At 50.8% G+C, this 70,723-nt stretch overlaps 1 protein-coding gene across 1 annotated transcript; it reads left to right on the plus strand.

Annotated features, from left to right (window-relative positions):
• Window positions 1-24,905: 24,905 nt before the first annotated feature.
• LHX2 (LIM homeobox 2) lies at window positions 24,906-47,020 on the plus strand. Its single transcript, XM_010365839.2, has 5 exons — window positions 24,906-25,764; window positions 27,257-27,459; window positions 28,401-28,804; window positions 34,387-34,592; window positions 46,134-47,020. The coding sequence occupies exons 1-5, from the start codon at window positions 25,645-25,647 to the stop codon at window positions 46,419-46,421; spliced, it is 1,221 nt and encodes a 406-aa protein (XP_010364141.1). The 5' UTR covers window positions 24,906-25,644; the 3' UTR covers window positions 46,422-47,020.
• Window positions 47,021-70,723: the final 23,703 nt, after the last annotated feature.

Raw genomic sequence — 70,723 nt, forward strand, 5'->3', positions numbered from 1 at the left:
TCAGAGAGCTCTGCAGTGGAGTATCTGCTGGGTTCTCAGCCAGAAGTCACACACCCTGGGTTTTTTTAGACCTTGGGTGCCAACCTGCTGTGTGGGCCTGGGCAAGTTGCTTTGCCTCTCTGAGCCAAAGATTATTCTGTGTGAAATGAAGAGACAAATCCCTATGTAAGTGTCCTAGAAAAACCTGCCCCTTCATTTCCTCCTGGAAAAAGGAGCTTATTTTGCCCAAGAGGGCCAACTCGGGGTAGAATAAAACATTTATTGGATATGCTTGGATTCCTTGCGACTCCCAGCAGGCAGTTAAATGCAGGGCGGAGAAGCTGTCCCAGGAACTTTCTAAGATGAAAGGGTGTCCTCTGTAAGGATGGCTCCCCACTGGCCCTCTTTGCCAGCCTCCAGCCTGCCTCTCCACTCTGCGTAGAGGTCAAGCATGCCAAGGGCTTCGATTTTTTCCCACTTCTTCACTCTGCCTCTGTGCCAAGGAGAGTCTAACAAGCCCGGTGCTGCCTGCGCATCTCTAGATGTATGTTTCTGAGCCAGTCTGACCCCTGGCTGAGCACAGCGGTTAAGGGCGTGGATTCGAGCTACTTCCTAGCTGTAAGGCTTGCGGGAAGTATCTGTGAGACTCAGTTTCCTCATCTGGAAAAGGGTGAAATAATGACCACTGTGACTGTTGCAAAAGACTAAACAGATGACAAATGGAACGTGTTCAGTAAGTTGCCTGACACATGGGGGGCACACAAATAAAGATTAAAAAAATAAAGATTAAAAAATGTAGCATGGTTTTTTGTTTTTGTTTTTTTAGTCTAGGAAGAATTTTTATTAGAAGTAGGAAAAAACATCAGGTTCTTTTATTGTGGGAAAAACACACATAACATGGAACTAACCAGCTTAACCATTTTTAAATGTACATTTCAGCGACGTTAAGTACATTCACATGTGCAACCATCACCACCGTCCATCTCTAAAATTTTTTCATCTTCCCAACTGAACCTCTAAACCCAATAAACAATAACTTCTTGCCTCTCGCTTCCCTCCAGTCTATGTCAACCACCATTCTTTTTTTTTTCTTTTTTTTTTTTTGAGACGGAGTCTTGCTCTGTCTCCCAGGCTGGAGTGCAGTGGCACAATCTCGGCTCACTGCAAGCTCTGCCTCCCGGGTTCACGCCATTCTCCTGGCTCAGCATCCCCAGTAGCTGGAACTACAGGCACCCGCCACCACACCCGGCTAATTTTTTGTATTTTTGGTAGAGACAGGGTTTCACCATGTTAGCCAGAATGGTTTCGATCTCCCGACCTCGTGATCCGCCCGCCTCGGCCTCCCAAAGTGCTGGGATTACAGGCGTGAGCCACTGCGCCTGGCCTTCAACCACCATTCTTTCTTCTGTTTCTATGAATTTGGCTATTTTAGATATCTCACATAAGTGAAATCATACAGTATTTGCCTTCTTGTGACTAGCTTATTTTACTTAGCATGATGTCCTCAGGGTTCACCCATGATGTAGCATCTGTCAGAATTTCCTTCCTTTGTAAGGCCAAATAATATTCCCTTGTATGTACAGACCACATCATGTTTCTCCATTCATCCATCAATGGATACTTGCATTGCTTCCAGTTTTGGGCTACTGTGAATAATGCTGCTATGAACATAAGTATGCAAATATCTGTTTGAGCCTCTGCTTTCTGTCCTTTTGGATAAATGTCTAAGAGTGAAATTGCTGGTTCATATGGTGAATCTGGGTTTAATTTTTATATTACTCATATAGTAAGTTTTAAAGCCTCCATTTCTTCAGCTTAAACAGGGGCCCATGGCAAATGGGGACTTCTCCTCCATCCCTCCTCCCTTGTCCAGCACGGAGTCAATACAGGCTCTGCCCACCTCTAGACTCTGGTCCCTAACCCAAGGCTCCTCTGAGCTATGCTGGCCTCCATGGCGGTGGGTGTAGTTGGTGTGTTCCTGGACCAGTGCAGACACACAGCATCCAGCCATCCCTAGTGGGGCAGCTCCTGCCTCTGGTTCCCCTTCGAAAAAGAATCCAGGTACCACCTCCTGTTTCATGGAGCTGTCTGGATGAAGCACCACTTCCAGGGAGCACTACTACCTTGAAGTAGCACCACATGGAAGAATTACCTCTGCCTGCTGCCAGCCCGGGGACCCCAGCCCTAGGGCACCATTGTCTTCACAGCCTCACTGGTCCTTCACAGTCTGCACCCAGGCAGGTTGGTGTCCTGGTTACAACATCTTTGGGATCAGATAGATCTGGACTTGAGACCAGGCTCTGGCAGTTGCCAGCTGTGTGAGTTTGAAAAAGCCACATCTCTCCTCTATGCCTGCTTCCTAATCTACAGAAGGGGATAATAGCTGACTCTGTTAAGAGGAAAATTAAGCGAATACGTGGAAATCCCTGAGCCCTCTGTCTGGCACAGAGCAGACAGTCAGTGATTAGAGTTTTCAAGACCATGTCATTACCTGGTTAGGCACAAGAGTGAAGGAGGCAGAGCTTCCAGGACTGAGGGTGGAAAGGAGTTGAGATGGTGAGGTACTTCTAAGCAGGGTTTTCAGGGTCCTAGCTGAGGACACTTGAGAGAAGATTCTGGGTCAGCCAAGCCAAACCCTTCCCCTCCCCATGGCTCTATCTTCATTGACATTTCCTTTCCTTACTATGAGTTGAAGGTAGGGAAGGAAGCACACATTTGTGAAATATCACTGTGTGCCTTATGGTGTCTTACGGAAAAAAACGTCAGCCATTACAGCTTAGTAATCCTTTCATAATCGAATAGAAGAGTGTTTATGAGAAAATTGTTTTCTCTTAATGTTTTTAGCCACTAAACTATTACTAAAGAGCACTTCCAGGAAGCAGTAATATGGAGCTTGCTTCTTATATCTTCCTTTAAATCCTTGTATTTGAACAGGGTTTTAATGCTCACACAATTTTTTCACATGGTGCATTGATCATCTCGACCCACTTTACAGATGGGGAAACAGAGGCTCTGAGAAGTGAGAAGGGTGCCACAGAGAACTGGAGTTGGAAATAGCTCTTTCTCTTTTAGGCAGTCCTCACTGAGCACCGGTCATGTGCCAGGCACTGAGCTAGGGACAGGGTCTGGGAGATGGTGATGATGTGGGCTCACAGTCCTCCTCCTTCTTATATGATATGGTTTGGCTGTGTGTCCCCACCCAAATCTCACCTTGAATTGTAGTAATACCCATGTGTCAAGGGCAGGACCAGGTGGAGATACGTGAATCACGGGGGCAGTTTCCCCCATGTTGTTCTCGTGATAGTGACTGAGTTCTCACGAGATCTGCTGGTTTTATAAGGGGCTTTCCCCCTTTGCTCGGCACTTCTCCTTCCTGCCACCATGTAAAGAAAGACATGTTTGCTTCCCCTTCTGCCATGATTGTAAGTTTCCTGAGGCCTCCCCAGCCATGAGGAACTGTGAGTCAATTAAAACTCTTTCCTTTATAAATTACCCAGTCTCGGGCAGTTCTTTGTAGCAGCATGAGAATTGACTAAGACACTACACTTGTAGGATTTCTTCTGTCCTTGGCCTAGGAGTAGATAAATTTCCCAGCAAGGTCAGATGCACTGCATCCCATACACTCTCTACCCCACATGCTGCTCTAGAGTGATTCCTAGGGGTCCTAAGTCACAGTCAGCTGCAGCTTGGCCTGGGGCGAGGCTGGTGGGTACTTTACTGCCTCCCTCAGAGCCATCCCCACTGCAACCCTTGGCTTTCTGGTTGTCACCTTGTAAAACAAGACGATTCCAAAACTCTTTCTATTTCTGCCTCTAATTGTCCCTAGCATTGTCATCACCTGCTACCCTACTATCGAATCCCCCCCGCCTTTGCTGCTCTGTATGGCTGAAAGGCTACATGTGAAATTCAAGTGTAGATCAGCCCTCCAAACTTGGCAGGGCACATGTCCCCTCACACATCGCTGCCCTCTCCACTTCATTCCAACCACTACTGACCCAGGTCTCCTTTCTCCTGAGGTGACACTGTTGGTTTTTTAGAACCAGGGACAGGTGTTTCTATTTTTCCATGTCTCCTCTCATCTTGGAAACCCATCCTGCCACAGTCATTTGGGATACTTATTACACTAAATGTGCTTGTCTGATTCCCCTACAGAACAGTAAGTTCCATGAGAGTAGCTATACCTCTCTCCCTCTCTCTCTGTCTTATTCACCATCATTCTGCCTGAGCCAAACTCAGTGCCTGGCAAAGTAGGTGCTCAAAGAAAAAGGAGCTGTATTTGCCAACATAATGTGTGGTTCTTCCTCCCTCAAACCATCTGCCAATTGGACAGGTGGGCCTTCCACTGTTTACCATTGTCTCATGTAACTTGGATAGGCAGAACAGGACCTAACAGAGGACCTCAGGCACCACACTACAGGAGACAGAGAACTATCAGTTAATTCCCTTCCCTTATGGACCCTCAATTTCCTAATCATTTTTGAATCCATCACACATTTTCTCTGTCCTGTTTACAAGAAGACCATCACAAGCTGGCCTCATTCTGATCACTCATCATGCCATTCCTAAGTCTACCCATCCAGTGACCCTAACAAAGAAAGAAATGAGGCTAATCTGGCAGGATTTGTTCTTAAGGAATCAGTGTAGGCTACCGGGAATTACTTTCTTTCCTAGGTGTTCTGCAAGCCCCGCGTTTGCTGGAACCTTGCCCAGAGTGATGTTAAGCTCACCACCCCATGTATTTGCAGAATCTCTTGGCTTCCAGATTTTGAAAATGCAAAGCACCCTTGTCCATTCCTCAAGCTCTTGGCTCTCTCTGGTTCGTCTAGATTCCCTAGGGAATCCTGTGCACAAGTTCTCTTGATGCCCTAAATGGACTCTTCCCAGCCCAGAGGTTTCCATTTCTGTGCCTCCCAGTGCCCTCTCAGAATTGCCTCACCTTCCCTGGCTTCCTGTTCCCTTTCATAATGTTCACTCTAGTCTTGTGGTCTGGTGGTCATTTTCCTTGCTAGTTGTGGTGGGTTGAATGGTGACCCCCAAAAAGATAAGTCCGTGTCCTGGAATCTGTGAATGTAACTTCATTTAGAAAAAAAGAGTCTTTGCTGAAGCAATTAAGGATCTTGAAATGAGATCCTCCTAGATTACACAGGCAGGCCCAAAATCGAATAACAAGTGGTCTTACAAGAGACAGACAAGGAGAAAACACAGATACAGAGGAGAAGAAAGCCACATGAAGATGGAAGCTGAAATTAGAGGGCTGCAGCTACAAGTCAGTGAACACGTGGAGCCACCAGAAGCTGGAGGAGGAATTCTTTGTTGAGAATTCTCTCTTACAAGGCCAGGTGTGGTGGCTCATGCCTGTAATCCCAGCACTTTGGGAGGCCAAGGCAGGAGGATCACTTGAGCTCAGGAGTTCGAGACCAGCCTTGGCAACATGGTAAAACTCTCTCTCTACTCAAAGTACAAAAATAAAAATTAGGTAGGTGTGGTGATGAGTGCCTGTAATCCCAGCTACTCAGGAGGCTGAGGCAGGAGAATCACGTGAACTGGGGAGGTGGAGGTTGCAGCGAGCTGAGATCACACCACTGCACTTCAACCCGGGCAATAAGAGTAAGGCTGTGTCTCAGAAAGAAAGAAGAAAAAAAAAGAATTCTCCTTCACAGCCTTCAGAAGGAAGGCTCTACTGACACCGTGATTTTGGACTCCTGGCCTCCAGAACCATGAGAAAATAAATTTCTCTTGTTTCCAACCACCCAATTTATGGCTATTTGTTATGGCATCCTACGGAAGTGAATCCAGCGGCGGAGAGGGGAGCTCCTAGCTCTACCTCCTCTTGGTCACGAGCCTTCTTTGGGATGACCATGTTGGCCTCCCCACTGGCTTGGCTGCCTCCAACCTCACTCCCTCCAGTCCCTCTGCTGCACCACGGCTGCCAGAGTGACATTGCTAAAACACATGACGGCATTGCATTCCTGTTTGAAACCTGTATCAGCTAGAACGCTTTCTGTTCCAAGTGACAGAAAACCCAACCTAAACTGGCTTAAATAAAAAGGAATTTATTGGATCATAAATCCAAAAAGGCCAGAGACTAGGGCTGGCTTCATCTCGGTTGGATTTGGGTCTCAAAAGATGTCAATGGAACTCATTTCGCTCCACCGTGCTGCCTTCTGCTATGTTGGCTTCGGTCTCAGAAGCCCCATGGTTGTGAGATGGTGACAGCGGCCCCAGCCCCTACATCCTGTCAGATTAGAGACCAGCAGAATGGATCAAAGACCTCTCCCAGGTCCTCAAGCCAAAGCCCGGATGGGCTCCCATTGGGCCGGATTTCCAGTCCCTCAGCCAATCAGTGTGGCCACAGCAGTGGAAAGCATGGATTGGCTTAGGTTTGGGTCACATGTCACTTCTCCTGGAGTCTTAGGGGAACTGCCTCTACCAGAACCGCTGGACTGGGAGGAAAGAAGAGGAGGAAAGGAGTAGGACACAATCCCCAGAGTCCCACCCTAAATATAGTAAACGCATGCAGAGCAGCCAGGAAAAAAATCCAGCATGTCCCTCAAATGCTCTTCCATCGTTCCTGCCAAGGTTCATCAAGATCTAAGTCCCTGGTCTTCAGCCTCACCTCCAACTTGCTTGACAGCCCCAGGCATATCCTGTCTTTTCCTGCCTATGTGTCTTTGCATGGTCACCTTTGCCTGGACCACTCTTTTCCCCTTCCCGAGCCCTGATCTGACTAGTTTCTACTCCTCCTGCTTCACTGGACGCTTTCACTCCACTTTGGGCCCAGAGCATCCTTCACCCCTTCGACAGAACTTGACTGCTAATGAGTCTGGCTCCTTGACTGAACTCTGCACTTCATAAGGGCAGAGACTTACTTTATTTTTATTTTTAACAAACACATAAAGCCCTTTCCAAGGGTCAACCACCATTTAAGCTCTTTACAAGCATTAACTCATCTAATCCTCATCATAAATATATGAAGTAGGTTCTATTATTAACCCTACTTGTAAAGATGGGGAAACTGACGTACAGAAAGATCATATCTGATTTATCTGTATATTTCTTTTTTATTTTTATTTTTTGACAGAGTCTCTTGCTCTGTCACCCAGGCTCGAGTGGAGTGTAGTAGTGTGATCACAGCTCACTGTAACCTCAAACTCCTGGGCTCGAGTGATCCTCTCGCCTCAGCCTCCCCAGTAGCTGGGACTACAGGGTCATCTTTGTATTTCCCAGGCCCAGCCCAGGGCTAAGCACCTGGTAGGTACTCAAAAAATACTTATCTTTCAGATAGTCTCTCCTGGTCTCTGCCCCTAGTCCTACCAGGATGGCTGTATCTTCCAATCTCCCCATTTCCCAAAGTTGCCCAGATTCTGGATCTTCCCAGACTGGAAAGGGGGTGTTGCTAAGTCCACCTCAACCGGAGCAACTCTGGCACAGCATCTGGTGTCCAGGCCAGCAACCCAAAGGCTGGCACAGAGGCCTGTGACATGAGGAAGGAGCCCCATCTGGACCCTTTAGGACTATGAAAGCCCTGCTGTGGGAGGATGAGCCAAGGAGCCCTCCAGGTGGCCCTCTGCCTCAGTACTCATGATCACTCCCCCTGTGTTCCTGAGCCCAGTCCAGGGATCCCATTCCGACAGTCAATTACCTGCAGACTGCTGAGGACCGCTGTGTCCTCAGAATCCTAACCTGAAAGCTCCCAAGCTTTAACTGGTTCCAGATGCAAATGTGCATGTATAGTCCTCACAGGAGCGACGACTGAATGACGACTACCCACAGCCTCCACTTCTGCAGATTGGCCTGACTCTCTCTTCTGCCTCCCTCTCCTCACTCAGCTGGTTTCCTGTCCCTCCTCCATCACTGTCAGAGCTGCCTCACTTTCCCCCCCTCAGCAACTCCTTTCTCTGTCTGTCCCTCTCTGACTGTCTATCTCTGGCCTTAGCCAGATTCCTCTCCCTCACTTCTCTTCTGCCTGTCTCTTTTCGCTCTTCGCTTCTCTTCTCTTCTCTTCTCTTCTCTTCTCTTCTCTTCTCTTCTCTTCTCTTCTCTTCTCTTCTCTTCTCTTCTCTTCTCTTCTCTTCTCTTCTCTTCCCTTCCCTTCCCTTCCCTTCCCTTCCCTTCTCCCTTCTCTCTCTTTTCTTTCTTTCTTTCTTTCTTTTCTTTCTTTCTTTCTTTCTTTCTTTCTTTCTTTCTTTCTTTCTTTCTTTCTTTCTTTCTTTCTTTCTTCTTTTCTTTCTTTCTTTCTTTCTTTCTTTCTTCTTCTTTCTTTCTTTCTTCTTTCTTTCTTTCTTCTTTCTTTCTTTCTTCTTCTTTCTCTCTTTCCTTTTCTTTCTTTCCTTTCTTCCTTTCTCTCTTTCTATTTTGAGATAGAGTCTTGTTCTGTTGCCCAGGCTGGAGTGCAATGGTGCGATCTTGGCTCACTGCAACCTCTGCCTCCTGGGTTCAAGCAATTCTCCTGCCTCAGCCTCCCGAGTAGCTGAGATTATAGGCGTGCGCTATCACACCCAGCTAATTTTTGTATTTTTAGTAGACACGGGGTTTCACCATGTTGGCCAGGCTGTTCTCGAACTCCTAACCTCAAGTGTTTCACCTGCCTTGGCCTCCCAAAGTGCTGGGATTATAGGTGTGAGCCACTGCGCCCAACTCTCCTTCTCTCTCTCTCTCTCTTTTTTTTTTTTTGAGATGGAGTCTCACTTTGTTGCACAGGCAGTGCAGTGGTACCAATCTTGGCTCACTGCAACCTCTGCCTCCTAGGTTCAAGCGATTCTCCTGCCTCAGCCTCTTGAGTAGCTGGTACTACAGGCGTGCGCCATCATGCCCGGCTAATTCTTTTGTATTTTTAATAGAGACAGCATTTCACCATGTTAACCAGGCTGATCTCGAACTCCTGATCTCAGGTTATCCACCCTCCTCAGCCTCCCTAAGTGCTGGGATTACAGGCGTGAGCCACTATACCCAGCTCTCCTTGTCTCTTAATGCTTGACTCTTCTCTACTGTGCCCCCTGCAGTGCGTCTGCCTCTTTATGTTCCCTGGATATCGGGCTGTCTGTCTGTCTTCCAGCTGCCTTCACCCCATCCTTGGTTACCTGGGCTGTCCAGTAACGAGCCTGGGACCTCTTTCCCATCAGAGTGAGAGGACCCCTCTGTAGCAGGGCAGCCTCAGAGACCCCCATCCATGACTCTCTTCCGTTCTCTGAGCCTCCTCCTGGATCCCTTTACTCCTTGGGGTCTCTCTGCCCAGCCCAGGAGGCAAGAACCCTCAGAGCCACATGGGCAGGGTGGCTGTTTGCTGCCCCGAGGACCAGGTCTCGGCAGCCTCCCTTAATGAGCGTGCTTTTGGTGACACATTCATTATTCCTGTTCGGTCGCTTCGAGTCAAAACTGATTAGTTACACTTACCGCCGCAAAGATGTAATGATTTTATTGTTTATCTTCAATTTATTTTGATTAACATCTCCGTTCTTTTCATTGCAAGTGCAATTAGGTGCAATCTAACAGCGACTACTTTAATTTTGTTGAAATTAAGATGAATAAGTGACGGCTTATGGTGCTTTGTTTAACAAATAAATCATAGTTAAGAGGAGTGTATTAGTAATAAATGAAAAAAGACAGCTTAATTAAAATGCATGGAGCCAGCCTCTTGATGTACATCCAAAATCCAAATCTGAATTCCAAAAATCAGAGGGAGCTGAGGGTTAGGAAGACCCTTGCTGCCTCTCGAAACGGTGATCAGAGGAGACAGACAGTGTGGCTTAGTTTTGAGACTGCTGTGCAGAGAAGAGCAAGGAGTACATCATGATCCTCATGAAGTGGTCGCATCTTATCCACAAAAGCCACCCGGAACCCAGGTAGAAGCAGACTTGGGAGGATACAGGAAGAGAGGCCTTATCCCCCCAGGGGCCGGGGGGTGGGGGGACTGGCTGCCAAGCCCACACCCTGAATTCTTCCTGGGAACCCGTTTCGGGCAGGGGACAGCATCCCCCACCCCTACATTGGGGGATCAGCCCATTTGCCCTATTGAGGAGCTCAGTGCCAAGCCCAAAACCCTAGGGCAAGTCTCGCAGTGCGATCTCCTCCCCGCTGGGCTGAGAGGGACTTCCCCATCTCTTGATTTGGAAACAAAGTGCAAAAAGTCAGCCCTGGAAAGTTTCCCGTGTGAAGTTTAAAAGCGCCTGTGCTGAAGAGGCCGACTTTGAAGCAGCTTGCCGGGGCCCCTCGGCAGGCTCCTGCGAGTCAGAGGGCCGGCCTTGCCTCAGATCCGTTGCGCCTGCCTCTGCAGGGCTGGGAAATGGGAATTGTTTTTAAGTTGAAAAATTACTCGTGGAGCTCACTCCTTTGCCACTGCTCTTCTTTTGTTCTCAGTCATCGCCTTCCTCTGCCTTCTCCTCCTCTTTTGCTCCCTCCTTTTAGCAAAGAGGAGCAGGCGGACCGGGGTTCAAATCTGAGCACAGGCTTTTACTGGCTGTGTGACCTAAAGCCAGTGATGCAACCCCTCTGGACCCTAGCGCTTTAACAGAAAAGCGGGGTCAATGGTGCCCTCGAGGCGGAGCGCTGTGGAGGCTGGCCCAGGGAACTGCACAAAAGTGCCCAGCACACGCCTGGCCCCAGGAGGAGGAGCCCCAGAAGCATCAGCTCCCTCCCACTACAGAGCCCTTTGCCTCCTCCTCACAGAGTTTCTGAGGCAGGTCTCCTCCCCCTTTCCTGTGGCTCTCTGAGCGCCTACTGAGTCTTCATCCTTCTGTGTTTAAACTCCGCTTTTCTTTTTCATCCTCCAAATACATGTTTCCGAGTGTCCACCTTGGTGCCACACACAGTGCCACACCCTAATGACGGTGCCAGGTAAGAAAACACACGACGCACCTGCCCTCAAAGAGCTTCCAGACTCATGCCTTAGGTCCCCCATGGGACTCCTTCATCATGGTCATTGCAGCCCTGTGTGCTCAAAAGTGTCTTCCCAGAGAAAGGAGTGCTTTGCGAGGACGGGGCCATGCCCAGCACAGGGCCTGGCACACAGCAGGGGCTCAATGGCCAAGGATGATGCCTCCTGTGGGCCTGATTTAAGGGCACAGAGAGAAACCAAGCTTGAGCATGTGCTGCCAGGGAGGCCACCCTCGGGTGGGGGCATGGATGCCATAGTAGACAATGACACCTTTGGGTGCACAGTGCTGGGACATAGCAGAGGAGGGAAGAAGAGATGGCAGCTCCCAGGAATAACCAAAAGCAAAGAATGAGTCTGCATGTTGGCCTGGCTTCTTCCTTCCAGCTCAGAAATCGGGACTCATGTGACTGAGGGTTCAGGAGAGCAGTTTCTATGCGCTGAGGCAGGGACTTCCCAGCACAGCCTGCAAGACACTGCCTGCCCACGCCTGGCCCCGCCCACCTATGCAGGCTCATCCCGCTCCCCACCCCACACCGGCCACTCAGGCTTTCCCACTGGCCTTGCTCCCTCACACCAGGAACGCTCTCCCTCCACCAGCTCTTTTAGCATCCCCTGCCCACTTCCTACCAACGGTGATCCTGGTGCCCCAACTGACTTCAGGTCTCAGTTTCAATGTCATCACACTTTGGGAAAGGCCTTCCTGAGCCCCAGACCAGGTCAGTTTCCCTGGATAACTGGTCTCACCGTACTCTCTATATTCCATGGCACTTGTATAACTGTCATGAAATTGTGTAATTGCTGTCCACAGTCTGTCTGCCACCTAGAATGCAAGTTGCATGAAGGCAGAGACCATGCCTGCCTCGTGAATTGCTGTCTCCTCAGTGCCAAGCAAAAAGCTTGAATAAAAGCTGGATAGAATAACTTACGGACTGGGCACTTTATGGATTCCACAAATGACCCCAATGGCAATCCTGAAAAGGAGGTAGTTATTGCTCCCGTTTCACAGATGAAGAAGCTGAAACTTGGAGCAGTGTGACTTACCCAAGCAAGTGGTCTTGAACTCACATCTCTCTGACTCTGAAGCCACACTCATCCAGGAAAACATCCTTGAAGCTTAAAAGTCAATCATGGTGTGATGGGGAATGGGGAGGGAAGGAGGGAGGATAGATTTTACTCCTGCCTGGGTCTAAGGACAGGGAGAGAGCATTGCTCCTCTGCTTGGTGTCAACCAGGGAGGAACCAGCAAGTGACAGGGCCTATCAGATCCAACTCAGGTTGTGCCCAGTCAAAACCTGAGGACAGGGGGAGAGGAACCACAGTCACTTTTCAGGAGGGGATTTAGGGACCCTGGAGGAAACCACCACTGACTTTTCCCGAGGAACTGGCCTCTGATACTGGCTTCTGATACTTGTCCTCGAGGCTGAGGAGAGGTGTTTTGTGGGGCATATATGGCACCCAGCGAGCCCTGGGTGGCCGCTGCATTTGAGGAGGCGTGAACTTCAACAGGGGACCAGAGGCATGGGCCACCCCACCTAGAGCTGCTCAGCAACTCCTTTTAGAGATAGGAAACTGCAGCCCCGGCGGGCAGTGACTTGAAGCCGGGAAATGGCTTCAGTAGCATTCTGGGGGCCGCTGTTCCAAGGAGAGACAGAGAAAGAGATAGCAAGTCCCCCAGAGCAAGGCGAGAAAGGGGGGAGAGTGAGGGGAGGTAGAAGGAAGCCGGAGAGGGAGGGAGGAAGTGGTGAGAGCAGCCGAGGAGAGAGGGGTAAGAGAAAAAGAGAGAGTCAGTGAGGAAGAGAGCCAGGGACAGCCAGAGAGGCCGGGAAAGGCGGGGAAGGAGGCAGAGAAACGCCGCGGAGACCGGGAGATGGAGAGAGACAGGGGGAGGCGGGCGGGGACGGCCGGGGGTACCGGTTGCCGGAGCTGGTGACAGCCACGGAGCAGGGGGCGGGGGACGCCGAGCGCTAGCGGGCGCGGGACGGCGGCGGGAGGGGCGGGGGGGGCCGGGGACGCGGGAGACGCGGGGGACGCCGCGCCGCCCCCTCCCGGCGCTCACCGCCTCCCCCGCCCCCGCCCCCGGCCGCACGCGCCCGCAGCCTAATGACCGCAGCCAGCCCGCGCCGCGGCCCGCGCCCACTGCAGGCGGCCGGCAGCTGGCAGCGCGGGGCGAGCGGGGAGCCGTGCGCCGCAGCCCGGGTGGCAGCTCCCGGCTCCCGGCCGGCCCTGATTGATTTGTCAGCCGAGGCGAGAAAACGGCCCCTCTGATCCGCGCGCCCGGTCCTCGGCTCCCCGGGCGCCGGGCCTCCCCCCTGCGCGCCTCGCCCGGCTCCGGGCCGGCCCCCCAGGCTGGAGCACCCCGCCGGCCCCAGGAGGGAGCCCTCCACCCCCCAGCCCGGGCCCCGGCGCCCCTCCCCGGCCCGGCCCGCCGCGCACCTCCTCAGGCTCGGCCCGGCCCGCCCGAGGGCCCTGGGGCTGCCGACGGCCCTCTCACCCCCACTGGGCACCGTGCCCGCGCCCCCAGCCCTCACCCTGCCGCTCCCCCCCAGCCCGGCACCCCCGCCCCCCGCCCCCCGGCCCTGGCCCGGGGCCGCCCGCAGAGCCGGCCACACCCGCTGCGGAGGACTCGCCAAGGTAAGGAAGCGCCTCGGCGCGCCCCGGGGGCCTGGAGGGCTGCGCGGGTTGCCGGCAGGGCCACGGCAGGCACCCGCGGACCCGGACCGGGAACCACCGCTTACACCGAGCCGGGAGCACGCGAGGGCCCCGTCGGGGCCGGGAGGGCTTTGGGCGAGTTGGGCTTGTCAAAGGGAGGACCCGGTGGGAAGTGGCTGGCAGTTGCCGCTGTGTCTGGAGCGTGGGGGAATGTCACTCTCAGGTACAGAGATCTTCTGTCCGGGTCTTTTTCTCTTTTAAGGAATTCTCTTCCTCTGTCACTATCCTCTCCGAATCCCTAACATTTTATAGACATTGTTTTCCTGTGTCTCTTTTGAGGAATCACCTCTTTGCCTCCCTTCTTCTCGAGCAGGAGTCTTTTCCCGTTCCTCTTTCCCAGTTAAGCACATCCTCTCCCTCCCCCAATTTAGAAGGATTTTCTTCCTCTTTCTCACTCCCCAGTTTCAAAGGAAATTCTCTGTTCCCACAATTTGCAAGCATCTTCTGTGGCTCACTTTCCCATTTCCAAGGCTAGACCCATTCCTGTGCTGCCCTTCACCCCCCTAATCCTGGCTGTGCAGATCAATTTGTCTTCAGCTGGAGGGATCTACCTTGTATTTTTCTAGTGCACGGGCCAGCTATGGGGACTCCTCACCCAAAGCAAGGCACCAGCAATCCCTGGCAGCCCGCAGGAAAGGGGCAGCTGCCCAGTCGAAGCCCAGGTGCATGGGGCATTTGTTTCCACGGGGCAAGGAAGGAAGACTTTACCCTGAAACAAAGAATTGAGACCAACCGAGACTGTCCCAGCCTCTTCGTTGGCAGAGGAATCTCAGCTTCTGGACTGAGGGTCTACATCTATCCCCCTCCCCCACATCTTTAACTTTAAAATAGTTTAATGAACACAGAGAGAGAAATCATTTTTTTTTTTCTGCGTGGTGAGCAGTCTACAAAGAGAAATGGGAAAGGAGTGAGAGAGCTTTAACTCTGATCCCCGCAATTAGTTCCCTGGGATTGTTGAGGGGGGGGGGCAACCCGGGAGCCTTAGTTCTTCAGATACAAAAGCATTTAGATCGCTTTAGACCGGTTAATCCTGAGTCTGGCTCGGGTCTCTTTTGTTTCCCAACTCCATTGTGGGTTTTGTGCAGTTTCTCTCTGTTCGCGTGATTGACTAGCCAATAGATGGTAATTATCCAAATGTCCCCTCTGTCCTTTGACTGACTTCTCTGTATTATGGGCAACTGTCATGCATTCTGTCATTCCATATCATATTACACATATTATCATATGAAGCCTTCCCCCACCCTTTAAAGGAGGGAGCCTCAGCCCAGATGCTGCTGCTTTTAAAAGGAAGGGCCCCGAATAATTTGTGCGGGGAACGGTCGGGAATACAGAGCAGGGGACTCCCGAGATGGGAGGTTCTGCAGGTAATTTGTTTGGTTGGGGGTAGGGGTGGCCTCTGAGGTTGGGGTTATAAGAACTGTGCTGGGGGCTTGGAGCAGACTTATGCCAGCTTGTATTCCTCTGGCCAGGATCTTGGAGTAGTTTGGATGGATCTGGGATACCTTCTGGAGAAACTTGGAATCCATTTTTTGACCCCAGAATATCAGAAAAATCTGCAGGATCGGGTCCTTTGGGAGTAATTAGTTCTTAGTGACACATGCTCAAGACAACAACCCTTGGGAATCCCAAAATATATCTCTTCTACCTGTGGCCCTTCACAGGATAAGTCCTTTGGACCCTTGCCCCGTTTTGCTGCCAAGCAGGCTGGGGATGGAGGAGCCAGCTGTGTCTGTTTCAAACCCCCACAAGCTGATGCTGAAGCTCTGAGAAGGGACAAGCTTTTCCAGTGATGCTTTTGCACATATCAACTTAGTGCCCCTTGGTGCAATTGTGCTTGCCATCACTTAAGAGGGAGGCAGGATTTATAACAAGGAGACTTTGCAGAGAGAGACTCTGGGGTCCTCTGAATCTGTGGGCAGGACTAGCCTTTCTTTTGCTAAAATGTGAAAAAAATGTTTTATTATTGCAATGGATATGAAGTACCGCCCAGATGTACAGCCTCACAGGCAGTTAATTACCTTGTTCTTCATCAAATATATGAGCAATAAATTCTCTAGGAAGGGAAGTGTGTGTGTGTGTGTGTGTGTGTGTGTAGATAAATAGGTGGATAGATAGATAAATGCAGGAGAGAGAAAAACACACTCTTTTAAGACCACGGAAAGGGACAGACTATTTTATGGGAAGCTTGATACACTTCTGCAAGATGCTTTGAATTTTTCAATGATCAAATATACATGATCAAGCTGTGCATGTTAGGGTGTGAGGTGCACCAACGGTCAATGGCTATTGATCAGGCTGTTAAGTATTTCTGTTCAGTTTTATAAATATAGATGGATCCCAGATGATTTAAACAATTGGATAGTTAAGAAACTAGCCTTCTACATTTCTTTGGAGAAGGGGAAATGGCTGGTCAGTTACATAAACCCAAACCATTGTTCACCCCCATACTTCCTCCCTACCCCCAAAATACCTTGGAAAGGTATTTTACAAATGTGAGACTCATTTGCAAGAGTGTTCAAAAATAGAGTAAAAATATTCCAAATATTTTGTTTGGGGTCTGCCAATAATAGTCACCTTACCTGAGCCTAGCCTTATTTACAGGCTGGGAGTTTACTTTCTCTCTCTCTCTCTCTCTCTCTCTCTCTCTCTCTCTCTCTCTCTCTCTCTCTCACACACACACACACACACACACAATTTTGCAACCACAATTTTGACCCAGACTGCCAGAGAGAGGGGAAGGGTGTCATTTCTAGGAGTGGGATCTAAGGTCCCTAAAACCCTTCTGGTTAGGAACATGGTAAACCAACCACATGACCCTTCCCAATGAACTAATTTCTCACCAGTCTAAAGATCTATTAAGAAAGGTGTGGAGGGGGTGAAGGATGGAGATTTAAAGGTAAACTCTAATTGGTCTGGAAAAATTCGGCTGATGACACTTTGAAAACGTCTCTGTTTCTTTTTCATTCTTTCTCTCTCCACCGCCCCCCAATCCCCTTTCTATTTTTCTCTGATATTACCTTCTAGAAATTAAAAGTGGACTTGAAAGAAAGGAGCAATGAAAAACAGTGAGTGGGAGGAGAGAAAGCGAACTTTTTATTTTTATTTTTTTGTGGTGCATGGCAATCTTAATTACAACCACCCAGTTAGCTATTTTGTATTTTGTAAAAGGATTCAAGAAATCAGCCTTCTCCCAGATCGGTAAAACTTAAGCATACAGACAATTCATAGTTATGTTTTGTTTCCACATCTTAAAAAAAACAAAGTGTAGATTTTTTATTTTTCTATCTGCAGACCAGTCTTTACCAGCTAAGTGCCCCTCACTGGAGGAGCTGAGGCATCCCTATTGATAAAACCCCGTGGAAATTGAACCAAAATTGGCATCCCTCAAAAAAGTTGATCCACCTAGAAACGGATGAATCAGTCCTGATTGGGTGGACATGCCCTTTCACCTCATTGTGTCTGACCTATCACTTAATTAATCTCTCCCAGAGCAGAGCTGTTGACAATACCAAAGATAAGCAGTATTTTGAACAAAGCAGGAAGCTTTTAAAAGAACAAGCCACAGTGAGGTTTGAGCCTCTTAAAGATGTGTAAATCATCAGCATTAGGATGTAGAGTTCCTTTAAAACGTAGCTGAAGCTCAGAGATGATCCCATCTTAGCTAGAAACTTTCTGTGCCTTTCTTTAGCCATGGATGTCTTTAGACATTGATATTCTGCCTCTCCCCTCTGCTGCTGGTTCCCTTTCTCCTGTCTCTCCCTTCCTCTGGATTCGTACTCTCCATGGCTCCTTTCCTGAAAATTGTCCTCTGCTTTCCAGCCTTGCCTTTGGCTCGTCAGATCCTTTTTATAGTGTTAGGGCTATCGAGGTGGTCAGTTTCTAAGGCTTTGGGGGACAAACTATTGACTGCATCTGCTGGTACCTATGAAGGAGGACATTTGTGCTGCAGGCACCTTGGTGACACCCAGGGAATAGTTCATTAATTAAAAGACTTGCTAATTGCTGCTTGAATTACTGTACAGAAAGAATGAAATGAGTTTGTAAAAGATGACAATTTGAGGAATGCATTTTTTTTGTTTAAAATATTTTTATAAACAGGTCTTAGAAAATGTGTTGCTTTTACTGTTAACTCGATCGTCAACAATTCAACTGAGCTTCAATTAATGATAATATATGGTCTGGGATCCTTCGCTGGGCCTGATTGATGGAAGAGCTTTGTTGAATTTGGTGCAGGTGGCACTGTTTAATAAGCACAGGAAAGAGTGAATAATGTAGTGCTCGCAAAGAGAAGTAAATGCAAAATAGATCGCTCTAATTATGGCAGCCCCCAGAAATGGAGACGCAAGCTGAAATGGCCAAGTAGCTGGGAAATTCCAAATAGTGTCGTCGATTGTCCCCTGCCTTTTCACTTTCGAGGGCTGACACGGTAACTTAAAAGTAAATTTGGGTGAGCTCATCTGACTCAACACAAGCACAAATTCAAAACCTGAGTCTGATGACCTGTCAATGTTTGCCTTCACTGTCTAGAATCCATTACCAGATAGTAAAATTCAGCACTGAAACAGGGCCATCTGAGCGTTTCTTCCTGCAAGAGATCGGCACAAGCTCATTACAACTAGCATTCATATTTTATTGCAAAGTGTCAGGAGATTTTGTTTTTGTTTTTGTTTTGTTTTGTTTGAATTTCTTTATGCTTGAGAAAATTAGCCTATAGGAAATCAAAGTGTGAATACTTAAGCAAACAGAATTTCTCATATACCTGCAAGGGCTTGTAATGATTTTCATTCATGCAAAGATAATCAATGGGACATTAGTTGTTTTAATTAATGGAAGAATAAAAATGTTGGGGAGGGGTGCCAAGGGACTGAGCTTCAGCTGAAGCATATGTGGGAAATGACTCATTCCTCACCTAAAGAGACAATGCCAACTTCCCAAAAGCAGTAGAGATTTGCTAATCAAACCAGTGGAAAGTTGGACTCGGGCATGGGAGGGGTCCTGTTGAAAGTGCAGGGTGGGAGATGGTGGCCACACTGGGCATTTTTCCTCCCCTGCAATCTCACTGTTCCCCTCAGAAAACTACCACGTCCTACATCATCTTCTAGGAGAGGAATTGTCTTACTTCTAGGAAGTTGCACTTTGTGCTGGGAGCCTAGTATGCTTTGTGATGATAAGATAGTGCCAGTGGCTGGGAAGCTCAAATCAACATTCTTCAGCCTGGACTAAGGAGAGGCTGGGGCTGAATGGGTGTGCTAGACATGGGGTGATCTGTAAAGCAGTGGCTCCAGCAAGTGGGTAGAGACCCTCGTCCTCTGATTGAGGACCCAAGGTGGAGCCAAGTCCAGCATCTTTAGCTAAAAACTCCTTTTTGTTATGTAGAAATGTTTACCAAACCCACCTCCTGTCTAGTCAGTGCTGGCTGGGCAATCCAGTCGATTGGTGTTAGTGTATGGGAAGCTCATAAAAGGTTTATGGGGAAACCTGTGCTTAGAAATGGAGTTTAGAAGTGTCCTGCTGTCAGAAAAGGATGGCAGAGATGCCTTTGAATGAACAAGGGCTGTGATAGGAAAAATGTTTGGTCTCAAGTGCTTGGAAATATGAGTTGTCAGCCAGTCAAGAGTTCATCTGCTTCCTCTTCTACCCCGGTCCCCACTTTTTCCATACAAAATCTTTCGGATTCTCCTTTAAGCAAAATGTGGTTTCCTATATGAGAAAATTTGTTGTGGGTTTTTTTTGTTTGTTTGTTTTTGTTTTTTGTTTTGTTTTGTTTTTTGTTCTTTTGGTTTTTTTTTGTGCTTCAACCTGAAAGGCTTGCAGAGCAACCAGGTTAGCAAAATAGCCCTTCCAGGACTGGATATTACTCTGGGCTAGATTAAAAAGAAATGATTGTCAATAAATGACTGTAGTTATACCAGTAGGGGAAAAAATGGCATCTTTTGCAACATTTACTTTTTTTTTTTTGGTTTTGCTTCCAGGGAAATTTACATCCTTGCGTGGAAATTAGCCATGAGGGGATGCAATTAGCTATAGTGTATTTTGTTACAATTGTTCTTTAAGAAAAATCTGATCTGACAGATTTATACTGTTGACAATGTGATTTAAGCAGGGCCTAGATACAAACTTTCCCCACCCTAATCAATAATGGTAAATCCTTTTGCTGAGGTGAACAATCTCTGACCTAGTATTCATATTTCTTTTACCAATTCCCTGTAATAAAATTGAACATTTTGTCACCACTTTGAGAAACACTGCCAAACACCTTAAAACACATGTCACATGCCAGCAGCCCCTCATTTCCCTCCTCCGGGAGTTTCTACATCTGGAATCATAATCACAGATAAAAACCTTGACAAAATTGCATCTGAGCACATTCCTCTCCACAGCCTTTACTTTCTCATAACATTTAATACAATATTAATACCTGCTACCGAAAAGCAGGAGGGAGGAAAAGGGCTGCCAACCTCCACGTTTCCTGATGCATCATGTTCAAACCTGAAATTCACACTTCGTGTTTCATTTTAAGTTCAGTGCATTTAACAGGGCCCTAGAGAGAGAGCCCTGGTTAGTTCCCCAACCCGCTCAGCTGATGCCCAGGGAGGCGGTTTCAGAATTGTTCAGATTGCTGCAGGGAGAAGAGGAGGAATTGGGCTCTTCTCTGCCTGCAACAGGCCAAGCTACTTATCTATTCTAGTGTCACAGACACGGGGTTCCTCTTCGGAAACAACTAAGGCTCCACTAATTTTTATTGTCGATAGCGGTGATAAGCAGATTTTCTGTATAGTGTGACCAAGGCAATGAGCTGATTTCATAAAGAAGGAGATAGCTATGCCTGAACCGATTTGCTGCTGACTGACAGCCTCTCACATCAATATAAAACACTCCCTGCTTTGCTGAATGAGGCCCACAAGCCTGGGAAAGGTGTGTGGGGGGGGTCCTCATTGAAGATACGGGGCTTTTCTGCTCTCCCTGTGACTCAGCCTCACCCCACCCTTTCTTGGAGATAACCGTAACCCTGCATTCCAGTGCAGTGGCAAGGAATCACCCTTCCTCTGCCTTACAAACAGGAGACAGAGGTTAGAGAGAAGGGGAAAGTGCAGGAAGCATATCCCACTGGGGGTTTCCTGGGGGCGTGTATAATACTCTGGAGATGGATTTTTGCATGTTGGTGGCTTTGTTCAGTCCCTGCCACTCTAACCAGAATTGGGATTGAGACAGACCAGGATTGTCCCCTCCCTTTACAAAATGTAAACCTCCAGGTTTCTGGAAGGTTTAAATCGGTGACATCTCTAACAGCAGCCTCAGTGTAGAGGGAACACACACACACACACACACACACACACACACACACACCCCTGAGCATTTCCACTTTGGTGAGGAAGGAGTATAATTTGCTGAATGGTGCAAGCAAGCCAGGAGGACAGAAGATGCTACACTTTACTCTGGGAATAGAGGCGGGCAACTGGCCCTGTGACTGCAGCCAACAGCTTTAAGAACACAGTCCTTTCTGCTTCAAGGTTAGGGGAACAGTCTTGCCTCTTTCTTCTTTGCAGTTATTATTCAAGAGGCTTCCCCCGACCCCAGTCCCTAGCACCATCCTCAGAGCTTCAGACCATACATTGGCAGTGAGCAAAGGGGGCCCCAGGCAGGCGGGTCTGGGGCCAAGGAGGGCGGCTCCCCTGCGCGGATCCTTCCCTGGTGGCTCCCAAATCCGGCGTTTTCTCTGCCGCCTTTCCCTCGGGGGAGACTCGGAAAGGCTGCAAAAATCTGGGCGCCCGCTCGCTCGCTTGTCAAGAAGCAAACTGTCTTCACATTCTCCAAGAGCAACATCCCTGCCTAGGAAGAGGAAGGAAGAGGCAAAATAAATAAAACCAGTTAATGTTGTAGTTAACTTGCAAATCAAGTAAATCTGTTGGTGCCGTATTTGAGAAATAAACCATCACAGCGTCACAGCAAACACACACTTCTGAACGTCTTCATTTTGATTTAATGGTATATCAGCGTCAACTATCGCTTCCTCTGCTGGTACACACGGCCTGATGCCGCGGGAGGAGGGTGCCCATGTTTATCACCGAGTGAGATGACTAATTACACCTTGTCAATCACCGGCTATGAAGACATAAAACCAGCGCGCACAATGAAGTAGTTGCCTGCAGCGTCAATTAGTTGGCGATTCTGAGGTTATTGCGTGGCCCTGCTTTGGCCGCCTCTAATAACGGGACAGAGCGCCGGGAACCGCGCACTGATCAATCACCCTCCTTTCGCGGCCGCCCGGCTCCCTCCCTTCTCCCCCGCCCGGTCTGGCCTCACTTTCTCCGCGCGGCTTGCGCTTCCTCCCTTCGCGGCCCCGGCTCCGTGGCGCCAGCAGCCCCGGGAACCCCGGGAAGTTTGCGCGCGGCAGCTCCGCAGCCGGCAGCCGGGAGCCCCGCAGCCTTCGGGGAGCGCCGGGGCTGGTGGCCCCTTTGTTGGAGGAGGCGTGGAGGGAGCGCTTTTGTTCTGAGTTAGTCACGGTGGCCGGCTGGAGGCTGCTACCTCATTATGCGCCGGGTCTGCTTGTCTGCGAGGAAGCAGATGGTGGGGAGGTAGGCAGCGGCGAGAGTGGCCAGACCTGAATTCCGTTCACCTGTCACCTCCCACAAAAGGCAGGTTCGGGGGACTTAGGGATTCGTTGCCACTTTCGGGGGCAGGGGGAGGTCGAGGGGCTGCCGTTTCAGGCGCCTGCGAAGGTTCCTTACCTGTCGGTGCCCGCTCCCCCCACCCCCTGCCTTTCCCTTGGCTGCAGCTTCTCGCACCGCGTAAATGTCACTCACGTGTCAGGATGTGTGTTTACAGCCTGTTCCTCTCCTTGTTTAGTCTCCGCGGACAGGGCTCAGCGGTTGCGTGACGTTCCCCGCCACTGGGGGAGATTAGCAAAGTTACCGGCCTCTGGACCCCGGGGCCCAGGCGCCCAGATCCCGCCCCGCGGCAGGAGATGCGTTTGAGCCTCTTAAAGACGGAGCGCGTCCCAGCCTGATGCAGAGGGATGAATAGACGAGCTCACCGGGCGGGAATACCGACTGCCTGAGTATCTGGGGTCGGCCCAGCGTTGGACGTGGGCTGCTGGTCCGAGAGGTGGCGACGGAATCGCGTGTACGGGGGAGTGGAAAGTCGCACAGTGTGTTTCCACGTCTCTTGAGCAGCCCGCGACAAGAGTTGCTGAGTACCCCACCCCCCGCCCCCAGATCCTAAGGCAGCCCCTCGAGCTTCCAAAACGTATTGTATCCAGCCCTCCCGGGAGCGGAGTTGCACCAAGGACAAACACTCTAGCGTCGTTACAAGTTTTTTCTACCCCTTGGGCGACCTCCAGATGAACCCTGGTGACTCTTAGATTGGATTTTCATTCCTTACTTTCTTTGAAAGAAAGTGCCCCAGATGCGTCAATAAAACATGCGTATGTATCCGTGTAGGCGTCCGCGTGCCTGCGCGCCGGCCATGTGCAGGCGCCGAAGCACACGTCTGTGTGAACACACGGGCACGCGCGTCTTTGGGTTTAGTGGTCCTTCCCTCGCGTTGGGGCATCTGTACACATGCAGCACATACACATATAATTGTAACTTTAACTTTTTTCAAATATGCAAAACGACCTCGTAGGAGCACTTGCAGTGATTTAAGTAGAATCGCCTGAGCACGCAAGTGCAGGTATAACGTGCAATTTACCATTTTGCAGTTGCATCCTTCTTCCCAGCTCTGGACACTTACACCTGATGCGCATGTGTAAGACCTTAGCTCTATAGTGGTGCTGGCTGTGATTTTGCCAACAGAGATAAAATTCGTGCTGGCTGTGTTTTTGCCAACAGAGATGAACATGTGTATTTGCACACAGGAACACAAGTTCATGTGCTTGGGCATTACACGCATACATATATTTGTGCACACATATATTTGTATGTGAAAGTTACGCACGTGAAAAACATGATTTCATCCTCAACTCTGTACCCTGTGAGGTAAACCGCAGGTCCTGACGATATATCCCCTTACCTGTCCTGGCAACAAGTCATTTCAGACTGACACCCGCCTTGTCCCTATTAGACAGAGCCAAACCTGCCTCCGAAGCAGACCCAGATGGGACTCTGTAACGGACGTGTTTATTCAGTTTTTGTCTACATTCATTTTATTTCCTAAATCCCTCCCCACCAGACACCTGGGCATTTCCCTCCGGTCCCCAGGAGGCTCTAGGGTGAGCATGAAGCCTGGAGGCTGGGGGTGGCAGTTGGGATTTACCCAGAACGCTAGGTTGTTGGCCCCTGGTGAGGTGGTGCAGCCAGGCGGATAAGGAGGACTCGCGCCATCAGCGGGGTCTGAGACAAGGTGTGCCCAGTGGGCAGAGAATGGGCCTGTGGTTTTTAAGAACCTCACTGATATTGAATGTATCTTGGAGTGAGAAAGTTTTTAATGGAAAAGGAGAGGGAGTGATGAAATAATTTGCTAAGTGCCTACTATGTTCCAGGCATTTTACAACTACAGTCTCTTTCATTCAACACATCCATGCGGAGGAGAGCTTCTTGTCTCCCATTATGAAGGTCAGAAACAGGCTAAGGGAGGATAAGTCACTGTTTAAGTTTACAGTGCATGTAAATGGCAGAGCTAGGACTCGAACCCTGGCCTTTTTGAGTTCCTAAAGCCATGCTCGCCCCCACTCTTCCAGGCTGGGGAGAGAACGGGAAGAGCGAGAAACTACACGCTGGGCTGCAGATTGGGCCCTAGCGGGCTTGGAGCGTGGATATGTTGGCTGGCCCCCCTCCCCTGGAGTCACAGCTCTCGCCCGTTTCGCCTCTCAGGCTCAGCCGGGTACCCAGGAGGCTTGCCCGGCAGGAGGCTTGCCCGGCCGCCTGCAGCCCGCTGTGCAGAGCCCGGGCCGAAGGCGGAGCTCGATGGGAAACGGCCGTAGGCTCTTGCAACTCTGCCCCAGGCCTGCCTTCCCGGGCCTCCCAGGCGGGTGCCGGAGGCCGCGGCTCCAGGCCGAGGGGAGACTGCAGTGAGACGAGCATCCCCTTGCTGCGCCTTCTTAGGATAGAGGGTTTAATTTTCCTTTTTGAAGATATCGCAGGAAGCTGTTCGTATTTTAAAAACTCCAAACCCCGCGCTCTCCCTCCTCCCTGCCTTCCCCCCACTCCGCCCTCCAGCCTCGCCCACCAGCTCCCACCATCTCGACTCTCCTCTGCTCCTCTTGCCTCTCCCCTCCCTCTGGGGTCTCCCGCCTTCCCGGAGCACGCGCTGCCAGGGCCTGGGGCGCCGAGCGGCCAATGGCACGGCGGCAGGACGTGATGTCAGCCGCGGCTGTAGAAAAGGCGCGGAGGCTTGCGCTGGCGCGGACTGCTGAGCCGGGGCTGGGCTAGGCGCGCGCTTGGAGAGCATTGCGCGCGGCTGGGCCCGCGGCCGGCGGCTCCTCCTCCCACTCTGCTCCTCCTCTTTTTTCTCCTCCTCCACCTCCTCCTCCGCCGCCTCCTCCTCCTCTTCCTCCTCCTCTTCAATTCTCCCGGTGGCTCGGCTCGGCTCGCAGGCTTCAGAGAAACCCCTATTCCAGTCGCCGACTCAGCGCCCAAGAGGGTCGCCTTCGGCTGGGGGCGCACCCCAGGGAGGGGAGGGGTCCAGGCAGCTGGGCCGCCGTGGGCACCTAGCAGCTTCTGGGTGAACCCCTACCCCAGCCGTCGCCGCCTCGGGCAGAGTTTGCGCCCCTGCTTTGCGCCCCAGGCGCCGAAGCCGGGCGGGCGATGCCCGCGGCGTGAAAGCGCCCGCGGCGGGCGCCGACCTCTGCCCTAGTCTCCTGCTCCCCCCGCCCCGGTTGCCCCGTGCCCTTGTGACCCTGGCTTTGGCGCCGTCGCCCAGGCGCCCCGCAATGTAGCTGCCCCCGCGCCTCGGCTGGAGGCGTCCTGCCCCGCGGGCGCCCGGGGCCCGGAGCCCGGCCTGGGGGCGCAGCCGAGCTCGGGCGGGGCCGGGGCCGCGGTGGCGATGCACCGGGCCCGTTAGCGCCAGGAGCGCCAGGCAGCTGAGGCGGGGGGCAAGCCCTCCCTCGGAGGAGCCGCGCCCCCGGCCCCGCCGGTCCCGCCGCGATGCTGTTCCACAGTCTGTCGGGCCCCGAGGTGCACGGGGTCATCGACGAGATGGACCGCAGGGCCAAGAACGAGGCTCCCGCCATCAGCTCCGCCATCGACCGCGGCGACACCGAGACGGTAGGCGCGCGGTTGTGGGGTCGGGGCTGAGAGCTGGGATGGGGCCAGGCCAGTCAGCGCCTCTGCTCCCCGAAGTTTGGGGAGCGTCCTTCGTGCGGCACGGGACTGGGTGCTGGGGATCCTCGGTCAGAATGCACGGCTGGTGGCTCCCGGTTCAGGGGAAACCCGGCTGCTGGGACGGAGAAGGGAAACGAGATTGAAACCGAAATCTCCGCCCTGGCGGGTGGAGGAGAGCGTTTCTTGGGAAGTGGAAGCGAAGTCCCATCCGCGGCCCGGGGCAGCTTCCTTCTCACCTTGCCGGGCGCCGGGGTCGACAGCCCCGCGCTCTCCTCCACCTCTCGGCTCCGGTTGCTGGCGGCGCCGCGGGTGGCGCCAGGGAAAGGCGAACCAGCCGGGAGCATTGGGGCTCCAGCCGGCTTGGGCCGCTCTCAGCTTTCCAGCAATCGGGGATCTCCCTCAACCCCCTGCGCGGTTTCGGAGGCCGAAGCCTTCGGGGCCAACATTTGTCGTTGTTCGCGTCCCCAGACCTTTGACTGGTCAGACTTAGCCAGGTCAGGGCTGGGAGTTCAGGCTCTGGCCTGGCCCTCACCGAAGGAGACTCCATTCGGATCTCTACACCTGGCTCCGCGGGCCCAGCCCCAAATAGCCAGTTCCTCGCCTCAGACCTCCCTGGGGGGCAGAGGAGCAGACACTGCCCAAGTAGCAGGCCCAGAAGTGACCTTTAGGAGGCCGCGGAGGTGGGGAGCACGGGAGAAGCTTCTCTGATCCGGGAGCAGGACCAGCGGCCCCAGTGGCCTCCCAGCCTCCGAGCCCTTCTTCTGTTAGACCTTCTCTGCTGGTCAGTTTGGATAGGGGAGGATTTGGGTTGAACCTGTCCTTCACCCAGGGACTTTGAGGGTGTCCCTGCACCCCACTCACCTCATCCCTGGACCCAAGAGGGCCCCAGCCCGTGTGGCAGAGGAGCCAGAAGTTGGCTGACTTGTCCTGGCCTTAACCTCTGGCCTAAGGACCCAGGGATCACTGGAGCTGGGGCCCAGGAACTCTGCTGTCTCTCCAAAGAGGAGTCTGTGTGGAGGGTAACTTAATGGTCACCTTACCCCCTGCCCCCCCGGCTCATTTAAGAAGCAATTTAGGGAAAGCTCTTGGAGGGCTTGACTGGAGTAGCTGTCCTGGTCCCTAAACACAGCCAGAGCATTTTGGGGGAAAGGACAGGGAGGACTGGAAGGGAGAGAGGTAAGCAGGAGAGCCATTTAGGCCAGGATCCCGGCCTGGGCCGGTGGCAGGCTGGGGCTGCGCTGGCGGGCCTGGGTTCTGAACTGCCCAGAAATGAAAATGGGCCTTTTGAGGTGGGGGGAAGTGCGCCGCATGCCCTGGCAGCCCCCTCCGCGTTCAGGGCTAGCCGAGGCCACAGAGGGAGCTGTGGGTGCCAGTTTCGCTGAGGGGCCGCTGGCTGACGCAGGCGCTGCCGTCTTCCGCCTCCCTCCCTTCGCAGACCATGCCGTCCATCAGCAGTGACCGCGCAGCGCTGTGCGCTGGCTGCGGGGGCAAGATCTCGGACCGCTACTACCTGCTGGCGGTGGACAAGCAGTGGCACATGCGCTGCCTCAAGTGCTGCGAGTGCAAGCTCAACCTGGAGTCGGAGCTCACCTGTTTCAGCAAAGACGGTAGCATCTACTGCAAGGAAGACTACTACAGGTAGCCCCCCACCCAACTGCCCCTCAGGACCCCTCCCCCCAGTCTCAGGCACGGTCTTACAGTTTGGCCCTCTCCTTTCCCTTTAGTCCCAGGAGAGGGTTCACTACTCAGGACTCCCCCCTGCCCCGCCCCAACTTCTCCAAGCCAGCACAAATTGGGTGATAACCTTTTAAAGCAGCAATTTGGGGAGCTCTTGGAAAGGTCTACAAAGTAAGAGAACCTGAAAAAAAAGCAGAAGCTGCCCGCCCGCTCGGAACTTAGACCACAAAAAAGCTTGAGTTGGGATCCTTGCTCCCCTCTCTCTTTGAAGTTTCTTGAGTTAACCTGAGGTTATAGAAACAGGCACCCCTAAACCTAGGCAGCCCAAGCTGGACAGAAACACAGTTGAAAGGAGAGCTGTGGGAGTGGGTGCATTTCCAGGTCTTTTGAGAAAATGGGAGTGAAAGCTGGCCAAGATCAAAGAACCAGAATCACTAGCAGACTCCAACTTCCCTGTTTCTCCTTCTCCCCAGTTTTAGGGTTAGGGTCTATGTATATTCTCTCGGTTGTCTCTCTTTCCCTGTCTCTGTGTTTCTTCCAAATTACAAAAGTCAGTAGGATTCCCAGGCGCTGGTTTGGAGGGAGGAGTAAAGGTTGAGAAAGGGGTAAGTGGTAAGTGTCTCCCTCCACTCCCAGGTAAAAGCTTTCCTAGGGCTTGCGGAAACTCTGGGTGAAGTAGAAGTCTTTGTAGGCATGAGTGTGTCAAGGGAAACTATTTTAGGACAGGACCAGGCCCGGGTCAAAATCTAGTTCTCTCTCCCCCGCCCCATCCTCCAAATAAAGGCCGGGTTGTCCATCTTGAGGAGGGGATTGCCCCCCGCAGTAGCAGCGGCACCTGGAGGAGGAAAAGGGGGGTACCCAACCGTGTGTTCCCACAGCCCCTCCCTCCATGGTCCCTACAGGCGGTTCTCTGTGCAGCGCTGCGCCCGCTGCCACCTGGGCATCTCGGCCTCGGAGATGGTGATGCGCGCTCGGGACTTGGTTTATCACCTCAACTGCTTCACGTGCACCACGTGTAACAAGATGCTGACCACGGGCGATCACTTCGGCATGAAGGACAGCCTGGTCTACTGCCGCTTGCACTTCGAGGCGCTGCTGCAGGGCGAGTACCCCGCACACTTCAACCACGCTGACGTGGCAGCGGCGGCCGCTGCAGCCGCGGCAGCCAAGAGCGCGGGGCTAGGCGCAGCAGGGGCCAACCCTCTGGGTCTTCCCTACTACAATGGTGTGGGCACTGTGCAGAAGGGGCGGCCGAGGAAGCGCAAGAGCCCGGGCCCTGGTGCGGATCTGGCGGCCTACAACGCTGGTGAGTGCGTGGCGCGCGGAGCGCCCCTGTAGGTTGGGGGAAAGTGCGCGTCCTCGACAGCCGGGAGCTGGAGTGAATCTCTATGCTGGACAAATAGCGAGCCTTAAGCACCGGAAGGCCTTGCAGAAGGGACGTTAGCCCCCTGGGCTTCCAGTCTGTGCGTCCTCCGCTGGAGCGGGAGGAGAGGGTGCAGTGGTCCCTTGCTGCCCCGGGTGCAGGGCCTTGTCTCTGATACACTGTTTTTTTGGAGATGGCTTTTTGGTTTGGGCCTTTGCCCCACTTTGCTGGGCAGGAAGTGTAGGGATGGAGAAAGCAAGGCGGCGCTGATACCAAACAGGCTTTGGGTTGGCGCGGCTGAGGGCGGGGAGCTGCGGCGGCGGAGGAACAAGGCAGGGCGGTGAAGGAAGAAGGCAGGGCGGCGAGGGTCCCAAGAGAGAGGGCTGGCTGTGACCAGGAGCGCCGAGCTCGGCCTGGTGTGCCGCCTGACAGCGTGAAATGTCCAATGGGCGGCAGGCTTGGGGATCTCGGGCTTGGGGAATTCAGGAAAGCAAAGGCTGCGGGTCCTTTTGCTCGGCCCAATCCTCCTTTAAAGCCAGGTCTCAGTTTTCCCGGGCTCCTTCCACCGAGTTTCCTGGCGCCTGCTGGGGTGAGGGCCGCGACCCTCGGAAGCGGGCACCCGGGCGGAACGAGACCCAAGCAGGCCTGGCCTCGCGCCGGGGTGGAGTGGGGTGGGGTGAGGTGGGGGGCTCGGTTCGGATTTCCGGCATCTTTGAACCTCAGGCCATTCCCGGAGAAGCTCTGCCCCCTCCCGCGCCCCTCCCTGCTCAGGACAGCTGCAGAGGTTCTGAGTCCCGGCAAATGAGCCGTCAACATCTGCCCGAAGTCTGCAAGGCCCGGAAAGGTTTATGACTCTCCGGGCTTCCGAACTAGAGTTTATTTGCAATTATTTTCTTTCTTTCGTTTGCAACAGAATTAGATTTGGAGATTTTGTGTCCTTCTTTTCCCTTTAGTTAATGCACAAGTGAAAAAAACAAAAACAAACCCAAGACTGTCCAGAGGGGGCTACGGCAGGAAGAAGTCAGTTATTTTCATCTTAAAGAATCTGAGTTGAATATGGAGGGAAATGAGGGGCGGGTGGGGGTGTCCCTGTTCGCTCCAACGAAATCGCTTGTTGGAGGATCGTGGGGCGTGTGTCTGCGTGCGGAACTGGGAGGAAAACGCAGCCCCCAGTTTAGTAAATGGTGAAGCAGCAGTAGGCCGGTCAGTGGCGCGGATCTAAGATTTGCTGACGGCACTACCACAGATGTGGGTCTCTGGAACTTCCATCCCTAATCTCCTACCACCCCGAAAAAAAAAGACAAAACCGAGTTCAGACCGGCTCCCCCCAAACCAAGCCGCTTCTATTTATCAAGTGGGGTCAACTTCCACTCGGAAGCACCTCGCGGGGCTTGGCTCCAGGGCACCTGGTGGCTGGGGAGCTATATTGTTTTCCTGGGCACGCAGGTTCGGCGCCAGGTTTAGGATTGTGCAAAAAGAGAGTAGAAAGTACAGAGAGTTATTTCTGCTTTTTGCTGTTCAGCCGCCGTTTCCCCAGCGAGATGGGCTGGAGGCTGAATTTCAAGCCTTGTTTAACCTCTACAAGAGACACCCTCCATTCAGCCCATCTCACTTTCTCTCTGGCCTCCCTCTCTCTTTTTTTCCTTTTCGCTCCCTCCGTCCTTTCTCTCTATCTCTGTCTCTGTGTGTGTCCCTGTTTATTTCCGTGCCCTCCTCTCCGACCTTGGCCGGGGCTCCTAGTCCTGGGAGAAACGGCGTTCGGTGCGCCAGCGGTGGCTATGCGGCTTACTCTTTCGGGGCTCACGGGACTAGGTTGGGGAAAGAGGGGATCTCCCCGGCCTCTCGGGGCCCAGCCCACCCTCCCTAGGTTTGGCGTCCGCCCTTCTCTCCCCTACCTGCACTGGCAGGAGAGAAATAGCCGCAGTGTGGGCCGCGGGGCAGTTAGGACTAGAAAGCGGGGACCCTGGAGGGTGCGATCGTGGACAGGGTGTGCGGGCATGGGTCGTGTGCGTGTGCGTGCAGGGTTCCGACCGCGGGGACACGAGTTTGTTTGTGGCAGTGTCCCACATCCAGTGGCCCAGTCACGCGGACCCCTTGCAAAGCCTCTTGCTCTGGGAACAGTCCCTCCGAGGCGCGGCGTCACCTTACTGAAGGGCGGCAAGCTGGGGGCCTAGTGGGGAGGGGGCGCCGTCGGGGCGGCCGGCGCTGGGCTTACAGCAGAGCCGCGGACCGCGGGGTCGGAAAGTCCTTCCGGGGCGGGGCCGCGGCGGCCTCTTCCCGCAGCCCCTCGGGCCCGGGCCCGGGTGGAACGGAAACCTCCCCCCACCCCGGGCAGCGCTGCCAGCGGGCTGGGGGCGCGGGAACGGCGGCAGGAGCGGACGAGGGGCCTGGGCCGCGCACTTTGCGCCTGGGTTTGCGCGCCGCGGCCGCAGGAGTCCCGCGCGGACCGGCCGGACGCCCGGCCTCCCCCAGCCCCAGCTTTTTGTGTGTGTGTGCCTGGCGGCGTAATTACTGATTTGATTCCAATCCATTATTTAGACAATTGAACCTACAATCTCGTCTTTAGTAAAATGAGGCGAAGTCAGATTTGATTACAGGTTCAGTCCCAGCGACAAGAGCTCGAAACCCGATGGGTTAATAACAGATCACGAGTAAATTATTCATGATTTTACGAGCTCTTTAGCTCCATTGAATCGGCCTAATTGAGAGGAAAAAAAAAAAAAAGGAGAGAGAAAGCCCGGGTCCTCCCCCTCCCCTCGGCCCCTCGCTCCTCCCCGGATCCGATCCTGGGGAATCTCGACCCGCCCCCGGGCACTGGAGGCGGGAGTGAGGGGGTTCGGGGCGCCGGCCAAACCTGGGCCCCACGGCTGCCTCCCCTGCCGCCGCCCCCTGCCCTCGCCTCTGGCCGGCCTCGGCCTCGCTACTTAGGACCGGCTCCTTTCCTTTTTTCTCCACTCCCCTTCTTTCCCCTTTTCACCACTCCCCCGCCAGTAACGGCTTCGGAAAAGGCCTCCCCCGCTGGGACCAGGTCTCCTGGAGCCTCGGGATTCAGCTCGGCCACCGGACCCTCGCCACAAGCTGCGCCTGTTTCCGGGACTCGCTTTCCCCTCCGCTCTCACTGTCTATTTCTTGCTGTCTTTGTAGCTGTCGCTCTCCGGTTCTCCTGGCTCCTTCGCTTTCTCTTCCTCTGTCTCTCCTCTCTTTTTCCTGGCTGTGTCCATCTACCGTCCCTACCCCCTCTCTCTTTCTCTTCCTCCATTCTCCCTTTCTGTGTTTGTCTTTTCTCTCCTTTCTCTGCCCTTTCTGTCCCCCTCCCCCACACCACTACCCCACCTAGGCGGCACTCAGGGCAGGTCCCTTGGGCCCATGGGGGCGCCGGGGTCCCCACGGAGCTCATTAACAGCAGCCAGGCCCAGGCGGGGGCTCGGTGGAGGGATGGGCCCAAAGATACCCCGTAGGGAGGCCTGCCCCACCCCCAGTGGAGCTGGGGACTGGGGGAAAGAAAAGGGTTGCTCACCTCAGCGGGTTCCAAGCAGTTCTGGTGGATCAGGTTCAGAGGCATCCTCTGATCCCCTTTAAATTGCCGGACCCCACGCTCTTCACTCTGGGCGTGCTCTCTGTGGGAATGCAGCCCCGGGGGTGAGGGTTCCTGAGTGCGAGTGGAAAGAGGCCCCTAGGAGGTGTAGCCCCTAGCTAACAGCTCCAAAGGCAGGGGCAAGACCTGTATCTTACAAATTCTCTCTGCAAGGGACTATTCCCTACCTGGGCAGGGGAAGGGGGAGGTCACCCGCAGAGTAAAAGTTCTTTGGAGGTAGTGTGGCCAGACAAAATGCAGGATCCCCAGTTAAATTTGAATTTTGGGTAAATAACAAATACATTTTTAGTGTAAGTGTTCCTGGCAATATTTGCATTTTGGAAAAATAACGAATAAATTTGAAATGTGTAGTATAAGTGTCCCGTGTAATATTTGAATTTTAGATAAATGACAATTTTTTAGCATAGCTGTGTCACCTGTAGTATTTGAATTTTAGGTAAACAACAAATACATTTTTAGTATAGGTATGTCCCTTGCAATATTTAGGACATGCTTACACTAAAACATTATTTATTATTTTTCTGAAATTTATATTTAACTGGGCAACCTGTATTTTCATTTACTAAATCTAGAGCTCTGTTATGGGTATGTAATAAGGACACAAGATACCTTCTCAGTTCCCCACTTTAGGCAGGACTGAATGTACACCCCTTTTGAGGCTTACCCCAAGGCAAGACCTTAAGTGTGGCATGGCTCCAGAGGTGAGGAGGGGACCTTGGGAGGGGTCCTGCAGGTCTCCATCAGCTGCCAAGTGGCTGAGCAATTTTCTGAGACCCAGGGTTTTACCCATATTCCCCACCCCCAATGTCAGCCAGGCATTGGCAGCCTGGCCCCCATGAGGCCCCTTGTGGATAGGGACAGGCTCCCTCCTCCCTTCGTGGTGTAGTGGAAGAAAACAAGGAGGACTCCAGTGCTCAATCTAGGCTCAACACATCAAGATCAATCTAGCCTGTTACCGGTCGTGTGGTTGTGTGCAAGTTGCTTCATTTCCCTTAGCTTTAGTTTCCACATCTCTAAAATGGGAATAGCCACCTCTCTGAGCGGTAATGATGTACAGTGACATTTGTAAAGCCAAACACACACCACAGGTGTCTACTACATGTTTATTTCTGCCTCGGACTTCCTTCGCCTTCCACTCTGGCACTCTCTCTGGACTGCGCAGATCTCTGAACTTCCCCCAGCCTGACTTGATCCATTTGTTCAACGAGGAAGCAACCATCTTACAGAGTAGTGATGAGGATTAAACTGCAAAATGCAGTTTCCAACCTTTGGCCCAGTGCCCGAGGCCCGGGGTCTTTCAGTACTTTTGGATGTGGCAAAATGAGCGTGAGTCTCTGTCTCAGCAATTTCTAGGTGCCAATCCCAGGCACGGTAGGGGGAGATGGCGGAAAGCACTCATCCTTAGAGTGCCTTGGGAAACAGGAGGAGTGCAGGCCCAGTGACCTTGTCCTGCTGTGTCCGAAGTCAAGTGACTTCCCTTGCTGAGCCTCAGTTTCAACATCTGTAAAAATGGGAAAAATACTACCTGGTGCTCCTAGGATTGTTTTAAGTACCTAAAGAAAATGTGCCTGGAAAGCCCTTTAACACATCACCTGGAGTTCATTCAGCCATCAACAAGTCATAGCAGTTGTTGCTGCTGCTGCTACTTTTGTTTTCATTGTCATAACATAATGGCTCAGAATGATTTTTGGATTCTCCCAGAGCCGGGATTCAGTGCTGCAGTTCCTAGCAGAGTGACCCTGGGTAGATCACTCTCTCTGAGCCTCAGTGTCTCCATCTATAAAATGGGGGTAATGTCCCCAGTTCATTGTGCCGCAGACATGCAGCAGGGTTAAGGATAGAAATGTTTGGCAGCGGGTGGGACGAGGGTGGATTTGGCATGGGGGATGGGTCAGGAAGTTCACCCACCAGCTCTGTGTCTGCTCCCTAGCGCTAAGCTGCAACGAAAACGACGCAGAGCACCTGGACCGTGACCAGCCATACCCGAGCAGCCAGAAGACCAAGCGCATGCGCACGTCCTTCAAACACCACCAGCTTCGGACCATGAAGTCTTACTTTGCCATTAACCACAACCCCGACGCCAAGGACTTGAAGCAGCTCGCGCAAAAGACAGGCCTCACCAAGCGGGTCCTCCAGGTCAGCCAGGGCCAGGGGTGGGGGCATCTGTGACCATCGGGGATCTGGGTGGAACCCTGCACCCCCCCCCCCCCCCGCCGTGGGCCTTGGAAGGACCTTCCACCATGTGTCTGCTTCTCTGTGTGTTTATCTTTCTCATTCTCTTTCTTCACCTCTCCAGCCTCTTTCTATCTGTATTTCAGTCTTTCTTCCTTACTTTGTCTTTTTTCAGTTTTTGCCTCTCTGTTTTTCTGTTTGTGTATCGCTCCATCCTCTTTGTCTCCATACTCGGTCTCTTTTCTTTCTTGTAGACAATTCTTAGTTTCTGTTTATTATTCAAGGTGACACTCATTTTACACATGTTCATGTCATAAAAGATTCAAACATTTCAGATAAATCTAGAGGCCGCCCCACCCCATCCCAGGACGTCCACCCAAGGTGACTATCGTTAGCTCCTGCTTCTTGCTTCTCACCCACTCGAGTTTCTCTTCTCTTGCTGTCTGCCTCTGTCTCACTCCCCCCTCTCTCTTCCTTCAGGCATCTCTCTAGATTTATCTTCTGCCTCCCAGACTCTCCTGGAAGCAAGGTTTGGTGGTGGGGATGTGTGTGGGCAGATTTCGCGGGTGGGCAGGTGGGGGTGGGGCTGCCCAGAGGACATGGTGGGGTGGGGAGTGGCTGGGTACCTGTGAAACTGAGCAGAACTGCACTTACATGTGTGAGTAACTTCTTAATAGAGAAGATCCAGAACTTTCACCAGATTTCCACACCCTCAGAGATGTTAAGAACCCTAGTCTGGAGGCACAGGAGGAGGTCTCAGGCTTCTGCATGACCCAAAATTGTGGCAGAGTCGTGGGCCACACCTCAAACCGTCAGCTCCTCCTTTTACTCATTTTAGGGTCTTAGGCAAGTCACTTGACTTTTTGTAGCCTGTTTCCTCATACATGAAATGGATACAATAAATTATGCGGTGGAGTTGTCCAAGGAGCCACTGAAATAACGTGCCTGTGGTGCGACCTGACGCTTGCTCAGTGGATGGTAGCCAATAATAGTATTAACTAGATTCATTAGCTGGCATGAATTCACTAGTATGGGCAATTATTCTGGTAGCTGGACCTCAGTTTCCCCATTCGTACAAAGAGAAGGCAAGACAATGCCTCCTCCCTTTATAGCAAGTTTAACCAATTTATTCTTCAGAACGTGTGGTTATAGTGCCAGCGACACACATTTTGAGGGTAGAAAACCGAGGGGGGAAGTAATCGGACAGTCTCACAACAGGAGGGAAGGTGGTGGGATTCGAGTCCAGGCCAGTCTGACCCACCCTCCAGCCCCAGGTCTCCGGGATTGAGGGCTGGTAGGTGACAGAGGGGGGATGACGGAGACGGAGGGCTGCGCAGCCGTCCTGAGAAAGTTCTTGTGAGTTTGTCAGAAACTTAAAAAAAAATTTTTTTTTTTAAAAAGGCCTTTTATGGGGCGGGTTGAGGCTGTGACGCGGCGCAACCGCAGCTGCAGCTCCGGGGCGAGCCAGGAGTTGGGACCCCTAGGCTGCCGAGGCGCCCCCTTGCGCAGCGCTGCCCATGGGGAGCGGGCGACGGGCTTCCGGCGAGGGAGGATTGGGTGACGTAGCAGAGGGAGGGAGCGCCGGCCAATGGGACGCCGATGCGCCTCTCTGGGCCCGCCCCTCCCTCAGGGTCCGTTTTGCTTTCGAGTCCCACTGGCCTGGGCTCCTGGTGGAATGGAGGACGTGGTTACTTACACTCGCTGTGGTAGCAGGTCTGTCTCGTCTGTTTGCTTCGTTCTTTGCCTTCTTGGGGTTAGGTCAAGGACCCTCTTTGGCCCCCCCTCCCTTCAGCCGTGGGTGAGTTCGGACTGAGGACTTGGGGTTGCGCTGCCTTTTCTCTGGTTAGTAGGACCCTTCGTCCTTCCCCAATCCAGTTGCTCTGTGGCAGGGGTGTCCAATCTTTTGGCTTCCCTGGGCCACATTGGAAGAAGAAGAATTGTTCAGGGCCACACATAAAATACACTAACATGAACGATAGTTGTTGAGCTAAAATAATAATAATAATAATAATAATAATAATAATAATAATAATAATAATATTTTAAGAAGGTTTACGAATTTGTGTTGGGCCACATTCAAAGCCCTCCTGGGCATAGACAAGCTTGCTCTATGGAGTGGGGCCAGGGGAGGGAGGGCAGTTACGAATTAATGCTTGAGCTGGGGATGGAACCGGGTTCAGGAAGACCTGGGCTGGGTTCTCTGGCTGTGTGTCTTAGACAAATTAGTTACCCTCTCTGAGCCATAGATTTCTTATCTGTAGAAAGGGCACCATTAGGGCACACACCTCTCTCAGTTACTCAGATTAAATGAAATGAAGAGTAAGTACCCATAGTTGAATCAGAATCTCCAGTGAGAGCCAGTCTTTGTTGGCCTTGGGGAGGCAGGAGGCTTGGTCACCTGACTTAGGAACAAATCAGATTTCCAGGAGAGGTACCTCTTATTCTTTCATCTGATGAAATATGTATTGGCACCAGGCCCTGGAAACACAGAGATGAATAAACCATTGTCCTGGCCCTGAGGAAATTCACCTGTTAGGTATAGAGACAGACCCATGTACAGTTTCCTCATGGTGTGATCCGTTGGGGCACCTACTGAGGGAGCCCAGAGGAAGGACCAACTATGCTGTGTGCCAGGCATCATGATCCCTCTTCCCCCACCATCCAGATGAGAAGGTGGAGGTCCAAATGATCTCCACTTGCCCCAAATCACACTTTGCTAGTTACCTGCAGATCTGGATCAAAATCCAGGCCTGCCTGATCAATGGACATAGTTCTTTCTTCTTTGAGCCAATCTGGCAATGACTGTCTGAGTGTGAGTTTCATTTAGGGTCTGTATATTGGGGGTGGGGCATACGTGTAGCACTGTTCTCCCTTTTTCCCAGACCACATTTGCACAAATCCCAAATATTCCTTATTGCACATGGTGATGCAGCAGTTTACAAAGCATTATCTTTCCAGTCACGTGTCTACCTTACCTTAAGATTTTTCTGCCCATTTTACAGATGAGAAGCTTAAGACCTAGTAAGATGAGGTGATTTGCTGCTGATTACAGGAGCCAGGCATTGGCAGGGTAGGGCTTGCCCCCAGGTGCCCTGACTGCTGATGGGGAATCTGGGGGACATGGGATGGGAGCAGTTTTAGGTGAGGCAGTTGGTAGTATGGCTTTGAAAGGTAACAGACTGGTTTTAATCCTCTCTGACTTACCAGCAGTGAGATTTGGATGCTTTAATTTCTCCTCTCTGAACCTGATTCCTTATCTGTGAAATGGGAATGAGAAGGATACCTTACTGGTGGTTGCACAGAGTAAATAAGATGATATACTGTGTAATTTACAGAGTATAGAGTCAGGACCCAGGCATACTGATCTCATTCACTCATTACACAGTACAGTTCAGTCTCATGCGCTCATTTACACGGTACAGTTCAGTCTGCAACCCTCTTTGCACACATTTTAAAAATGTGATTATCTTCGTTTTGGAGATGATGAAACTGAGGTTCTGAGAGTCTAGAACCCTGGCCCTGAGTCTCACAGCTAGTAAATCATGAAGCCAGGAGTCAAGTTCAGATTGGTCTGTTTCCTAAGCTCTTTCCAATATTGCACATGGAGGGATTGTGACTTTTCTCCTATTGGATCTGGCTGCAGAGTGCAGCAGTACAGTGGGAGAGGAGGAAAACCGTAGGTCACAGATGCCATGTCTTGGTAGGGAAGCAGAAACCTCTAGTAAAGTGCTCATCACATAAAAGGTGCTCACATTTGCCATGAGCAGCAGCATGGCAGCCACAATACTCACTATCAGTGGGCGAGGTGACTAGGAGACAGAATGTTCACTTAGACGGAGGTCCTATAAGACTTTAAGCCTAACAAATGCACGGAGATCATTTCTCACCACATAGAAGTTGCTCTGAGTTGCTTTTCTTCCTTCCTGTGGAAGGGCCAGGGAGGCAGAATATTAAGATGCCCTAAGCTTGGGGAAGCGAGTGATGAGCTGATTGATTTGGGTGGGTGGAGGTCTCCCTAGGGGTTCCCTGGTGTGCCTTTGGAAGAAAATACATTTTAACCACCAACAGTTTAAAAACCACCTTTCATGCTGGGTGTGGTGGCTCACGCCTGTAATCCCAGTACTTTGGGAGGCTGAAGTTGGCGTATCACTTGAGGTCAGGCGTTCGAGACCAGCCTGGCCAACATGGTGAAACCCCGTTCCCTACTAAAAACACAAAAATTAGCCAGGCGTGGTGGCACACACCTGTAGTCCTAGCTACTCAGGAGGCTGAGGCAGGAGAATCACTTGAACAACCCGGGAGGTGGAGGTTGCAGTAAGCTGAGATTGTGCCACTGCACTCCAGCCTGGGCAACAGAGCAAGACTCTGTCTCTAAGATAAATAAATAAATAGCATCTTTCAGGTAACTAGTTAGTTATAATTAACCTGTGTGAGAATTTAAAAGTTGAGAACTCTAGCTTTCCTCTGGCCACTCACCTGTTTGACAGATATATTGACTGCCATGTGCCAGGCGGGCTGGAGGCACTGAGGATTCAGCGGGGAACAAGACAATGAACAAGATTGGCCGGGCATGGTGGCTCACGCCTGTCATCCCATCATTTTGGGAGGCCGAGGCAAGTGGATCACCTGAGGTCGGGAGTTCAAGACCAGCCTGGCCAACATGGTGAAACCCGTCTCTACTAAAAATACAAGAATTGTCTGGGCACGGTGGCACGTGCCTGTAATCCCAGCTACTTGGGAGGCTGAGGCAGCAGGATCGCTTGAGCCCAGGAGGTGGAGGTTGCAGTGAGCCGAGATTGCACCATTGCACTCCAACCGAGGTGACAGAGCAAGACTCTGTCAAAAAAAAAAAAAAAAAAAAAAGACGGTGAACAAGACCCCATTGGAACATCCACCCGGAGGGCATTGTGGAGCAAGGTGTGGGATAAACAATTGACAAGGTACTAAGATTAATCTCTGTGTTTTTCTTTTAGATGATTCTAAGATCATATAGGTTTGGGAAAGGCTCAAGGTTGACTATGTCTTTCTCTTGGAGATCAGAGCATGTTAGCATTAATACAGGCATTGAGAAATCTGGAACAGACTCAACTTTGTCTAATCTAACATTTCCCAAATTTTATTTGGCCATAGAATTCTTATTTAACTCTTGAAAAGAAATAAAATGGTGGACGTGCTAGGTAGGAAAAATGCAAGGGTACAACGAGAGCGTATAACACAGAGACCTGACCTGCTGAAGGAGGTAGTCAGGGAAGGCTTCCCTGAGGAGGAGGTGTGGTTTATATCAGGGCAAGTCACTTCATTACTTTGAACCTCCGTTTCCCCACCTGTAAAGTGGTCTTTTTCTTGCCTGTCCGTCACCCGGGTCAGTGATGAGTGTCCAATCTAGTCCTGGATGGCCTAAACTGTATGGAGTTTCACAGACGATTTGGCCTGAACCTCTCATTTCAAAGGAGAGGAAATCAAGAATCAGAAAGGTGGAGTGACTCTCCCAAGAACCACAGCAAAGTGGTTATAGGCCTGGGACTGGAACCAAGCGTTTCTGATTTCCAGTTCAGTGGCTATTACTTTTGGTTCTTTAAAGAAAACTTTAAAAGTTTACAAAATGCTAGAACTGCCATACCAACAGTTTAGAAAACTAGGAAAAACAGAAAGAAAAAAAAAAAAAAAGCCTTACCCTTCTAAGAGCACAGGAATCCAATAATTAAAGTGTGTAATTTAGAGGTTAAGTAGTGGCTAAGGGCATAGAACCAGTCTGTTGGAATTCACATCTCAATTCTGGCTATGCAGTAAGAGGCACACAGTCTCTACTCCTGCAAATTGGCAATAATATTCACATCTACCTCATAGGGTCATTGTAAGGACCAAATGAGTTAATGTGTAAAATGCTTAGGACTTTGCTTATAAAATGCCTGGTGCTGGCTGGGTGTGGTGTCTCCCGCCTGTAATCCCAGCACTTTGGGAGACAGAGGTGGGCAGATTGCTTGAGCCCAGGAGTTTGAGACCACATGGGCAACATAGTGATATTCCATCTCTACCAAAAAATATAAGAATTAGCCAGGAGTGATAGCATGTTCCCATAGTCCCAGCTACTCAGGAGGCTGAGGCAGGAGCAGTGAGCTTTAATCGCACCACACTGTACTCCAGCCTGGGCAACAGAGTGAGACCCTGTGTCAAGAAAAGAAAAGAGGCCAGGCGCGGTGGCTCACGCCTGTAATCCCAGCACTTTGGGAGGCTAAGGCAGGTGGATCACTTGAGGTCAGGAGTTCGAGACCAGCCTGGCCAACATGGAGAAACCCCATCTCTGCTAAAAATACAAAAATTATCTGAGTGTGGTGGCACATGCCTGTAATCCCAGCTACTCAGGAGGCTGAGGCAGGAGAATCACTTGAGCTCGGGAGGCAGAGGTTGCAGTGAGGCAGATCGTGCCATTGAACTCTGGCCTGGGCAACAGAGCTAGACTCTGTCTGGGGGAAAAAAAAGAAAAAAGGCCGGGTGTGGTGGCTCATACCTGTAATCCCAGCACTTTGGGAGGCCAAGGTGGGCGGATCACAAGGTCAGGAGATGGAGACCATCCTGGCTAATACGGTGAAACCTGTCTCTACTAAAAAATGTAAAAAATTAGCCGGGCATGGTGGCTCATGCCTGTATTCCCACCTACTTGGGAGGCTGAGGCAGGAGAATAGCTTGAACCTGGGAGGCAAAGGTTGCAGTGAGCTGAGATCGTACCACTGTACTCCAGCCTGGGCGACAGAACGAGACTTCATCTCAAAAAAAAAAAGGATGTCTGGTACTTCGTGGAGAATAGTATTCATCATTATTATTTTCTTTATGAAGGGACAATACCAGAGGACATAATTTTTTTATCCTTTTTTTTCACCTAACAGCCATCACAAGACATTTCCCCTGTGGCATCGTGGAGTGGCTGTGTCATGACTCCCACTTGCCGCATCTGAGTGGACACTTTGGATGCAGCCATTAGTTTGATGTTATTAAAAATGCCATGATGGGCATGAAGCTTTCATCTTTTGGCTGATTTCCTTAGCATCCCAGGTGGGGATTTGCTGGGGGCAAAATGGGTTTCCCAGTGGCCCTCCTGGCTTTCTTGATGAAAGAATTCTGGGGAAGGAGGTTTGTGAGGCAAAACACAGCTTGCATGGCCAGGTAGTGCCTGGGAAGGGGGCAAGAAGCAACATGTGCTTCTTCATCTACCCAGGACTTATTGGAGGTCTACTGTGCACCAGGCTGGGGCACCCCGGCCTTGTTAGTTGTGTCCTGATGATTCTCTGTGTGAACGTGGCCTTGTTGTCCCAGACACACAGTCCAGAGAACTTGAGGCATGTGAAAAGAGAGGCCTGTCAGTTTCAGAAGATGGGTGGGTGGGGCAGATCGCACCTTGTTGCTTGTGGCTGCCTAAGAATCCCAGCTGGTCAGAACCCTGAGAGCCATATGATGTGGTCTAACCCTCTTGTTGTACAAGTGAGGAAACTGAGGCAGGTCCAGAGGTGAGGGACAAACCTGAGGTCACGTGGCAGTCCCAGGACTGGAAGCTGCTCTTTCCACTGCACCATAGTTGCTTCTCTGTTTATTCATTCATTTATTCACTCATTCACGGGCTTGCTACCTCCGTCAGGACCATGTGGCAGGGAGAGCGTGGACTCTTTTAGGGCAAATGGTCCTAAGTCTCAGGTTGCCCTTTGTGTGACCTTTGGCAAGTGACTTCACCACTCTGACCCTCTCGGGTTTTTAAATCTATACAGTGAGGGCAGGCGCAGTGGCTCACGCCTATAATCTCAGAACTTTGGGAGGCCGAGGTGGGAGGATCACCTGAGGTCAGGAGTTTCAGACCAGCCTGGCTAACATGGTGAAACTCCGTCTCTACTTAAAATACAAAAAGTTAGCCAGGCATGGTGGCAGGTGCCTGTAATCCCAGCTACTTGGGAGGCTGAGGCAGGAGAATCGCTTGAACTCAGGAGGTGGAGATTGCAGTGAGCCGAGATCACACCACTGCACTCCAGCTTGGGGGCGACAGAGCAAGACTCCATCTCAAAAAAAAAAAAAAAAAAGAAAAAACAAAATTAGTCAGGTGTGGTGGTGTGCACCTGTAATCCCAGCCACTCGGGAGACTGAGGCAGGAAAGAATCACTTGAACCTGGGAGGCAGAGGTTGAAATGAGCCGAGATGGCGCCACTGCACTCCAGCCTGGGTGACAGAGCAAGACTCTGTCTCAAACAATAATAATAATAATAATAGTAAATAAATAAATCTATAAAATGGGAATAATAATAATCGAACCCACTTACTTAGCTTTTCATGAGAATAACCTGTGACAGTGCATGCTGGAGGGTGGCATGGGGCCTGGCACATAGTAAAAGGTACATACATGTCAGCCATTCCTATGACTACATATTACTGATTCTTAATCTCTGCCAGTGTCTGCCATGTGCCGGGGGATATGAAGATAGCATAGACAGGGTCCCTGCCCCCATCAACCTCTCAGGAGTGGGCTTTTTGAAATACCTGGGAGAGAATTCTAGTGAAGCCCTGCCTTAACACGAAGAACAAACCCCACACAACCCCAGAGCAGACTGGCTTTTAATCAAGTTGTTGAATTTTCATCCACCAGATTCCCAGCGCCTCAGCTCTGAAAGCAGAGAAGGCAGTTGTGGACGACGGTGTCATTGTTTACAAGCCCACTGTTAGGGGCAACAGCCTGAGATATAGCAAACAGCGAGCAACTAACAGGGTCCAGCCCTGCCTGAGGTCTTGCAGCCCCGGATGGATGAGCAAATGAGCATTCAGCAAAGCACCCTCCACCCTCGACCCAGGCTCCCCGCTCCAGCTACTGCTCAGAGAGTCAGACGCACAGAGCACAGGCTGCTCACGGGTCACACGCACACAGGCCAGGACAGAGGCAAAGCGGCGGCACAAAGGCTCTGGCCTTCTCCACCCCAATCTGCATGACTCTGGGGAAGTCACTTCCTCCCTCTGAGAGCCTCTGGGAGCTTTCCCCATCCATTTTCTTCATCAGCTATTCCTTAGGCCACCAGGACACAGTCTCTCCCCTACAGATTTCTGCTGGTCGGGAAAGGGAAGGATCCCCCGACCCCAGGGAGAGCATGTCGAAGGTGGTCTGAGAAGCACTGTACTTATTTGCCAGCCCCCAGAGGGGTGATGGGCTTTCTTTGGGCAGAGAGCCAGGGAAAATGTGCCTTCTTCCTGGGAAGATCCAGCGCTGAGGAGGGAGCTTGGTTTCTCCACTTCACAGGCTCTGGATCTCCCACTTTACTCCAAGATTCTCGTGGATGTGCTTTTAATTGAGCCCAAATTGTGTTAGGCCACCAGAAACGGGGATTTGAGGCCACAGGGCCCTGCAGCCGGGGTGGTCTCAAGGGGTGGGTGGGGCCAGGAGTCAGCCCTCCCTCTCCTGCCAGAGACACTGGGAAGACAGGCAGATGCAGGACATCTGGAAACGCGCAACTGGACACCCCAGAATCTGCAGAGTGCCCTGAGGCCCTTTGTTTTATGGGGAGGCTTCTGGCGGGTGTTTTCCTCACGCAAAGGGAAGTGAAGGGGCCCTGCCTTTTGGGCCTTTTTCCTTGGAAGGTTCAACACCCCCCCCACCACAGTGGCCTGGATTTCCTAAGCCCCTCCCAAAGTACTGCGTGGACCTCTGGGTACAGCGGGTCTCTGTGTTTGTGCTGTTAGATGGGTGGTTGTACTTGGGTACTGGCTGTGTAGATGAATTTCTTTTTTCTTTTTTTTTTGAGATGGAGTCTTGCTCTGTGGCCCAGGCTGGAGTGCAGTGGCATAATCTTGGCTCACTGCATCCTCTGCTTCCCGGGTTCAAGCAGTTCTTCTGTCTCAGCCTCCCAAGTAGCTGAGATTACAGGAGCGCACCCAGCTAATTTTTTATATTTTTAGTAGAGATAGGCTTTCACCATGTTGGCCAGGCTGGTCTCGAACTCCTGATCTCAAGTGATCCACCTGCCTCGGTCTCCCAAAGTGCTGGGATTACAGGCTTGAGCCACCATGCCGGGCCTTAGATGAATTTCAGTGTGTCTTCCTGAATGCATATAGGCGTGTGTGCAAAGATATGGGAGTGGACGCGTATGTGTCTGTGCCCAAGGAAAAATGAAAGTAATCCCATGTTCTCTCACTGACATTCTTTTCACACCGAGCTCAGCCCCAGCTCCGAGCCCGGCCGCACATCCCTCATAAGCCGATACGGGATGCAGCAGGTCAGGAGAGAGACTGCGGGTTTCAACTTCCCTGGCCTCGCTTTAATTTGGCTGCTGTTCCCAGGCTGCCTACCTCCACCCTGAGACCGGGGACCCAGTGGCCCAGGGTACCTGGTGGCTTCTCCAGCCGATGATGGGGAATAGGTCCTGTGTCTTTCACTTCCTCTTAGTAACTCATTATTGTTGCCTGATTCTCATGTGTTCTTTATCCCATTCCCAGACTTACTGACCACGAAACATTTAAAACATTTTACCAACAAGAACTTGTGGGGTTTATTGTCTGCTGAAAGGCAACTGCCAAAAAAGGAAAAAGAAAAAAAAAAAGGAATGTCTCAAACAACCATTAGGAAAACGATCAAGATTTGTCTGGTGTGTGTGTTTGGTGTGTCTGATAGAAATGCAACTTGAGGCACACATTTAATTTTAAGTTTTAAATGTTCTAGTAGCCTCCTTGAAGAAATGAAGAGAGACAAGTAAAATTAATTTTAATAATGTATTTTGTTTAACTCAGTATAGCCAAACTATTATCATTTCGACATGTAATGAATATAAAAATTATTGAGATATTCTACCTGCTTTTTTTTTTCATATTGGGCCTCCAGATAAGTTGTGTGTTTTCACCTGCAGACTGGTTGAATTTGGTCTAATGCCATTTTAAGTGCTCAGCCACCATACGTGACTCGTGGCTGTGACATTCAGGAGTAAAGCTCAGCTCTGGAACCTCCTATCAGAAAGAGAAGCCCAGCCATAGCCCATTAGATAAAGTGAAATTTTTGTTTTGTTTTATTAAGAGCAAAATATTGGTCGGGTGCAGTGGCTCACACTTGTAATCCCAACCCTTTAGGAGGCTGAGGCAGGAGGATCGCTTGAAACCTGGAGTTTGAGACCAGCCTGGGCAACGTTGCAAGACCCTGTCTCTACAAAAAATAAATTAAAAAGTTAGCAGAGCCGGTGATGCTCACCTATATAGCCCCAGCTACCCAGGAGGCCGAGGCGGGAGGATCGTTTGAGCCCGGGAGTTTGAAGCTGCAGTGAGCTGAGACTGTGCCACTGCACTTCAATATGGGGGACAGAGCCAGACCCTGTCTCCAAACAGAAACAAAAACAAAAAAACCCAACAAGCAAAATATCGCCAACCTGACTTTTTGGATCCTCTTCGCAAAACACAGATTAGTGTCCCCAGAGGCAGCAGAGCTCTGAGTGAAGCAGTCGGGGGTGTGCTCTGCCTGCCTTCTGCTCAATAGTCCTTCCCTGTCGTCCCCTGCAGGTCTGGTTCCAGAACGCCCGAGCCAAGTTCAGGCGCAACCTCTTACGGCAGGAAAACACGGGCGTGGACAAGTCGACAGACACGGCGCTGCAGACAGGGACGCCATCAGGCCCGGCCTCGGAGCTCTCCAACGCCTCCCTAAGCCCCTCCAGCACACCCACCACCCTGACAGACTTGACTAGCCCCACCCTGCCAACTGTGACGTCCGTCTTAACTTCTGTGCCTGGCAACCTGGAGGGCCATGAGCCTCGCAGCCCCTCACAAACGACTCTTACCAACCTTTTCTAATGACTCGCACCCTCCCACCCCACAATTTCTTTAAAAAAGAAATTATCTTTAGTTGAATTCCAAGTGTATTTTAAAATAGAGGCTTTGAGCAACTAACTAACCACATTTTAGGATCTCGCCTGGAAACAGAGGAAAAAAAAAACAAGTGTGCACCCGGCTAATGCAGCGGTGTGGACCGAGGAACAACTTGGAAGATCTACCTGCAACACAACATTTGTGTCACTGTACAGTTTTGTGGACTGAGCGAGGAAAAACAACAAATAATTTAAGTTGGCTAGAGCTTCTGTATTTTCAAAGACTGCCACGTGCCTTAGGAATACTGTTTTATCTCCATACTTTGGATGACTTGTTCATTTTTCTCTCCCTCTTTTTCTCTGTATATTTATGACCAGAGCAAAAATGTAAAAAACAAAAAACAACAAAAAAAAGTTTGTTACTTTGAATAGTCCTAAAAAGAAAAAAAGAAAAAAAAAAAAAAAAAGGAAAAATCAAACCCCCTCCAACGGTCGCTTTGTTGTTTTAGAATTTTAAGGTGGAAGTCTGTTCGAATATCAGAATTTGTAAAATCTAACCAGTAATAAAACCACTTATTGAAACTACTTGGTCCTGCTGCCATTTGGTTGGGTGTGAAATTCACAGGACCTAAGAGTGTTACTGAAGCCCAGAGATAAATTCTAGGTCTTCACACATTCATCAGATATTCCTGGGGCTCCTGTCTTATGCCAGGCTTTGGACAGATTACGGAGATGCAGAGACAAAGATCCAGTTCCTGCTCTCAAGGAATCAGTGGTGACACAGGACAGACAAAAGAGATCTTAACAGGGTGTGATATGTCCTCAAGTGGAGGATATGCAAAGTCTCATTCATTAATTAATTCATTCATTCTTTCAAATATTTAATGAGCACACCCTGCCAGATGCTCGTGATGCAGAGGTCAGAGGCTCTTTTCTGCTCCTGGCTGGGCTGGAAGGCATGTCAGGCCATGAGGCAGGCCTCCTGAAAAACCTGCAGCTTTTCCCTATGAGTAGTGAACGCAGTTACCAAAGGGCAGCTTAAGCTCCAGTTTTCCTAATGACACAAAATTTGAAAATTGCCAGTGAGGGCAAAAGCAAATGAATTCTGTTCCTTTCCTAAAGTTTCAGGGAACCTCAGAAACCCAGAGAAAAGACACACCCAGAGAGGAGGGAGGGTTGGAGCCAGGCAGAATGAGGTTGGAATTCCTACTATTGAGCCGGGTGAGCTGGAGGAAGTCATTGCATTTCTTTGGGCGTCAGTTTCCTCAGCTATGAGATGAAGGAATGACCCTTGCGCGGCAGTTGTAGTGGGGGCAAAGGTAAGATGTGTTGAAGGGCCCAGCAGAAGGCCTGACATAGAGTAGGGCTCGATGCATTGTAGTAAATGACAGATAGGTGATGTGAGGACTCCACAGGTGGAGAGCAGGAATATGTGTATCCAGGCATCCTCTGGCATTGCTGAATGCACCAAGCAGGTGTGGTGTCTGTCCCCCAGACATCTGACACCCCTCATTTCTCACTGTGAGCCCTGCTTCGGAGTACTCCACTACCAGCTTCATTGGATGTCAGCAGTTACCCACCCAAATGTCCCTGCAATGACTCCACCAACTTGATCATCCAGATGGAAAATCATGGCCACTGTCAGGAGGAAACAGCCAGGCAAGAGTGGCAGAGGCACCATCCAGTCCAGGACTGGAGTCTCTCTCCTCCTCCCTCTGCCATCATTGTTGGGACAGGGCGGAGGGAGGGAGTGGGGCAGGCATGGGCTGAGTGTGCTTCAAGCCCAGACTGACTCACTTTCTGAAATGTTTTTTAAAAACCCCAAGCGCATTGCGTGTGCACACACACACACACATACACACAAACAAAAAAACACTATTGTTGTTATGATGTCTGGCAAACAGTAGGAGCCCAATAAAATTTTTGTAAACTTTTATATTGCATATAGTGTACACACATTTGTAATGAACAGCCTGATTAATGTCTTTCAAACGAACACACCCATTTAACTACCACCCAAATCAAGGTGTAGTACACTTTCAGCACCCAGAAGTCTCCCTTAGGGCCCCTTCCTTCAATCTCTCCCAAGATAGCTCCTATTTTAAAAAATCTGTTTTTGATCAATACATTTTTCGCTGAATGAATTCAGGAGACTTAGCAAGATTAGCCAACTTACAGCTAGTGGTGGAAGAGCCAAGATTTGAGCCAGGTCTGTGCCCTCAGATCAAAGGCTCTTACCCTCAAGCAGACACATGTTCATAGTCACTCATCCAAGCAAGGGGGTTTAGAACCTCAACTTTTCTACCTGCCAAATGGGGTCATGGAATCTGTCTCCCACTGATGACTCTGCGAGGGAATGCAAGCAGAGGGCCTGGACTGCAGACAGACAGACACCATGACGCCAGTTACCCCCAGCAACTCATACGGGTGCCCACAGACACACACGCATGCATGCACATTCTTGAGGCATTCATGGATGGATAGACCTACAGGCTAAGGTCCTCACACAAAGCCACACACACACAGATGCTTGCAGACAGACATAAACAGGCCCAGACGCTCACCAATCTACCTAGACAGACACCCAGACCACCCCACACAGGGAGCCCCGCTCATAAACCTGGGTGTACACACATGCAGATACTCACAGGCACCCAGACGCCCCCGCGTAGCCCGCTGTGCCCCTTGCTCAGGCCCCAACAAAGCTGAGTCTGATTCCTATCTTGTCAGTCAGCACTGGCACCCAGTTGGAGAGGGCCCTGGAATGATGCCCGGGGGTCTCCCACCCCTGCATAAGAGCACATTGAGAAACCAGGGCTGCTGTTGGGCCAGGGGTGGGGATGCCTTGGAGAGGGCATTGCTCTCCCCAGGCTCAGAGACTAAGACACACACAGACTTGGGAAGATAGGAACAGAGACAGGGACAGAGACTGGGAGGCAGAGACAGAAAGGGACAGTGACAGAGATACAAAGGCAGAGAGAGAGAGACATAGGCAGAGAGAGAGACAGAAAGGCAACAGAGAGGGAGAGAGAGGAAGGGAATAAAACAGCAACACAGACAGTGATGAGGCAGAGACCCACAGGGATGGAGACAGAGAAGAAGAGAGTGTCAGAGACACTGGAGAGATGGTGAGACACAGAGAGAAAGATTGAGATTGAGAAGGAAGACTTGGTAAAGGGAGACACTGGGACAGACTCAGAGGCTGAGAGAAACCAAGACTGAGAGACAGCAGGAGAAACAGAGATGGCTCCTGTGAGACTGGGACGGAGAGACGCTGAGGGAGAGGGAGAGGTGAGCTCAAAAGCCAGACAGAGGCGGAGTGCGGTGGCTCACACCTGTAATGCCAGTGCTTTGGGAGGCCGAGGTAGGTGGATCATGAGGTCAAGAGATAGAGACCATCCTGGCCAACATGGTGAAATCCCATCTCTACTAAAAGTACAAAAATTAGCTGGCATGGTGACAAGTGCCTTGTAGTCTCAGCTACTTGGGAGGCTGAGGCAGGAGAATCACTTGAACCCGGGAGGCAGAGGTTGCAGTGAGCCGAGATCATGCCACTGTACTCCAGCCTGGTGACAGAGCGAGACTAGGTCTCAAAAAAAAAAAAAAAAAAAAAAAAAAAGGCCAGACAGATAAATCAGCGGCGACTCAGACTGAGTGACAGCAGGTAAGGGGAGGCAGGTGCTGAGGCTGGTAGGCCAGCTCTGTCCACCATAATGGGAGGGAGGGAGACAGTACCAGTCACCACAGCCACCTGCAGCTCTGGGGACCCATCCAAACCTCCCCATATACTGACTGCAGTGGGGACTGGGGGCCACCCAACCCTCTATAAATACGGAGAAACACCTTGTTCTTGAGACCCACACCCAGGCCTGGCATTAGGCAGTCTTCAGGGGCTGGGGTCTCCACCCTAGCCCTACCCCACCCTGCCAAGTCTGCCTTCCTCCAGGGTGGGCAGGTCTGGAGCAGAGGGAAGAGAGCTTCGAACTCTTCTCTGCTCTGAAAGAGTTTTGGCAAGGTACTCAGCCACTCTGAATCTCAGTCTCGTCATCTGTAAAATGGGACCAATGGTGCTCACTTGCAGGGTGCTGTGGGGACTCAGTGAAAGCCTGTGTACCTGCTTTATTCATGCCGTGACTAACTCCCAGGGGGGCCACCGTGATGGTGTGAGGAATTGTCTCAAAGTTGAAAGAGACTCAAAGGAGGAGATGGGTTGGGTTGGGCTCTTGAATGAACAGGAGGTGATCAGATGGAGAAGTGAGCAAGGGAGGATTCCTGGCTGAGGAGCAGGCCAGATCACAGGCAAGAGGATGTGCCGCAGTCTCAGGAGTGAAGGGCAGCTTCCCAGCTGGGGGTGCCCTGGAGAGGCTGGTGAAGCTCAGCTCGAGGGGGACCTTATCTAAGGCTGGGGGACGTGATGAGGCCAGGGGCCTGGAGGTCCAGCAGGACTCCCCTGCTCTTTCTTGGGCGACAGAACCCCTCTCCTCCCCGTACTTATGCTGGAGTCCCACGTGGCAGCACTGGCTTCCTGGAGAGCAGTGTTTGCTGCTATGGACTGCATGACCTGCTGGCAAGGATGGACAACTCCAGGCTACACCTGCCAGCCGCTGCCCCAGGGAGGGCCACTGTGGGCTCTTTGGCTCCTGGAGACTCTGTGTGGTGTGACCTCGGCTCACTGCAACCTCTGCCTCCCGGGTTCAAACAATTGTCCTGTTTCAGCCTCCCCAGTAGCTGGGATTACAGGCATGTACCACCACACCTGGCTGATTTCTGTGTTTTTAGTAGAGATGGAGTTTCGCCATTTTGGCTGGGCTGGTCTCGAACTCCTGACCTCAAGTGATCTGCCTGCCTCGGCCTCCCAAAATGTTGGGATCACAGGCATGAGCCACTGTGCCTGGCCTGCCAGCAGGCCCTTTATACCTTCCTTTTTACCCTTTGTCCCTCCCTCTCTCCTCAACCCAGTGCCGGGCACCCGAGACTGGTGACGTGGAGATGATTTGGCCAACAGCCCTTCCCTCTGGCTCCCAGGCTGTCTGGGAGACAGGTACAATAGCCAGCGACGGTACAGCAGGAAGGAAGCCTGGGAGTTATGGGAGCCCAAGGTTGGAGAGTCTCATTCTGCAAATGGTGGAAGTCCTATCTAACACTCTGCAACTGGCGATGATTTCTTACAGTCATTATCTCATTGAATCCTTGCCTCTGGGAGGCAGGGATGAGCACTTTGTTTCACACAGAAGGAAGCCAAGGAGAAGCCACTTGCCCAGGATGACACAGTTCAGGGGCCACAGAGACATTTCCATGACAATTCAATTGAATTCAGCCAGCATGAGTCAATTTGTCCCTGGTGCCACGCATGGTGGCTAGGGGTACCTAGGCAATTGCAATCCTTGCTAGGGGCTGGCAGAGGCAGACTAGGGGCGAGGACAGCTGGGACTGGGCGTTCAAGAAGTCAAGAAGCCCAGAAGAGGCTGCCAACACAGACTGGGGTTTGGGGGGACTTTTTGAGTTGGAAGAGCAAACAATTGACCTAGAAGTGTTTGAGTCGGGAGGAGGGACGGGGGGAGAGGGGAGAAGGCAGAAGCACATGCTCAGGGTGTGGTATTTTTCCACTAGTGAACAGCACCCTTGTGGACAGGAGAAAGAGAATCACTGCCAATTCTTTGGAGCTGGAAGCAGCCTAGAAGAGCCTCTGGCTGGCGCTGCTCATCAGAACCACTCCGGCTGCGTTTCCACATTCCCCTGCTGGCTCACCACCACTTCCTGGGGAGGAGCGCAGGCTAGTGTGTCTTATAAAAAACTTGTTATTGTGGAAAATTTCAAACATATACAAAGTAAACAGAAGGGTACAATGAACCTTCATGTACTCCCTGCTCAGCTTCCAGTTATCAACATTCACTCAGTCTTTTTTTTTTTTTTTTTTTTTGAGACTGAGTCTTGCTCTGTCACCCTGGCTGGAGTGCAGTGGCATGATCTTGGCTCACTGCAACCTCTGCCTCCCAGGTTCAAGTGATTCTCCTGCCTCAGCCTCCCGAGTAGCTGGGATTACAGGTGTCTGCCACCACGCACAGCTATTTTTTTGTATTTTTAGTAGAGACGGGTTTTCACTATGTTGGCCAGGCTGGTCTCGAACTCCTGACCTTGTGATCTGCCCGCCTCGGCTTCCCAAAGTGCTGGGACTACTGGCGTGAGCCACCGCTCCTGGCCAACATCCACTCACTCTGGTAACCTCTATACTCCACCCACTCCCTGCTTCCAACTTGATGATGATGATTGATGGCGATGACCTGTGCATTTTTTAAAAGTCCCTCAAGGATTCTGACAGGCACATCCTTCATCTTAGGGATGATCAGGGTAAGCTCAAAGAGGAGAAGGGGCTTACCTATGGGCACCTAGCTGGGATGCAGCAGAGAGGGGGTTGTCTGGCTGAAGGATACTTAGTGAGTGCCAGGCCCTCTGCTGGGCAGTGGGGTCATGAGTGAATATGATGGTCCCTGCCTTCACGGAGCTCAGAGTCTACCAAGGGAGACAAATGCCAAACAACCTCAAAAGTGCTTACTGATGTCTGTGATGAGGCCTATGTGAGACCATGAGAGTGTAGACATGGGCAAGAAAAAGGAGAGTTTCTTGGAGAAAATTATCAATAACCAGCTAAGTGTATGGAAATTAACTCAGAAGTGGGAGGAGGGGAGAAAGGAGTAATAGTATGTGCAAAGGTCCTGAGGCCCAGAGGTCCACAGCTCTAAAAGGTGGCCAGTGTGGCGGGAGCTGTCAGAGCAAGGGCCAAGGTAGTGGGAGGTGGGGCTGAGGACACAGCCAGGGGCTTTCCAGGCAGTATGTCTGGGTCTCAATTCCAAGAGCACCAGGAAGATAGAAATGAAGGCAGGGGAGGAGGGGGCAGGGGGTGAATGTGAGGGGCCTCTTAAAGCTGCCAAGTAATGGGACATCTGGCTAGGTGGAGGCAGAAGGAATGGACCGGCTATTGGGGGAGGGAGAGCCAGGAGGGATCAGGATCATAACCAGGTGGATGCTGTGGCCCTTCACTGCAATGAGGAAAGTCATCAGCAAGAGGAAGGGGGAAGATGATTGGGGATTTGTGGTTTAGATTTGCTGAGTTTTTGATGGCTTTGAGACATCCAAATGCTGGCCTGGTCTTTCCCCTCAAGGGGCTCCCAGTCAGATGGAGGAGGCATGAAAGGGACCTGGGGCACTTATCCAGTGCTTCTCTTCTTTGAATTTCCCAGCTATCCTGAGCAAGCGTGTCCTCAAACTGGCATTTGAGGCTTGGTCACAAGTTAGTCCCTGCCCACATCTCTAGTGCAGGACTTGGGATCTACCTACCCATCTTTGGGCTTAAAGCCAGCCAGGTGCATCAAACTCACCAATACTTTGCGTGCTGAGTGGGCTCTCCACCTGGGGGTCTTCCCAAAAACTTCTGCTCAAGTGTCCCCTCCTCTCTGGAACCTTCTCTGCTGTCACCTCCTCCCTTGTCACCACGCAGGGCTGAAGGGGGCAGGGGTGGATGTGAGGGGGTTCCTAAAGCCACCAGGTAATGGGACATCTGGCGAGGTACAGGCAGAGGGAATAACCCCAGCGGTACCTGTCTATTCTCCCCGCATCCCTACCCCAACACCAATATGGCCACATGGGGCTGGCCTGTGACTGCCCGGCTCAGTATGAATCTGTGGGTGCATATGTTTTGAAAGTATTTTATCCCTTCTCTTTCCTGCTACTGTAAGCTCCATGACTCAGCCTCTCCATCTTCATGTTACTCCTGGCCCAGACGAATCCCTCCTAAATAGTTCCTAAGTCCTGGAGAGGGTAAATGTTAGCTTGAGCGTTCACTATGGTTGAGTCTAGTCCTTAGGGGTTGGGTGCTGGATTCTGTTCTGCCACTTATGCTGTGGGAGTCTGGGCAAAGTACTGAGCTTCCAGGATTTGTCGTCTGTAAAACGGGGGTAGTGATGCCACCTACTTCTTAGGGTTTTGCGAACGTTGAATGGTGTAACTCACGCAGCCATAGCGTTTAGCAGAGTGCCTGGCTCATCACAGTCCTCGGTTCCTGGGAGCTGTTGCTATTTATTCAGCTCCGTCTTTCCATTCAGGCACCATTTCAAGGCACCCTTGAAAAGAGGCGAGGGAGGGCTCCCACTCTGGGACGGCCGCAGCGGTTCTCAGAGCTTGGGGTGGGGGTGGGCTTGGGGTGGTTCCGGGCAGGGGGGTGGCCGCGGGCCTGGAGCTGTCAGAGGAGGCCCCTGGGGACTGGGCAGCAGGGGCGGAAGCCAGAGCCGAGGTCGGATCCGGCGAGGTGGGCAGAGCAGACATCCTGCGGGGGCGCCCCCCGCCTGGACCAAGGCACGGTCCCGGGGGAGCCGGCCCGGGCACCGCGGCCATCGGAGCTGGGACGCCGGGTCTGGGGACGACAGAGCCGCCGCAGGGGCCGGATGAGGGCGCCCCCTGGCGGGGCACCGCGGCGTCGCCCCGGGTCTCTCCGTCTCGTCCTCTCCAGGCTGGGTGGGGTCTTCGCGGAGGAAATTCCCCTCAGGGACGGGTGTCGGGGACTCCGGAGAGCTGTTTCGGGCTCCTGGACGCTTTCCTGGGCTCCAAAACTGGGAGTGACGCTTTTGAGTCCTCACGTGTGCCGCGTACTGCGTTAAGCAGGTGGCAGCCCATGGCACAGGCATTGGCGCAGTGGGTCCCCCAGGGTCCTCCTCTCCCTTGGCCTCATTCCTTGGGTTTCTGGGCAGGGGTGTTGGGCTCAAGCCTGAGAGGATCCTCCAGTATGGAAGGGGTGAGGGTTGTGCTGTTCCACACCCCCATCCTGGGTGCCCCCAGGGCTCACTCTGCCTGCGGGGCCCTCGGAGGACTGGACCCTGTGTATGGCCTGTGATGAGTGGGGGTGGGGCTGCTGTGGGGCTGGGTGGAGGTCTGTGGTGTGTGCTGCTGTCAGCGAATCTGAGTGTGGCTGTGCTGCGGTGTTAGTGTGGGAGCGTCTGTATGCGTTGAGATGTGTGTTTTTGTGTATGTTTTTAGGGGGATGTATACAAGTATGTCTGCGAGTGTGTCTGTGATCAGCGGTATGTGTGTGTGTAATCAGATGTGTGTGTACTCAGATGTGTGTGTCTGTGTTCAGAGTTTTGTGTGAGTCCGTGTGATGATTGTTCAGGTGTACACAGCTGTTCACGGTGGCTTTGGCTCGTGTGATGCAGGTTGGAGTGTGTGTTGGGGCTGAGGGGTGAGCTGGGCCTGTCTGAGGAGGGAGTGAAAGCCCTAATCAGTTTCCACCCAACAGAAGGGTGGTGGACCCCCGTGTCCTGCCCACTTCCCTCAGCCCCATCAGGCCCAATATTTTCCTTTCCTGCCTCCCCTGACCCCCACCTGCACCAAAGGCCAGCTCTTTATGCCTCATTTTAGAGACAAGAAAGCCAGGCCGAAGTGCAGGGGCACTGGCCCAGGAACACTTGGCCAGAAAGCAGTGGAGCCAGGGTCTTGGCTGGACTCCCGACTCCAGCCTGAATTCTTTCCTCTCCCAGGAGGGCCCTGTGCACCCTTCACCCAGCCTGAGGCTGGGGTGAGGACAGCATTCTGGGCTGGGCTGCGTGGGGAGCAGGACACAAAAGGCCCAGTGTCTGCCCCTGCCTCCCCCTCCTGGCCCTGCCCTGCTCCAGGAGCCGGGTGGGTGTCCAACGCCAGACTGGGCAAAGAGGGGCACGTGATACTCATGCTCACGCGGGCACCCAGCCCCAGGACTGGACCCACCTGAGCCCTGCACGGTCCCATGGGCTGACTCTGGTTGGGTGTGACGGGGAAACAAAGCTCTGGCCACATTTTAGGATCCTGGCGCCAGCTCTGAAAGCGCTCCAGCTTGTCCTGCTCTGGGAAGGGATTGATGAGTAATTAAGATCATGATGATATCAACACAACATATTAAAAGAAACAGAATGATTGCTACTGTTTGCTGAGGCCTGACTATGTGCTGTTGCTAAGTTCTGGGAGGCAGTGATGCACGCTGGTTAGGACCTTGGACCACAGTGTCAGCCAGAGCCAGGATTATTTCCCAGCAATGTTGTCCAGCTGTGTTACCTCGGTCAAGTATATACTTTAAATTATATACTTAAAAACCCTTCCTGCCATTGAATAAGTATAGCAAGTATTTGCTCTTATTTTTGCGATCTTCTTGGCTCCCTCCCTGTGGTGACCTGGGAGGTAGGTAATGTTATCCCCACTCTACAGACGAGAAAACTGAGGCTGAGCCATTTGCTATAGGTCACAAAACAAGAGGTATCCAGGCTGGATTCTGATGCCAGGTCCTGTATCCCAGGCTGTATTCTCTCGCTGATGTTGATAGGTTAGGTCATTGCTGATAGTATTAACCCTCTAATAGTCCAGAAAGTACTTCCATGTGCATTGACTTTGACTCTCATCAGAATCTTTTTTTTTTTTTTTTTTTTTTGAGCTTCTCTTTTGTTGCCCAGGCTGGAGTGCAGTGGTGCAATCTTGGCTCGCCGAAACCTCTGCCTCCTGGGGTTCAAGCGATTCTCCTGCCTCAGCCTCCTGAGTAGCTGGGATTACAGGCATGTGCCACCACACCCGGGTAATTTTTGTATTTTTAGCAGAGATGGGGTTTCTCCATGTTGGTCAGGCTGGTCTTGAGCTCCTGACCTCAGGTGATCCGCCCACCTCAGCCTTCCAAAGTGCTGGGATTACAGGCGTGAGACACTGCACCAGGCAACTCTCATTAGAGTCTTAAGATGAGTATTTAATGTTAGCATCTCCCTTGGATAAATGGGAGAAATTGAGGCCTAGAAAGAGACAGTGCCTTCTCCAAGGTGACACAGCAAGTAAATGGCAGAGTCAGCATTCTAGGTCTTTCCATTAATAAACAGCATGATTTTAGGGAATTATGGTTTGGGGGTATGCCTACTGTGCTACTGTGTGTCGGGCTGCTTGCTAACACTGTGCCCACATGATCCTTTGTGATTCTTATAACATCCTCTAGTCATTCCAAATTCTACTGGGTTTCTTCACTGGTCCTGGCTCTGTGTATACATGTATCTCCACCCCTCTCAACCTGGACCTCCAGAGGACCAGACCAAAATGTGATTTACCATAGAGTGCCCAGGGCCAGCACTGGGCCTGGCACAAAGTAGGTGCCCAGGCTGGCAGGGAACACATGGTTCCACAGGCAAGAGAAGTTATCAAAAGAAGTGGGTTGATGGGAGGCTGGGTGTGGTGGCTCACACCTGTAATCCCAGAGTTTTAGGAGGCCAAGGCAGGAGGATCACTTGTAGAACATCGAGGCTGCAGGGAGCTGTGATTACACCACGGTGCTCTAGCCTGGTGGCAGACTGAGGCCCTGTCTCTAAAAAGGAAAAAGAAGAAAAGAGGGGGTTGATGGGAACTGGCGAGGGAATATAACTGGATCACTGGACCAGTGGACTCAGGGTGGGAGGTCACGAGGCCACCCTGAAAGGCACATGTCTGTGCTGAGACGGAAAGGCAGGTGGCCATGACATATTGACATTCCATGGAGACTCAGTCCTGTGGGATATTTTGTGCCAGACATTAGTTATGATTTAAGGGTGTAGTATTTATCTCTTTTAATCCTCGAAATGTCTCACTTAATTCTGAAAACTTGAGGTTGGTACAAGTTTTAGTCTCCTTTTACAGATAAAGAGATTTAGGTATAAAGTGTGAGATTATGCAGCTGGCAGAGTTGGGATTTGAACCCTGGCCATCCGCCTCCCTCCAGGCAAAGGTGGGTGTGGGGTGGGGGTAAGATGCACCCTCACTTGTCCCCTTTCATTCATCCCGCATTTCTGTGAAGGTCTGCCCTAGCTCTCCTTTTATTTTTTATTTTTTTTCTTTTTTTGAAACAGAGCCTCACTTTGTGGCCCAGGCTGGAGGGCAGTGGCTCGATCTCGGCTCACTGCAGCCTACATCTCCTGGATTCAAGCGATCCTTCACCTCAGCCTCCTGAGTAGCTACCTCTCCTTAATTTTAAATGAGGAAAGCAGGCTCCCTGTAAAGAGGAATTCTCCCCTAATTTTCTCTCAGCACAGGCCCAGTCCGCGGTTCCTTCCTGGTTCCCATCCCTCCCTCACCGCGGCCCCTGAGCTAGGGCCGGGCATGCAGCAGGCGTTCATGGCGTGCTGCTGATGGATGCCTGGACCGGGTCCCCTGGGCTCTGAGCCCGGGGCGGGGGTGGGGCCATAGCTGGGCCCCGGGGGGTTGGGAGGGCGCGGAGGGGAGGGGCGCAGGGGGTGCAGGTTGGGGGTGCGCAGGCGGTGCGGCTGGGGCTGGCAGGAGAAGGGTTAAGAACAAGCACTCATTAACTGCCTCCTGCTTGCTGAGCGCACGTGCAGGGTAGTCTGGGCTTAGGGTTCGGGGAGCCTTTGGGTGGCCCCCTGAGAGCTGGTCTTCCAACACATGGGACCCTCGGAGTTCAGCCCGAGCCCCCGGGGAGCTGTCAGGACGGGTCCTGTCTGGGGTGAGCCAGCGTCTGGGGCCCGCGGCTCCCAACTAGCAGGCCGGGAAACGCCTGTTGCCGCTTTTGTTTTTCCATCAACAACCGGGCTTACGTAAACTCCTCGCCGGCTCGGGGCTGCCAGGGCGGGGGAGGCGGTCTTATCTGATAGGGGCTGTGCCAGGGCCGGGGTTCCCTGCGTGTCCCAGCACAGGCCCCGCGGATAGAGCCCCAGCGGTGGGCTGGGGGCGGGGATTGGCACCCCCGGGGGTCCGTCCTCCCAGTCCCAGAGGGGACAGCTGGGTCCTCTCCCTGCAAGACATAACCAGGGGCAGTGGTCGTCAACCTCCCATCTGCAGGTGTCCAGCAGGAAAAGGACCCTCTTCACCTCTGCCCACAGAGAGGGGTAAGGAGCCTGCAGTGACGCTGGGGTGGCTTCGTCACCAGGGTGCCCTGGCTTCCAACTCCAGCTTTGTGCTAGGCTAGTGGTGCTCAGAGTACAATGTGCTTGGAAAAAGGGGTCCAGGAATCAGCGCGGTGGGGGTGGGGGAGGGGGCGGCGGCAGAAACTTTCTGTTTTGAATTTTTTTTCAAAATTCCAGAAGTGCGCGATAGTACAATGAACTTGCTAGATTCACCAAGTGTCAACCTTCTGACACTTTTGCACGCTTGCTGTCTCTCCCCATCCCCTCCCCACGTATATCCTTGAGGTGGACAATATTTTTGTCCCCATTTTACAGGTGGGGAAACTAAGGTTTAGATAGCGAATATAACTTGTCCAAGAACGTTTCGAAGCTGACATTTAATCTCAGATCTCAGATGAAAACTTTTACTCTTTTGCTTTCTTGGTGATTTTTCTGAGTTACATACATTTCTCTCTCTTTTTCTGAGTGGTTACCACATACACATAGTATGTGTAAAATATGCAGCTTCCCTAGTCTGACATCCTAGTTCCTTACTTAAAAGCAGGCTCTGTTACCTGTTTCTTGCCCATCTTTCCAGAGACATCCTATGCCTGTGAAGACATGTCCATAAAGTATTTTTCACAAAATGATATATGTGTGTGTTTGTTGTTGTTGTCGTTTTGAGAGGGGGTTTCTCACTGTACTCCCAGGCTGGAGTACAGTGACACCATCATGGCTCCCTGCAGCCTCTACCTCCCAGGCTCCAGGCGATCCTCCCACCTCAGCCTCCCTGGTAGCTGGGACCAGAGAGTGCACCACCATGCCCGGCTAACTTTTCTATTTTGTGTAAAAACGGGGTTTAGCCATACGTGTCAGGTTGGTCTTGAACTCCTCGGCTCAAGCAATCCTCCTGCCTCAGCCTCCCAAAGTGCTGGGATTACAGGTGTGAGCCACTGTAGCCAGCCTTACAAAATGGTATTGAATTGGACAGATTTTTCTGTACTTTGCTTCCCCGCTGCCTGCCTCTTAACTATGGTATCACAGAGACTTCTCCATACTGGAAATATAAAATGCTCCTTTCTTTTAAACCAGTGCATAGTGTTCCAGTGAACAGATGTTCCATAATTGATTTCACTGTGCCCTATGGACAGGAAATTGGGCTGTTTCCAATCTATTGTTATTATAAGCAAAACTGCAACACCTATCCACGTTCCTACATCAATTTGCACGTGTGCAAGTGTATTTGTATGGTAAATTCCTAGAAATGGAAATGCTGGGTTAAAGGGTATGCGGATTTTGAATTTACGTAGATATTGCCAAATCGCTCTTCAGGGAGGTTGCACCAATTTGCCCTCCCACTTGCAATGAATGAGAATGTCTGTTTCCCACACTCTTGCCAACACTGTGTTATCGAACCTTTTTATCTTTGTCAATCTGTTAGATATAAAATAATATCTCGTAGCTGTAATCTCATTTCTCCTACTACAAGAGAGGTTGACCATGTTTTCATATGACTGAGAATCATTTACATTTCCTTTCCTGGGAACTGTTTGTTTATATTCCTTTGCCTATCTTTTAATTAGGTTGTTGTTTTTTTCTTCCTGATATGCAGGAGCTCTTCATATCAGCCCTTTGTTGATAACATATGATATGTCTATACTATATGTGTCTTTTGACTTTATTTATATTATTTGTATGCAGAATTAAAAATAATTTTATGTGGCTAAATATATCAATCTTTTTATTGCTGGATTCAGTTTTTTAAAATCCATACTTTCAAAGGCCTTCTTTACTATACGAATGTAAAGTACCCCTAGGTTTTCTTCATTCTAGAATTTGTTTTTGTGGAAGATGTGAGGTAGGGATTCTTCTCTTTCTCTCTGGGTGACTCTGGTTGTCCCAACACTATTGATTAAATAATCTATCTTTTTGTCATTGATTAGCAATGCCACTTTTATCATATACTAAATTCCTGTGACGTATGCAGCATTTGAGTGCTTTAGCAGTTTCCCTGGGCTATCCTAACGCATTCCCACAAACTGTGTAGTTGAAAACATCAGAAATTCATTCTCTCGAAGTTCAGGAGCCTGTAAATCTAAATTAAGGTGTCTGTAGGGCCACGTTTCTTCTGGTGATGCTGGTGAACAGACCATGCCATGCTTGTCTCCTAGCAGCCGGTGGTTGTCGGCATTCCTGAGGTTGTGGTAGCTTCACTCTAATCCCTGCCTCTGTCTTCACATGGCCTCCTCTCTGTGTTTATGTCTGTGTCCAAATTTCACTCATTTTGTGAGGACACCAACCATTGGATTAAGGTCTAATCCAATATGACCTTCATCCAGTATGGCCTCATCGTGCTTTAACTACATCTACAATGATATTTCTAGTTAAGGGCATGTTTGCAGTACCAGGGATTAGGACTTAAATGTATCTTTTATTGGAGGGGCACAATTCTACCTATTACAACTATGCATTCTTTTTTTTTTTTTTTTTATTCTTTTGAGATGGAGTCTCGCTCTGTCACCCAGGCTGGAGTGCAGTGTCTCCGCTCACTGCAACCTCCACCTCCCGGGTTCAAGCAATTCTCCTGCCTCAGCCTCCTGAGTAGCTGGGATTACAGGCATGCTCTACCACGCCTGGCTAATTTTTGTATTTTTAGCAGGGATGGGGTTTCGCTGTCAGTTTGGTCTCCAACTTCCAGCCTCAGGTGATCTGCCTGTCTCAGCCTCCCAAAGTGCTGGGATTACAGAAGTAAGCCACTGCACCTGGCCACTTTCAATTTTTCTATTCTGTTCCATTGATCCATCTGCCTAAAATGCGCCAATACCAGTATTTAAAATATCATAGATTGATCTTATGTCCTAATATGTGTTAGACTAGTACCCACTCATTACTCTTTTCTTTCAAAATTTTATTGTTTATATTTTCCTTGTTTATATCATATTCCTTGTTTATATGGAGTTTAGAATCAACTTATCGGCTTGCTTATTTTTAAAAATCCTATTGGCATTTTTATCAGAACACACACAACCATTTTATATGCTCAAGTTTTCATTTGTGCCCCTCAGCAATTTATTAGTGTTTACTTCCAATAAATCTCATACATTTTATTTTTGTTGCGTTGATTTCTAAATATTTTGTCTTTTTGGCTGCTATCATAAACAGGAACTTCTCTTTCACTATCTCTTCTAACTGGTTCTTTACTTTGATGAGGACTCTTAATTACAATATACTAATTTTGCAATCAACCACCATACTGAGTTCTTGTATTATTATTATGTATTTTTTGAGACAGGGTCTCACTCTGTTGCCCAGGCTGCAGTGCAATGGCATGGTCATACTCCCCGCAGCCATGAACTCATGGACTCAAGTAATCGTCCTGCCTCAGCCTCCTGAGTAGCTGGGACTACAGGCGTGCACCACCATGCCTCGCTAATTTTTTAATTGTTTGTGGAGATAGGGTCTTGCTATGTTGCCCAGGCTGGTCTTGAAATCCAGGCCTCAAGCAATCCTTCCATCTTGGCCTCCCAAAGTGCTAGGATTACAGGCATGAGCTACCATACAAGGCCTCTTATATTATGTATAATGGCTTTTCAGTGGAAAACCCATTTTTCTCCTCCTTTCTAATTCTTATACTTCTTATTTCTTTTCCTTGTCTAATTGTGTAGGCTGGTACTTTGTCAGAACAATGTTAAGTAATAGTGTTAAAAACAGATGGCCAGGCACGGTGGCTCATGCCTGTAATCCCAGCACTTTAGGAGGCTGAGGCAGGTGGATCACCTGAGGTCAGGAGTTCAAGGCCAACCTGGCCAACATGGTGAAACTCTGTCTCTACTAAAAAATACAAAAATTAGCCGGTCATGATGGCAGGCGCCTGCAATGCCAGCTACTCGGGAAGCTGAGGCAGGAGAATTGCTGGAACCCGGGAGGCAGAGGTTGCAGTGAGACGAGATCACGCCATTGCACTCCAGCCCAGGCCGAAGACAGCGAGACTCCATCTCAAACAAACAAACAAACAAACAAACCACAAAACAAAACAAAAAATACAGACACATTTTCTTACTCTTGATCATAATGGGAATGCTTTCAGTGTTTCCTCTTTAAGCATCATGCTGGCTTTTAGGTTGAAATTAATATTTTATCATGTTTAAACATTTTCCTATTTTATTAAGAAAGAAAAGCTCTTTCTAAGCTTTCTAGGCTGTCTCCTTCTCTGGCCTCCTCCACGTGCAACCCAGACCCTTCAGTACTGAGTTAGTCACTCACCTCCTCAGTGCGCCGTGTTGTGTAAGGCATTTTAGCCATTACCCCTTGCTAGTCCCTCTTCATGGAATACCCTTCTCCCAAGCTTCTCTCAGGCAAGGTGCAGATAAATATCATCTCCTCTGGGAAGCTTCCCAGGCAGTTCTTCCCTCGGCCTTGTCTCCTCCGAGCCCTTCTCATGATGACCTCTATATAATTGCCTGCGTTCACCTCCGCTCTTCACACCAGCCTGTGAGCATCCTGGTGTGTGTGTGTGGGGATGGGGGTGACATGTCTGGGTTATTCCTGTGTGCTTGGATTAGGGCCCCGATAGAGTAAATACGTCATCACTGTGGTTTTGGATGAATGAATACTAAATAAAAGCTAACATTTACCAAGTACTCAGTAAGTGCCAGGCTCCAGGGTAAGCACTTCCCACTCACTGTCTCATTTAATACAGCACCCTGTGAGGTAGAGATGTATTGTCTCCACCTTGAGATGAACAAATTAAATCTCAGAGAGGTTAAGGAACCTATGCAAGGTCACACAGCCAGGAAGTGAATCCAGGTTGGTCTGACTCCAGGGCTGAGGCTTTAAGTCTCTAGGCCATTCTGAATGGCTACAACTGTTAGCTTTTATAGCCACTAATACGGTAAATGTATGAATGAACAAATGGTACACAGTGAGGCCTGGGGGAGTGGAGTGGTGCTGGGCTTGGACATGGCACCTGTCCAAGTGCCATGGAGAGGAGCCCTGAGATGGTGATTCTTTTTTTGTTGTTGTTAAATACAAACCCTCGTGTCGAGGGCTGGCTTTCAATAGATTGCAGTGAGGGAGCTGCTCTGCTACGTATGAAACCCTGATGAGATGATGAATTTTTTTCTTTTTAGATGGAGTCTTGCTTTGTTGCCAGGCTGGAGTGTGGTGGCACGATCTCAGCTCACTGCAACATCCACCTCCCTGGTTCAAGCGATTCTCCTGCCTTAGCCTCCCGAGTAGTTAGGACTACAGGCATGCGCCACTCTGCCCGGGGAGTTTTTGTATTTTAGTAGAGATGGGGGTTTCACCATGTTTGCCAGGCTGGTCTCGAACTTCTGACCTCAGGTGATCCACCCGCCTTGGTGTCCCAAAGCGCTAGGATTACAGGCGTGAACCAGCGTTCCCAGCTGAGATGATGTTTCTTAAGTGACCCAGAGGGTGGGGCAAGAAGTCGGGGCAGGGGTGGGATAATGGGACTATCTGATCTGGTTTGCTCAGGACTGAGGTTTTTCCTGGAATACTGGACTTTCTAGTGCTAAAGTTAGAAAAGCCCTGGCCAAACCTGGATAAGGTGGTCACACAAGAGGTGCAGCCATCAGCCCCGGATCTCCTGTTTGTGTGAGCAAAGGCTTCTTACGGTCAGGACTAACTAGGGAGTGGGGAGGCAGCCCTAGCAGAGAATGAGCTCCCTGTCATGCAAGGTATACAAACAGGACAGGGGAACACTTTCACTTTCATATTTCCCCCTCATCTCTTTGGAATTTCTGGGTGATCTTAACTTGGGGTGTGGGCTCCCAGAATGGTTCTGCTTTGTTCCAAGCTGGAGGGCTCCTGGAAATGACTGAGACAGGCTGAAGGCCCAGTTGCTCACCATTTGGTGGCTGAATGCTCCTCTGGATGGCCTAGGAGGTGTATAAGTGGGAAGAGTTGACAACATGTGTCATGTGAACCTCCTGCCAAGCCCAGGAGCTCCTCCTCCTAACAGCCCTCCTGAGGAAAGGACCCAGGAAAGGGGAAGAGAAAACTGGGACTCAGAAGGGTGAATGAGGAGATGGGGTGGGCTGGGGAGCAGAAGCTTGAGTCGCCCACCTCCATCAATTGAGTGGTGGATACCTGGGGACAGGAGACACTCTGAGGCAGGAAAACCCACCTGGTCCATCTCCCAGTACCCGGAGTGGACTTTAAGCTCAGCAGAGTCCCCGGCACAGGCCCTGGAACTCTCCTGGCGGGGATCGCAGCAGCAGGATAGGCAAGTCTCGCAGGGGAGGGCTGGTCGGGGGGGGGGGGCAGGTCCCCAGCAGGGTGTCTCATCAAGGCCTGAAGTTTCTCCAGGTTGCAGCTGGGGATAGACACATAGGAATAAGAAAGAGAAATGGCTGGAGTTGGGGGTGGGGAGAGCTGGAATTTATTTAAAGGCCTCTGTACTTGTTGACTAATGCGAGCTTGTATTTTGTTTTGTTTTGGCTGATATATACTTTACAGAATTATTTTTGAAAGTAGCATATAACATTTGACGATTTTTTACATATATATATACACCCATGTAACCATACCCACATCAAGGCATAGACATTTCCAGCACTCCAGGAAGTTCCTTTTTACCTTTTCCTGGTCTATATCTGCCCTCAGAGATAACTATGGTCCTGTCTTTTATCATCTTGAATAGTTTTGCCTGTTCTTGAACTTCGTGGACGTGGAATAATACAGCAAATGCTCTTTTGTGCCTGGCGTCTTTGACTCTGTGTTATTGATAGTGACAGGAGGCAGTCAAATGCCTAGGCAGATAGGGGTGGGTCTCCAGTGACACCTGACCTTCAAGCCAGAGACAGTCCTGGGTAAATCCTCAGACCGGATTGAAAACCCACCTTACCATTTGGCGTGCTTTCCTCTGATTGATCCCAGTCCTTCACTTATTTTACCTACCCTTTCCTAATTGGTTTTCTACACTGTCATGCCCACCTTTGAGTGGTGTCTTTGCTTTAACCTTTTTTTGCATACTCAAAAACCAGTCATCATGCATTCCCTGTTATGATCCCATAAAAAGCTCTGGGCTCAGCCATATTGGGGACTTCCCCGCCTTTGGGCAGGAGAACCATCCCTCCTGTCACCTGTTTTTGCTGAGAGCTTTCCCTTCACTTAATAAATTCTACTCCACTCACTCTCTGGTGTCTGCATGCCCAATTCCTCCTGGTCGTGAGACAAGACCCTGGACCTAGCCGAGCTAAGGAGCAGAAAGACAGCATCATTATAATGGTGTGATTCACCCATGATGTTGCATGTATCAGTGGTTTGTTCCTTTTTTACTGCTGTGTAGTTCTCCATTGTAGAAATGTGTTACGAATCATTCATCCGGTCTCCTGTTGATGGGCATTTGGGTTGTTTCCAGTTTGCCAGTTTGGGGCCGTTATGAACAAGGCTGCTATGAACATGTGTGTCAGGCCTTTTGGTGGCACTCACATCTTGGGTGTATACCCAGGAGTGGAATTGCTAGGTCATAGCTGTGGTGTATATTTAACAAAGCCTGCACTTAGTACTTTCGTTATAAGAGAAACTTGGAAAAATCAACAAGTGATTTGTTATAACTTTAAAAGGAGTATATACAAAAAGTTGTTTGGGAGGTGAGCCCAGAGTTCCCTGGGGCCCCAGTGGCAGCTTCTGGGGTGTGTGACTTGGATTACTGAGGGGAAGGTCAAGTTGGGCATAGGGCAGGGAGGGAGTGGGCTACACCTGGGCCCTTTCAGGCCCCTCCCAGGGAAGGGAGGGTAAGGTCTTCCAGGATGCTCTCACCAGGGGGAGATCTGATAGGTGCTCCTATAAAGAGTTTGACTGGGGACCTCACTCTCCCCACCTGTGCAATGGGCTAGTGCATGGTGGACTCAATGGCTTCTGAGCCTCTGATGGCTTTGGGCAGCTGCCTGGGAGCCTCCTCTTTTAGCCTCCTCTTTCAGCCCCTACATTACGGTCTGTGGCAATACCAACACTGGCAGGTTTTAAGGATCAGGGGAAGGTCCCTGAGCCCCAAAGCTTCTGCCAGGGAGAACCCTGTGGATCAGGGCTCCAGAAACCTCTTCCTACCCCCAGCCTGGCCCCAGCTGTGCCTCAGGCTCTCTGAGAACTGGGGGAGACAAGGGGAGCCAGGCTCAGCTTTTTTCATGAAGCCGGAGCAGCTGCTGCCCGGAGTTTGGGAAGTTGTTGTTCTGCCAGTGGGGTTCCCCAAGGGAAACACCAGTGCCAGGGCCCTGAGCACAGCCGGGTGATCCAATCACCCCCAATGAGCTCAGGGCTTGCCCCCATGCCTAGTAGCTGAGCAGAAGCACTTAGCAGCCCAATCGAATACTTCCCAGTCTGGTGAGAATTCTCAGCAGTGTGTTTAAATGACTCAGCAGCCCAGCGGCAGTACTCAGAGGGCCAGCGAAGTTACTTACTGAAACTAGAGTAATGCTTATCGGTCTATAGTAGCCTTCATTCATTTGGGGGGAAAAAAAACACCCAAAACTAAACCAATAACCACAGAATGGTTCTGAGTCCTTATCTTGGCCTTGGCCCTTCTTTGCTGTGGTTTCCTTGTAGGGATGTCCACTCTCTTTGTGGTTTGTTGGGATAAGTCAATGCGCTAATGTCTAGAAAGGGCTTCTCGTAGTGGTTGGCACGCAGTGGGCTTTCAGCGATATTTACCGAGGGCCTGCTGTAAGCCAGATCCTATCGTTGCAATTACTGCGGCCCTTGGGGAGGCGGTCCTGGGAGGCGGAGCTTTGGGCAGGGACAGTTTCTATGAACAAAATGCATGAGCTTTAGTCATGACTTGAAACATTATGTGCGCCTTCAGAATTCTTTTATTTATTTATTTATTTATTTTGAGACGGAGTCTCGCTCTGTCACCCAGGCTAGAGTGCAATGGCATGATCTTGGCTCACTGTAACCTCCACCTCACAGGTTCAAGCGATTCTCCCTGCCTCAGCCTCCCGAGTAGCTGGAATTACAGACACCTGCCACCACGTCCAGCTAATTTTTGTATTTTTAGTAGAGACAGGGTTTTGTCATTTGGCCAGGCTGGTCTTGAACTCTCAACCTCAGGTGATCCGCCCACCTCGGCCTCCCGAAGTGCAGGGATTACAGGCGTGAGCCACCGCGCCCAGCTCAGAATCCTTTTAGAGTGTTCTCTCTGGTCCTCCGTCGGCTGTGTTTTAGAAAGTCCTGATTCACAGCCAGATTCATTCCTCCTGCCTTCCCACTCTCCCTTCTCAGCCTCACCCACTGTCAAGTTCTCTTCTGGATACTGGGCTTCAGAGATATTGGACTTGGACCCTGTGAAAACAGGTGATTAGAACACATTAGAAGATGTAGTGAATCTACTGATAATATAAATACAGATAAGTTTCTGTCCACCCATTTGTCTGGTTCCACATCATGAGCAAATAACTGGAGGAATTACTTGAAGGGTATGTTTGGTTTGATCTGACTTGGTGGCTCAGGATATAAGGGGAGCGGGCCAAATAGATGGGCAGGGGTCCTCCAGGGTTTCTCAAATTGATGGCTGATGACAGGCTATTTATTTGTTGATTGTGAGACCGTGTATATTAAAATGGCATAGACAAAGAAAACAAGTGGGTTTTAAATGTGAGCTCCAAATCGGTAGACAATATGGGTGTTAAGTTGTGATCAAGCTGCTGATGACTGGCAACTCCAGATAGCTTCTTAATGATGAGTAGACGTAGGCATTGATTTCTTTGACTATGGATAATGATCTCCCCAGCTATGCAGGAGAAGTCAATTAGTAGCAATTACAAGAACCAGCATCAATTAAACACTGTCTTTGTGTGATGCACCATGCTAGGCACTTGAATGCATTTTGTCTCCCTGACTCCTCACAGTAACCTGGGGGTGGGAATGCTTATTAATTCAGAGGTTAAGTAACTTATCCACCTAGTTGGTGGCAGATCCAGGATTCAAACCCAGGTTTACCTGTCAGATGGCAAAATCCATGCTCTAAACCCCTTGTCTACACTGCATTCTGCCTCGGAACCCTGTAAACTCATCAAATTCAAAACTCCCTCTCCTTCTGTCTGAAACTATAAAGTGAGGAAATTAGGGTTGCTGGATATGAAAATCCACAGTGTCCTACCAGCAATGACCAATTAGAAAATGTAAATATAACAGAAAGAAAGAGGATATGAAAACTGTAAGGGCCTAGTAATCAACCAACAAAAGGTGTGTAACAACTCTACGGATAAAATACAAAGTATTATTGAAGAACACACACGCACTCAAGAATAAATGAAGGTATGTACCATATTCATGGAAAAGAAGACTCAATATCATCAAATATACTTTAATTTTTCCCCAATTGATTCATAAAATCAGTGCAATCAACTAAAATTCCAATAAGGTTTGTCATCAGACTTGTTAAGCTGATTCTAAAATTAACACAGAAGGATAAAAGGGCAAGTATAGTGAAGGCCAATCTGAGTTAGAACAAGTTAGGGGTCTTCACCAAACCAATATCCCTATTTATTTATTTATTTATTTGAGATGGAGTCTTGCTCTGTCACCCAGGCTGGAGTGCAGTGGTGCAATCTAGGCTCACTGCAAGCTCCACCTCTCGAGTTCATGCCATTCTCCAGCCTCAGCCTCCCAAGTAGCTGGGACTACAGGCGCCCGCCACCACACTCGGCTAATTTTTTGTATTTTCAGTAGAGACAGGGTTTCACCATGTTAGCCAGGATGGTTGTGATCTCCTGACCTCATGATCTGCCCGCCTCAGCCTCCCAAAGTGCTGGGATTACAGGCGTGAGCCACCACACCCGGTTATTTATTTATTTATTTATTTATTGAGATAGATTTTAGCTCTTGTTGCCCAGGCTAGAGTGCAATGGCACGATCTCAGCTCACTGCAACTTCCATCTCCTGGGTTCAAGCGATTCTCCTGCCTCAGCCTCGCAAGCAGCTGGGATTACAGGCACCTGCCACCACGACCAGCTAATTTTTTTGTACTTTTAGTAGAGAGGGGGGTTTCACCATGTTGGCTAGGCTGGTTGTGAACTCCTGGCCTCAGGTGATCCAACTGCTTCAGTCTCCCAAAGTGCTGGGATTACAGGCATGAGCTACCATGCCCAGCCAATGTACTAATTTATGATAAAGCTTTGATAATAAACACATCCTGGTTGTTAACACAGCAATGGACAAATAATGGAATAGAAGAGGGAACCCAGAAATTGATCTAAGTTATATGGGACCTTGGTGTATGATTAAAAGGAATTACAAATCTGTGGAGGGGAAGCATGGACTATTCAAAAATGGGATTTAGAAAAGTAGCTATCCCTATGGAAAAATGAACCTTAGATCCTGTCTCAAGTCATACACAAAAATAAACTTGAGATGAATTAATGACCTAAATGTGAAAAACAGCTTACAGAAGAAAAATTGGAAA

Source organism: Rhinopithecus roxellana, chromosome 16 (assembly GCF_007565055.1).
Source record: "Rhinopithecus roxellana isolate Shanxi Qingling chromosome 16, ASM756505v1, whole genome shotgun sequence".
Lineage (NCBI taxonomy): Eukaryota > Metazoa > Chordata > Mammalia > Primates > Cercopithecidae > Rhinopithecus > Rhinopithecus roxellana.

Coding starts and splice junctions, on each gene's coding strand:
- LHX2 (XM_010365839.2), top strand. CDS start 25,645: ATGCTGTTCCACAGTCTGTCGGGCCCCGAGGTGCACGGGGTCATCGAC. Junction 28,805..34,386: donor TCTGGCGGCCTACAACGCTG/GTGAGTGCGTGG, acceptor TCTGCTCCCTAG/CGCTAAGCTGCAACGAAAAC. Junction 34,593..46,133: donor TCACCAAGCGGGTCCTCCAG/GTCAGCCAGGGC, acceptor CGTCCCCTGCAG/GTCTGGTTCCAGAACGCCCG.